This window comes from Silene latifolia, chromosome 10, assembly GCF_048544455.1.
Source record: "Silene latifolia isolate original U9 population chromosome 10, ASM4854445v1, whole genome shotgun sequence".
Taxonomy (NCBI): Eukaryota; Viridiplantae; Streptophyta; class Magnoliopsida; order Caryophyllales; family Caryophyllaceae; genus Silene; species Silene latifolia.
The window spans coordinates 48071784-48143596 of NC_133535.1; the positions used below are offsets into that span (position 1 = coordinate 48071784).

The 71813-nt window shown below is 41.5% G+C and overlaps 4 protein-coding genes and 1 long non-coding RNA gene across 10 annotated transcripts in view; 2 read left to right on the plus strand and 3 right to left on the minus strand.

Moving 5' to 3' along the window:
* The window catches only part of LOC141605600 (putative inactive receptor kinase At5g58300), a 5513-nt gene extending 5294 nt beyond the window's left edge, over positions 1-219 (minus strand). Inside the window, exon 1 of the mRNA XM_074424438.1 lies at positions 1-219. This exon is cut by the window's left edge and continues 232 nt beyond it. The gene's annotated coding sequence lies outside the window, so the exon portion shown is untranslated.
* Positions 220-1954: 1735 nt separating this feature from the next.
* On the minus strand, positions 1955-5180 carry LOC141605601 (uncharacterized). The gene is made up of 3 exons (XR_012526396.1): positions 5087-5180; positions 2727-2836; positions 1955-2153 (listed from the first exon to the last, which is right to left on the minus strand). It is a non-coding gene; the product is annotated as an uncharacterized LOC141605601 (long non-coding RNA).
* Positions 5181-17630: 12450 nt separating this feature from the next.
* Positions 17631-51560, plus strand: LOC141605602 (uncharacterized). The gene is made up of 6 exons (XM_074424442.1): positions 17631-18056; positions 18606-19092; positions 19399-19738; positions 20034-20132; positions 20244-20364; positions 51146-51560. The coding sequence occupies exons 1-6, from the start codon at positions 17873-17875 to the stop codon at positions 51349-51351; spliced, it is 1437 nt and encodes a 478-aa protein (XP_074280543.1). The 5' UTR covers positions 17631-17872; the 3' UTR covers positions 51352-51560.
* On the minus strand, positions 50936-53045 carry LOC141605603 (GCN5-related N-acetyltransferase 3, chloroplastic). 4 transcript variants are annotated; one of them, XM_074424446.1, is made up of 5 exons: positions 52480-52984; positions 52204-52262; positions 52003-52059; positions 51836-51924; positions 50936-51306 (listed from the first exon to the last, which is right to left on the minus strand). In XM_074424446.1, the coding sequence occupies exons 1-5, from the start codon at positions 52897-52899 to the stop codon at positions 51284-51286; spliced, it is 648 nt and encodes a 215-aa protein (XP_074280547.1). In that variant the 5' UTR covers positions 52900-52984; the 3' UTR covers positions 50936-51283. The 4 variants fall into 4 exon arrangements, with proteins under 4 accessions (XP_074280547.1, XP_074280545.1, XP_074280546.1 ...); XM_074424444.1 differs by having other exon boundaries at positions 51169-51306; positions 52003-52262; positions 52480-52983; XM_074424445.1 differs by lacking the exon at positions 50936-51306 and having other exon boundaries at positions 51722-51924; positions 52480-53045.
* Positions 53046-64306: 11261 nt separating this feature from the next.
* LOC141605604 (uncharacterized) overlaps positions 64307-71813 on the plus strand; it is a 9200-nt gene continuing 1693 nt past the window's right edge. For 2 of the 3 annotated variants that reach the window (XM_074424447.1, XM_074424449.1), the window contains exons 1-6: positions 64362-64917; positions 69437-69584; positions 69702-69852; positions 70367-70492; positions 70591-70671; positions 71546-71738. In XM_074424447.1, coding sequence (XP_074280548.1) covers positions 64717-64917; positions 69437-69584; positions 69702-69852; positions 70367-70492; positions 70591-70671; positions 71546-71738 — 900 coding nt within the window. In that variant the 5' untranslated portion in view covers positions 64362-64716. Of the gene's footprint in view, positions 64918-69436; positions 69585-69701; positions 69853-70366; positions 70493-70590; positions 70672-71545; positions 71739-71813 lie in introns of all 3 variants that reach the window. The other variant, XM_074424448.1, reaches the window with a different exon arrangement.

The following is a 71813-nucleotide window of genomic DNA, read 5'->3' on the forward strand; positions in this document are numbered from 1 at the left end:
ACAGTTGGCCCATTAAAATCAAAAAACAAAAGTTTGAAAAAGGACTAAAGCAGTAAAATAAGGGTAAAGTGAAAAGGGAAACAAAGTAATAGGAGTGCATTATTGGATGAATATGAGAATATGGTAAATAAAGACTGAAAAATGTCGAGTGTTTAGTGGAGTACAGTGGTACCAACTACCAAAGTGGTGTGTTTTTGGGATGAGCTACTCCGTGTTAATGGAGCAACACAAATGTGGGGATTTGTGGGCTTTTATTTTCTATGCATTAATTACTCTTTCCTTTTACCGTTTCCTCGCCCTGATTTGCATTACTATTCCAGCTTCGGCCAAACTACCAAATTGGTAAAAAAAGTGGAGGGTTGTTGCCAAATTGGTTAAAAAAGTTTTACATGTAACAAATTGGTAAAAAAAACTAATGGAATGTGACAAATTGACCAAAAAAGTTTCACTTTAACAAATACTCTATCATTGCAACTAGATTTGACAAAACTATCCTTATTGAATTAGTAAACTAAAAAAACATTATCCGAGACTCGTCATTAGCAACTATGACCCGAAACTTAAAATTAAAACACTTGACCCAAATTTGATCTAACGTTGTTAAACATGTTTTTCTCTTGAATAATTCGACCAAAAAATGATTAGATCTATAATGATTCATATCCATAAATATTTGGATAAAAATTACTCGTAAACATTAATTTTTAATATTTCACCTCAGATAGATATATAAATTAATGAAATATTAAATAAGAAAAATAATCCAATTTTCATTTTCGAGCCTAGTAGAACTTAGTTTCGAGCCACCGGTCTTCGGATTGCATGCGGATTTTCTTAGGATGATAGGACGTCCAAACCCCGAAAAAAGTCGAGTTGGTTCGGGTTTACCTTGTAAGTAAACCTTGAAAAACCGACCTGACCCGATTAACTCGACTCGAAAAGGCCGACCCGAGATCCAAAATTTACCAGAAGTCCAGAACTACAACTCCCAAATTTAACCCGAAACCCGACTGACCTGACACGCCCCGATCTTTGTTGACTAGGATCTTACCTGACACGACGCGAAATGACCAGATCCGAAATCCCGACCTGAAAATGACGCGAAAAATGTAACTCTAATTGAACAAATAAATGACTAATTTAAAAACACACTTACTATAATTTACGTTAAAATAAAGAATTAATTATCAAAATTAAACTAAAATAGGTATTAGTATTAAACGTACTTTTTTCTCTTAACCATTGACCCGAATTTGAGTCTGGCCCGAAATAACCCGACCAACATACCCAAAAATTACCCAAAACAACTCAACTCGACCCGAACTAACCAGGTAATATGACAACCCGAAATAACCCGAGCCGAATTGGCCCGACCCAAACCCGACTCAATTGACCCGTTTGTCAGGTCTAGTTGTAAACTTCATCTGGTCATCTATTCTTATTTCTTTGGTTTTCGGTTTTTATGAGTTGGGTGACTTGGGTAAAGGGTATTTTAGTCAAATTTAGTTCTAGGAATAACAAATTAAATAAAGCAATAGTTTTTTTGGCCAATTTGTCACATTCCCTTAAGTTTTTTTTACCAAATTGTCACAAGTGAAACTTTTTTTACCAATTTGGCAACCATCCTCCACTTTTTTTACCAATTTGGTTATTTGGCCTCTAGGCTTCCAGCCGACACAACTTACATTGTACTACCAGTTTATAAGGGGCCAAATAACCAAATTGTACTACCAGTTTATAAGGTGTCATGTAGTTTTGGTGAATCAAACAAGATATAGTTTACCAAGTATCTGAACATAGATTTGGAGAAATTAATGGTTGAAGTTGACATTGGTTGATTGTCAAGTCAGTGAGGACAATAAATTTGGGATGGAGGTACTATAACAAAACATTACAACTACCAGCAAAAAAGATGGAGGTGTTATAACAAAAAAAATTCAACTACCAGCAAAAAATGTAAAAAACATGCACACCTGCGGCTACACAGCAAATCCTCCAAAGAAAAACTCAACTTACCGAGTCAGAAATTTATTGAAATAGCAAAAATTACCAAGATGTTCAATTGCCAATGAAACTTCATGCTCGTTAAATCCCATATTGAGCAATTGAAGTGTCTTGTCCATGGTCCCGAATAAAGCTTCTGTACTGATATGCTGTGTTTTAGAAAGATTAAATCAATTGGCAAGACATAAGTAGTAATTAGTAAACACTAAAGATCACCATAATGATGGATGATGGAAGGGAATTAATACATAATAAGATCACTAAGAAAGGACAAGAAGATAGTTAAGTGCAAGTGTATACAGATTTTCAAAACCCACATCGCTGCCTACGAAACAAAAACATTACCCCAATGCCTTGGCTTTGATGTACACAACCTTATCCATGTACATTGTTAAGATGCTTTTCGATGACCCATAACGAATACTACGCTGAGAATTGCATCAAATGAGTGCTACATCACAACAAAAGAAGGGCGGCTGGTTTAGCAGGGTCATTTACTTAAAAAACCATCATAATCCAGAACTAAAAAATAGTTAGCATTTGCATCAATTGACCATATGCTCTCAGAAAAGATATAGTTTAACGCATATGAACTTATACTCACGGATAACTCCACTTTCAAGAACATCATTAAAATGTAACATAAACTTTTAAGCAGTTTAAATAAACCTATAATGGCAGAAGCCAAGGCGAATAACATACAGCAAACGCTACCAACAGACCTCATTCTTCCCTATATGATTGTCAATAGGCGAGTCGTCACAGTTTTCAGTTTCAGCTATCTCAGCTGCTATGATGAAGTCCACGAGTTCATCAATTGGAGCACTCGTACCTACACATTGATTATTATTTTATTTTTCAAAAAAAGAAAAAGAAAAAAAAAAGTAAATCGAAAGGGTAGAGTCTAGACTGTTGAGGTAGAAAAAGATACATTACAAACAAAATCTAAGGACCTGCACAAAGTTTAAAGATGCCTACACAAAGATTATTTTAGTTTTAGCTCCAATGGGATCATATTTATTTTAGTTTTAGCTCCAATGGGATCATATACTTGTTATTCATCTGCTTTTGGACTAGTCTTTGTCTTTGGAATATGATGCAATAAATCAAGACAGTTTCAGAGGTGTTTATAAATAAAATTCTCAGATAGGACATTTTTTTCGAATGGTATTTCAGGCCATCATGGTTCATGATCCTATAATTTCACTAACTTGCAGTTCCATCCATATCTTTATATGTTTCATAACTTTCACCAAAATAAACTAGAAAGTTAAACAAAAGAATTAGTTGAAATTTTGAGCGTAAATACCATACGTAGAATAAGTATCGACTGAAAATTTTAACGGATACGAGCAAATTGTAGGACAGCGCTTACTGAACCATACCTACCAGCATTAAAGATTCTGAAGTTTAAAAACCTGAACATTAAAATGTCACCGACTGTGTTACTTCAACTCTTTTCTTGAAGGTTTATAATTTATAGTACGTCCAACATGACACAACAAAGGTATAGGTATGGTCGTAACGAGTTCGTATTTCACTCCACTTGAAAGAAAAAAAGGCACTTAAACGGGAACAAAGTATGAAGGCTAGAAAGATATTTTAGTTGGATCTCTCACACTACTCTACACAATATTCTTCTTGCGAGTTAGCATATGGGTAATGGGACGTGTATTTGTAAAGAGTATTACACTACCACTTCATCAATAAATATTTTACTTCTAAGTCGTCTCAGTGAGAGAGTGCGGCTACTATTAGGGGTGTCCTACCTAAAAATTTATGGTGTCCCATCACTGACAACTAAAAAGTTATTGCAATTTTTCAGTAGCTTAGGACACCATATCACTATACGTGCGTCCGCCACTGACCATAATATAAATACAACATGAAATACATAATACGCACATGATACCACTTATCACGACGTGATATGATGGATTTTAACCAAATATCATTTTAGTATATTAAGTAGATGTAATTAGTTCGCGATTTGCTGGGGTTTTGAGCGAATCCAGTAAACAACCTAATAGGTCAGATTCACAACATTCAGTCTAAACCTGAAAACTTACCTCAGCCTCTTATACGTGTCTCATATCCGTGTCTAATGGAGTTAAGCATAAGACAAGGACTCCAACTTTCTATATTTTTCCAGTTAAGGACTTGTACGATTAAATTTTTCCGTTAAGGACCTATACCTTTCAGGCTTTTACGCCGTTAGTTCTCTGTTAAAAACTTTTGTTGCATGTCAAATAAAAAAGCAAAAGTTATTATTTTAGTTCAGACTGCACAATTCTCACCATATTGTTTTCTTCGTTTCTCTCTCATGATCTAGCAGTACAGTTCTACACCCTTCTTCTTCATCTAATGCGGCCTTTTTTTGTTAGCTATATATCATTGTTGGGTAACGTTCGACGTATTTTCTTTCCATTAAAAATAAACTTAAAATTAAATGATATTCTTCCCAAAAAGAGCAACCCTACAGAGAACTATCGCCAATATACCAAAAAAAAATATAAAGAAGTATCACCAACGTAGAATTCGGAATCCGTGAGTGTTAAATCTAATGAGGGAGAGTTTTACAATGCATATAATCTTAATTACCAGGCGAAACCCGAATTAAACCGGATGGTATGCACCCTAATAAAAGAGCATCGTCCACAAACTACTGGTAATACTGAATCAAACACTAACTTTGATTTATGTGGGGGAAATCGACTATGGATGTCATTTATCTTATCATGCATGCAAATAAATGGCAAGTTAACAGGATAAGAAGGGTTTTCATAAAGAGTAAACTTAGGTCGAGAATACATAATAGTTCCCCATTACGATTTAGTCTTTTTCTCTTTGCCATAGCCGTAGACATATATCTGGTGCTTAAAACTAGGACAAGGCCCCCAAGTTCAAAATTTCTAGTCAGCCGATGGATTTATGTCGAGGAAATTGACTACGGCGGTAATTTACTTTCTCATGCAAATGAATATAGGATTTTCGTAACAAAGCGAAATCAAGAAGGCATAATAGTTTCCCACTAGAAAATAAAGTTGCATTTAGTATGAAACATAAAAAACCTGAAACCTACCAAGTTTATTGATAGCAAAATCAGCTTTGGCTACCGAGAAGCTCATCATCAATAATGATGCTCTTTTGTCATCGCTAACACCTTCATCTAGATCAAGCTCCTACAAGCATGAGTACAATAAAAATCACACTTTACCTCACACACACACAGTTGACAATGCATGCGTTGAAAGATATGGTAGAACGCTGACAAATGGTTACCTCCTTTCGACAAATATCGTCCGGTATCGTAATAACATTGATATCGTCGTCATCATTAAGCAAGCTAAAGCTATCCAATGAAGAAGATGCTGGATCGCCATCGCCGTCGCCGTCAGTCGTCTCGGTTTGTTTTGTTTAGGTTAAAAATTATACGGGTCGGGTTCAATTCTCATAAATCACACACGGACCTAAATTTTTATCTAAGACCCTTTCTTTTCGACTTAATTTCAGTTTTAATAAGTTCAGTTCACTTCAGTTTAGCTCAATTAAGTTTAGTTCAGTTTAGTTCAGCTCATTCAGTTTAGTTCAGTTCAGTTCAGATCAGTTTATTTCAACATTAATATTATTATTCTTATTTTATATTCTTATTAATATCATTATTATTATATTACTTTATTTATTATTGTTTCTATTATTATTATTATTGGGTGCTGATTTTCGCAGTACACATTTTATTTTCGCAGTACACGGTGGACAATTTTACCCCTCTTATTTTTCCCTCTATTTTCCCTCTCTAATATACTCTCAAATTTCAAATCTTCATTCTCCTCTAATTTCATCATGTACTAAACACATTGAACATTGAAAAAAAAATCAAACTAATTGTAGTAGAGTTACTACGAAGAGTAGTCTGCTATAATACTACATTGAATTAAAACAAGGAAAAGAAAAGATATTTCATGTACTACATCGAATACAATACTCTTTTTTTTTTTTTTTTTTTTTGAGGAAAACACTCCGTAGGGTATTAGTTCATTAACGATAAATCGAAAGCAGCTGCAGAATCCGCAACATGAGGTAAAACATCCGACCATACAGTTTTGCCTACTACCCTAGGAAAGATATGAGCTAAAGCATGAGCTACAAAATTGTTAATACGACTCGTATGTGACCAAATTACCGAACTAAAAGAGTTACAAAGAGATAATATATCATCAATAAGAAGTAAAAACGAGCTTCGTCCATGGCGTTTTTCAACAAGCGCATCGATCACTTGAAGACAGTCGCTCTCCAACACTACCCGTTGATATCCTCTTGCCCGTACTTCTTGAAGTCCATCCAACACAGCCGCTGCCTCTGCGAACCGAGGTTCCCACGCAACCTCACGCACCACCGTTAGTCCCCCACAACACCATGCCTCGCTCATCTCGACACACTACTCCCGTGCTAACCCTTTCCTCCTCCTTAATCCCCGCATCCACGTTAATTTTTATATATCCTTCAGCGGTTGGTTTCCAACCTTCATTCTCCGTTCCACTTCTGTCCTTCGCCTTCCTCCTACCACGGTCCCTTCCATGCCCCCACATTCCCACTCTCTTCGTGTAAGATGTCCCTGACTCGTTGCACAACTCTATCCGGCTCCACCTACATTCCTTCAAAAACCACCTTATTTCTATGTTCCCAAATTGCCCAGCACCCAACCATGAAAGCCCCGTACTCACTCGCCTCAAGCTCCCCCCATCGACACTCCACCCAATCACGCATGTTATCACTCGGCCCCGTCCCCTCAACAACACCATTCCCCTCCAAACCGAGAGCATTCCACACCTGTAATACTTCGTATTTATAAGTCTTGGGGTACTCTATCGAGTAGGCCTTACTCTGTCGAGTAAGGGTAAGTTGCGAAATAAAATAGTTTCTGACCTGTTGGGCACTCGATCGAGTAGCTGGGGCACTCGATCGAGTAAGGGGTACTCGATCGAGTACCTTGGGTACTCGATCGAGTGTCCTGCTTACGGGGAGTTTTCTCGGGTTTTGTTAATTATGCGATTAAGGTATTTAAGTTTCATCGTCATTATTCTAAACCACTTTTACAAAACCTAAATTCCTGTTTAAGAGAGAAAGCAAACAAGTTCATCTTCTTAATCGCATTCTTAGCAATTCCCGGAGTTCAGACGGTCAGTTATTGTCGTTGTTCGTACCGTTGAGTTCCTTGCGTCGAGGGTAAGATCTATGTACCCTTTTTATTGTATTTCCTTCGATTTGGTTAAACCCTAATTTAGAGATTGGGGGTTTTATGTGTAGTATGTGATTTGGTAGTCTCTATGTGTTGTATGATAGGAGGAGGGTTCATAGAAGAGGCTTTATGACTCGAGAGTAGAGACCGTCGATTGTGTGCGTACTGGGTAGGATTTCTACTCGAGTATTAGTCCCATAATGGGATATTGGTTGATGTATTGTGTTTGATTGTTTGATATAATAATTGTATTGTAATTGTGGTTGTGATCGTTGTTGATGGTTCGCGAGGCGTGGCCTTGGGCCGAGTGGGGTCACTTGCGGGAGTGGCTTCACGCCCTAGTTTCGCCTTCATGGAACCCGCCACGAAGGGATGTGCACATTAATGGACAGGGTTATCGCTCACTATGTGGAGCGGGGATTTGGTGGGTACGGCTGCGGTCCCCATCGGCAGCCGGTCCAAAGGACGTCGATTGAGATGATGGGAATTGGTTGGTTGTATGTGTGTGTGATTAAGTTAAGTCATCTGTTTATCTTATCATTGTTGTTTATATTGATTGTGTGATTAGTACTGACCCCGGTGTTGTTTTGTAAACCTGCGGTGATCCATTCGGGGATGGTGAGCAGATATTGAGCAGGTATTGAGATGAGTACTGGGATAGCTGGGATGCCACGACGTGATGATAGGAGTCTTCCGCTGTAGTCTTTAGTTTATTTACATTTCAGTTAGAACAGTTAGTTTGAGAGTATGTATTGTACTTTTGGTTTGGTTTTGAGGATTGTAACTATTCGCTAAACTATTTATATTAAACGTTGTTTCTTCATTATTGTTTGATTATCATTGCCTCGGGTAACCGAGATGGTAATGTCTTCATACCTGAGTGGTCCTGGTAAGGCACTTAGAGTATGGGGGTGTTACAAATGGTATCAGGGAGTCAATTAAAATGAACCCGGGGTAAAAGTTGTAGGAGCTAGTGCAAAGGCTTGGGAGACGTCCTAAAGTCGCAGGGGTCGCCCTACAACTTTGAACCGGTCACATGGGGGAAGTGTTTGTCGAGTCGTATGTGTGTTTGGTTAACTTGTGTAAGAATGTGATGAAATGTGTTAATTGTTGGGTGTTGAAGTAGAAAGTTGAGCATGTGAAAGAAAATGGTGATATGTGGGAACTTGTTGATGAGATGATAACATGTTGGATGATTTACAATGTGGCATTTAATAACATGATGAAATGATCTCGTAGATAGTAGAAAAGATGCGTAGCATGTTTATTATGATATAATGTGATTTATGAGTTTAGCATGTTAGCATATGACGTAACATGCGGGTAGCTTTTATGTATTAGCATGACTCGATCGAGTGGGACTGACTCGATCGGGTGGGTTTTTGACGATTTTGAGTCCAGAATCGTGTTTTTAGGTACTCGATCGAGTAACTAGGGGCACTCGATCGAGTAGGGGGTCACTCGATCGAGTAGGTAAGAGATCAGAAGGTCTGTTTGGGGTCTGAAGTTTGGGTACTCGATCGAGTACGTGGGGCACTCGATCGAGTAGCCCGTTACTCGATCGAGTGTGTTTGGGAACTCGATCGAGTGGGTTCTGGGTGGCGTGTTTTCGTGTTTTGAAGTTTAGTACGTGTGTTCATATCTACCCTTTCTTATATATGTATAGTTTCAAGATGCCGCCTAAGAAGACTGCTTTGTATGCGAGAGCTGAGCTTATGACCGTGGATGACATCGTTAAGATGTTAGAGCACCAGGATGCTCTTACTGAGACCCTAAAGAAAGTGAATGAGGATAAGAATAAGGATAAGGAAAAGGGGGTTGATCATTCAAAAATCAGCCTCTACATTGCGAGGTTTAACCCAAAAGAGTACAAGGGAGTTGGGGAACCTAACCTTCTTGATAGTTGGCTGAGAGAGATGGAGAACATATTAGATTTGGTTCACTGTCCTGATGAGATGAGGGTAGAACAGTCGCGTTCTATCCGAGGGAGGCAAATGGCAAGTGGTGGGATTCAAAGAAGGTGAGTGCTAAGGAGATATATACAAACCAGGGCTTACCCGATATACCTTGGGAGGAGTTTCGTAGGGGCGAGAGGAAGGAGTTTGTACCGGAACATGTGAGGAGTAAGTTGAGAGAAGAATTTGATGGTTTTAAGATGACTCGCCGAGATGTCCGTGGGTCGAGTACTACAGTCGTTCAATGAGAAGTCTAGGTATCTTTGAGGATATGGGTTTGAGTGAGGAGAATCTGGCATTGAGGTTTGAGAGGGGGTTGACCCCTAAGATTATGGATAAGTTACCCGTGGGAATCCTTACAGATGTTAAGGAAGCTTATGAGAGAGCTGGGAGAGCTGAGAGGTTGGTGGAGATGGCTCAGGAGAGGTTAGGTGGTGAGAAGAGGAAGTCTGAGAGCGAGGGTGGTGGCCAATCGAATCACAAGAAAGGCAACCACAATCGCCTAAGGGATTTTCTTCTGGGTCCGGGTTCGTGTTGGGGCTTCCTTTGGGCGTGGCCATGGAAGTGTGAGTAATAGTTGGGGAGTGACTGCTATAGCCGTGTGGTGGTGTAGGCCACAAGAGACATGAGTGCACAAGTGCACCGGGATCTTTCCGAGACTGCGCAGCTTCGCGAGCAACAGACCGGCTGGATCATGGCCAAACCGGGAAGTCGAGTTACCAGTGGAGGCAACCGCAACGGCGGTAATTCTTATCAGAAACCACCAGCGAACAACAACAACAATCAAGGGTCGGGTGCTAAGCCGACCACCTCGGCATCTTGTCCAGGAGGTGGGCGTAAGACCGGTGGCAAGTTATTCATGATGGAGAAGAAAGCGGCTGAGGAAGATGCGCACGTTATCACCAGTACATTCCTTGTTAATGGTATTCCTACCTTTGTTTTGTTTGATTCGGGGCTTCTCAGTCGTTTGTGTCTTCGAGTCATGTTAAACAGTTGGGTTTGAGAGTATATGAGTCTGTTAATGAGCAAGTTTTCATACCTTCGGGTGAGTCTGTATCGTGTGGGAGATTGTTCCGGGATGTATCTTTGATAGTTGGGCAAGTTGATTTCCACCTTAGACTTGCTAGAGTTTCCTTTTAACGGTTTTGAGATGATAGTTGGGATGGATTGGTTAGGAAAGTATAAAGCTAAGATAGACTGTCATCAAAAGAAAGTGTCTTTAAGAGGTCCTAAGGGTGTTAGTGTGTCTTATCGTGGGTTTCTAGTCAAACCCAAAGTTAAGTTGATTGCGCTTGTCACCTTGAAGTCTTATCTGAGGAAGGGATGTCCTCTGATCTTGTGCCATGTGAGAGATGATCGGATAGAGAGTCCGACGATTTGATGAGATACCAGTGGTGGGGGAGTTTGCAGATGTTTTTCCAGAGGAGATTCTGGGGTTGCCACCGAAGAGAGAGATAGATTTCATCGTTGAGTTGAAGCCAGGGACGGGGCCAATCTCTAAGGCACCGTACCGTATGGGTCCTAAGGAGATGGAGGAGCTTAGGAAGCAGTTGGATGATCTGATAGAGAAGGGATACATTAGACCAAGTGTATCGCCGTGGGGAGCACCAATTCTTTTCGTGAAGAAGAAAGATGGGAGTTTGAGGTTATGCATAGATTACGGGAGCCGAACCGTGTGACGATAAAGAACAAGTATCCTTTGCCAAGGATAGATGACCTGTTTGATCAGTTGAGCGGTGCAACAGTCTTTTCTAAGATTGATTTGAGGTCGGGGTACCATCAGGTGAAGATTAGAGAGGTGGACATACCAAAGACAGCTTTCACGTCGAGGTATGGCCATTATGAGTATGTGGTGATGCCGTTTGGATTGTCTAATGCGCCGGCAGTGTTTATGGATTTGATGAATAGAATCTTTAGACAGTTCTTGGACCAGTTTGTAGTAGTGTTTATCGATGATATCTTAGTCTACTCTAAGACTAAGGAGGAGCATGAGGAGCATCTGAGGATCGTGTTGCAGACTTTGAGAGATCATGAGTTGTATGCTAAGTTGTCCAAGTGTGAGTTCTAGTTAGAGAAAGTTGCTTTTCTGGGGCATGTGATCTCTAAAGATGGGGTAGCTGTGGATCCGGCGAAGATTGAGGCAGTGACAAAGTGGGAAGCACCGAAGAATGTGGCTGAGGTTAGGAGTTTCTTGGGTTTAGCTGGATACTACAGACGGTTCGTGAAAGATTTCTCCAAGATAGCTAGACCGATGACAGCGTTGATGAGGAAAGAGAACAGGTTTCGTTGGGATGAGAGTTGTGAGACGGCGTTCCAAACATTAAAGGAGCGTTTGACCACGCTCTGTCTTAGCATTGCCTGAAGGGAGCGAGAACTTTGAGGTTTATACAGATGCCTCGAAGAATGGGTTGGGATGTGTGTTGATGCAGAATGGTAAAGTGATTGCCTATGCTTCTAGGCAATTGAAGCCTTATGAGGAGAACTACCCTACTCATGATCTGGAGTTGGGTGCAGTGGTGTTTGCTCTCAAGATTTGGAGACATTACCTTTATGGAGCAATCTTTAAGGTATTTTCTGATCACAAGAGTCTCAAGTACATCTTCACGCAGAAGGAGTTGAACATGAGACAGAGGAGGTGGATGGAGCTGATGGCGATTATGACATGGAGATCATCTACCATGAAGGGAAGGCCAATGTTGTTGCTGATGCTTTGAGTAGGAAGAGTGTGCATTCTCTGTGTACAGCTCTATCCTTGATGAGGCTGAGGGATGAGGTAGCGAGTTTTGGGATACATATGATGCAGAAAGGAGATGCCATGGGTGATATGACAGTACATCTTGAGTTTTATGATGATATTCGAGGTAAGCAGGCTTTGGATCCTAAGATAGTGGAGTGGAGAGCTGGAGTAGAGAAAGGGACAGTGTCCCGGTTTTCTATTCATACAGATGGTAGTTTGAGGTTTGATGGTAGGTGGTGTGTTCCTAATGACGAGGAGTTGAAAAAGACTATCATGACAGAGGCACATTGCACACCATATTCAGTTCATCCAGGTGGAGACAAGCTATACAAGGATTTGAAGAAAACGTTTTGGTGTCCTGGGATGAAGAAAGAGACAGCTGAGTTTGTGTCCCGTTGTTTGACATGCCAGAGAGTTAAAGGGGAACAACGACGACCACAAGGTAAAATTCAGTCTTTAGAGGTGCCTGAGTGGAAGTGGGAATCCATTTCCATGGATTTCATTGTGGGTTTGCCGAAGAGTCAACAAGGTAACAACATGATTTGGGTGATAGTGGATCGTCTGACCAAGTCAGCTCACTTTATTCCAATGAAAGATACATGGACTAAGGCACAATTGGCTATGGCCTATCGAAAGAACGTGCTTAAGTTACATGGAGTCCCTAAGGACATAGTGTCTGACAGAGATGCGAGGTTTATATCGAGGTTTTGGAAGGAGTTGCAGGAATCGTTGGGAACAACTTTGAAGATGAGTACAACATTTCATCCTGCGACAGACGGGCAGACTGAGAGAACAATCAAGACGCTTGAGGATATGTTGCGAGCTTGTGTGATGGATTTTGGTGGTAGTTGGGAGCAAAGGTTGGACTTGATAGAATTTTCTTACAATAACAGCTATCACACCAGTATAGGTATGGCACCGTTTGAGGCTTTGTATGGGAGGAGATGTAGGAGTCCAATCTGTTGGGACGATAGTCTTTGAGGCAAAGGTTTTAGGACCGAGAGATGGTGCATGAGATGGTGGAACAGTTAAGATGATCGGAACGGATGAGAGCAAATTCAAGATCGACAAAAGAGTTATGCGAGATCTACATCGCGGATATAGAGTTTCAAGTTGGGGACAAGGTTCTTTTGAAAGTGTCTCCTATGCGTGGGGTTATGAGATTTGGGAAGAAAGGCAAGCTAAGTCAGAAGTTTATAGGGCCTTATGAGATCTTAGAGCGAGTTGGGGAAGTTGCTTATCGTCTGGCTTTACCAGCTGCGTTAGAGAGAGTGCATAATGTGTTTCATGTATCGCAGCTGTGGAAGTATGTGAGTGACCCGTCACATGTGTTGGAGGCAGAGAGCTTAGAGCTAGATGAGTCATTATCATATCTTGAGGTGCCTAAGCAGATTCTAGACCGAAAGGTTAGAAAGACTAGGAGTGGTGAGACAGTTTTGCTTAAGATCCTGTGGTCTAACCACGAGACCGAGGAAGCTACATGGGAGCCAGAGGAAGCTATGAAAGAGCGTTACCCTTTCCTTTTTGATCAGGTATGTATGGTTACGGGACGTAACCTTGTTTCTTTTAGGGGGTAGGAGATGATCGCGAGCGCTTTTAAGAGTTTTATACCCCTTTTATATGTTGTGTCGGTATGTTGGTCGGGATGAGTTGGGTTAGTATCATGTTTTATGTTGAATTTTGTTTGACTTTTGAGTCGGGAATGTTGTGGGAGTACCTTTGTTTAGTAGTGGTTTGAACTTCGGGGACGAAGTTCCTTTTAAGGAGGGAAGACTGTAATACTCCGTATTTATAAGTCTTGGGGTACTCTATCGAGTAGGCCTTACTCGTCGAGTAAGGGTAAGTTGCGAAATAAAATAGTTTCGACTGTTGGGCACTCGATCGAGTAGTCAGGGCACTCGATCGAGTAAGGGGTACTCGATCGAGTACCTTGGGTACTCGATCGAGTGTCCGATTTACGGGGAGTTTTCTCGGGTTTTGTTAATTATGCGATTAAGGTATTTAAGTTTCATCGTCATTATTCTAAACCACTTTTACAAAACCTAAATTCCTGTTTAAGAGAGAAAGCAAACAAGTTCATCTTCTTAATCGCATTCTTAGCAATTCCCGGAGTTCAGACGGTCAGTTATTGTCGTTGTTCGTACCGTTGAGTTCCTTGCGTCGAGGGTAAGATCTATGTACCCTTTTTATTGTATTTACTTCGATTTGGTTAAACCCTAATTTAGAGATTGGGGGTTTTATGTGTAGTATGTGATTTGGTAGTCTCTATGTGTTGTATGATAGGAGGAGGGTTCATAGAAGAGGCTTTTTGACTCAAAGAAGAGAGAGACCGTCGATTGTGTGCGTACTGGTAGGATTTCCTACTCAGTATTAGTCCCATAATGGGATATTGGTTGATGTATTGTGTTTGATTGTTTGATATAATAATTGTATTGTAATTGTGGGTGTGATCGTTGTTGATGGTTCGCGAGGCGTGGCCTCGGCTGAGTGGGGTCACTTGCGGGAGTGACTTCACGCCCTAGTTTCGCCTTCTGTGGAACCCGCCACAGAAGGGATGTGCACATTAATGGACAGGGTTATCGCTCACTATGTGGAGCGGGGATTTGGTGGGTACGGTGCGGTCCCCCATCGGCGGGGGCTGGTCCAAAGGACGATCGATTGAGATGATGGGAATTGGTTGGTTGTATGTGTGTGTGATAGTTAAGTCGTCTGTTTATCTTATCATTGTTGTTTATATTGATTGTGTGATTAGTACTGACCCCTGTGTTGTTTTGTAAACCTGCGGTGATCCATTCGGGGATGGTGAGCAGATATTGAGCAGGTATTGAGATGAGTACTGGATAGCTGGGATGCCACGACGTGATGATAGGAGTCTTCCGCTGTAGTCTTTAGTTTATTTACATTTCAGTTAGAACAGTTAGTTTGAGAGTATGTATCGTACTTTTGGTTTGGTTTTGAGGATTGTAACTATTCGCTAAACTATTTATATTAAACGTTGTTTCTTCATTGTTGTTTGATTATCATTGCCTCGGGTAACCGAGATGGTAATGTCTTCATACCTGAGTGGTCCTGGTAAGGCACTTGGAGTATGGGGGTGTTACAACACCCACCTCGCCACGCTGCAATCTCGAAACAAATGTAAAGAAGACTTGGAAAACGATTGACAAAAATAACATGAAGAAGACTCACCTCTAGTTCGATTTGCAATGTTATCCAAAGTCGTCAATGCTCCACTGCACAGCTGCCAGAAGAATAGCTTAACGCGGGGCCATACTCGAACCTTCCACAGACGATTCCACAACCACTTTTCCTTCTCCCAATTTGACGGGCTCCCTGAGTTACTAGCATCCCCAACCAAGCACGCATAAGCAGTCTTCACCGAGTACTCCCCATCTTTCTCGAGGCACCAATACCACACATCTCTCGGCATGTTAGGGCTAACCCGAATGTTGAGAATGCGTTGAACTTCTAAAGGTAAAAAGAAGCGATTTAGAGCCTTCACATCTCATCCCCTGCCATTAGGTTGAAGCAGGTCAGCCACATGCGTCAACTCGTTCCCCGGCCCACACGGAGAAATAACCATCCCCCTCTGACATCCCTCAACCCACGCATGTCCCCACACTCGCGTGTCTCGACCATCGCCTATCCTCCTTCGCAATCCACGTTCCAAGATTTCTCGGGCACTTATAATGCTACGCCAGGTGTAGCTCGGCCTTTGCCCCACATCCGCGGTCATAAAATCCCTCGTGTGGTAATACCGGGCCTTCATAACCTGAGCCCAGAGACACTCCGGTTCAGTAACCAAGCGCCAAGCCTGCTTCCCTAAAAGCGCATCATTGAACAACTCAAACTCTCGAAAACCAAGGCCTCTAACACATTTAGGCCGACACAAAAGCTTCCAGGAGACCCAGAAAATTCCCCGTTTTCCCTCGCCATGCCCCCACCAAAACCGAGACACCATCGAACGGAGAACATTACAAAAAGTCGCCGGAATTTTGAAAACACTCATCACATAGGTAGGGAGTGAATTGGCAACAGCCTTTATAAGGACCTCCCTACCAGCCTTCGACAATAATTTCCCACGCCAACCTTCTAATCGTTTACTGAGCTTGTCACGGAGAATGTCAGTAAGGACTTTTTTTTATCTCCCCACCACCGTAGGCAAACCCAAGTACCGCTTCAGAGTCTCAACTTCCCGAACCCCTAGCCTGCCGAGCACTTTATCCCTCATCGCTCTTGGAACACCTCTACTAAACGACACTATGGTTTTCTCCAAGCTGACAAGTTGGCCCGAGGCAGCTTCATATCGCCTTAGAATACCGGACACCATTTCAGCCTCCTCCTCCGTTGCTTTAACAAAGAAGATACTATCGTTTGCGAAAAACAAATGAGAAATAGTAGGGGCCAAGCTCAAAATTCGCAATCCTGTCGGAGCGACTATTTTAAGGTTCACTAAATCATGTCTATGTTTCACAAAATCAGGCCCTAGATTCATATTTCACAACTAAACAAACATATACACATCATACATTCTAATAGTTAGAAAATTGTTCAGGATATCTACTTTCGTTAGTAACATCCTAACAAAATCAGTAGCAGTAGTATTATCAGCATCATCACAATATCGTCTTTAAGACTCAATCAACCAACTCTTACATTCACACAATTAGGGTACCTATTCACAAAATCGACTCAATTCATAAACTAAACCTTTCATAAATTAAATCTGAAATAGAAAGCGGTAATTTAAACATGAGATTATAAAATAATTACACAAAAAATGAAATACATGTTTGAATAGCACTATTATCATCAATCATTGTGATATCTACAATCTCCATAGCAATTAGAGCTGTAAAATCATAAAAACCGATGTATTAAGGAGTACGATATCGCGAGGTTAAGATCAAAATCGAGCCTTATATTTAGAAATTCGCTCAATTTTGATCAATCGAGCCTTATTTTATTAATTTATGAGTGAATTAACAAAATTATATGAATATGCTCAATTTTGATCAAGATTGTGAAATTACCTGGAAATTAATCGAAATATTCTTCTGAAATTGCTTGAATGACGTTGTTGTATGTTGTTTTGATAAACATATTGTCGGTTAAAGCTTAATACAACTCAAATTATTCATAAGTCTCGTGTGTAATAAAATTTAAGCATTAGGTGTAATAATACCCGAAACAACTGGGATTGAAGGAGCGAGGCAACTTCTTATAGACAAATTAAATGTTCAAAGGGAGGATATGACTTGTGTGAGTTTAATTCCAGAGGATCAACTTATTAGCAATGACCTCCGTCCATTGGTTCATCACTACAAAAATCTACTTAATGACGAGAGATAATTTATTAGGATTGAGCATGTTTAGAGAGAAGCTAATCGAGCTAGTGACTGACTTGTGAATCGAGGTGTTATTTCATCAACCACCCTCGTTATTTTGGATATTCCACCCGCTAATCTCTATGCCATCTTATGGGAAGACGTCCTCCGGATTGCTACTCCCGGTGTTATAGCTAATTTGTGTTTTATTTTTGGGTTCGGCCTCTCTATTGTACCTAAAAAAATAATAAATGACAATGTAAATTAATTAATGAATTTTATTAGGACACCATAAGGGTTGAAAATGCGAATTTGGTGGTTTAACGGAAGACACACTTGACACTCCCATAGGCCACAAATCATAGATTGTAGATTGTATATATTCTAATATTCACGGCAGCTGCTCAGTCAAACACACATTAACACATTTCACACTGGTGTTACATTTGCAGAAAAGGTGAGCAAGTAGAGAGGCCTTGCTTGTGTGCACTGTGCAAGAATCAAGTAACTGCAAACATTATTTGACAATTTTGGTTACATGTCTGGGTTCATACTATCATAATCATAATGTGAGTGAGTTGGGTAATTTTGGAAGCACATAAGTCAGAAAATGAAGGCAATAATGGTGTCAACTGAATTCCATCATTTAATTTGGAGTGCTAATTATAAATTAGCTACCCATTCTACTTTCTCTGATTTGAGTATTAGGTCGCAATTTAGGTTTGGGCATTCCTGGAATGTTGCTAACAACAATTTCAATCCTATTCTTGCTGCTGCTGCTTCTGATTATTCTGGTAATATTATTATTCTTCACTTTTTCATTGTTTTTGATAGACAGCGGGAGGGAACCAAGATTTGTAGTTAGGGGTGTACAGTACAAGTAATGAAATAAGGTAAACCCGGAAATTTTAATTAAAAGTTTTTCATTTGCCAGCGGGGCCTCTGTTAGCTCCCCTTAGTTCTACCAGTGACTAGTTAGTTAGTTACAACAACATTACATTGCATTAGCAACACAAAAGCGCTTGTTTCTGAATGACCCAAGATGAAAATTGCATCCAAGGATTGCTATTTCACGAGAACAACAAGCGTAGACGGTAGACACTATAATGACCCATTTTCATCTATTCCATCATAATCAACAACCAAAGAGTTATGGAGTCTTTCGCGCTCCATTGGAAATTATATTGTCCCCTTTTGACTTTGGTGATCAAATGATATTGACTTTGAACGATATTTTCTCACAGCATACAATACTTGGCAAAATTTTAAAAAATGATAAAAAAAACATTACATAATATCTCTTCATATATTTGAAGAAATTTAAGTCTGCACAAATTTTGCAGAGCAAGTAGTTGGTGGACAAATGAAGAAAAAACGAAGGAGCGTAGCTGGGATAGATCAGGAAGAATTACTGGACCCAAGACACTTGGCGGATACAGATAGCTGTTTCTGTGAGTTCAAAGGTGTAGATATTCATTATAAAGTATGTGAAGCCGAACAAGAGATTCCAAATGAGGTACAGGAAAATAACTCTTCTCAGCTTGCTAATGAGAGCAGAAAGATTGGTCTTCCGATGATACTGTTACATGGCTTTGGTGCCTCTACTTTTTCTTGGCATCGAGTTATGAAACCTTTCGCACAGATTACTGGTTCAAAAGTTTTGGCCTTTGATAGACCAGCATTTGGGTTGACATCACGAGTCAGTCATCCAGTACAGCCTCAGGCGACCAATGATACAATGCCTCTTAATCCTTATTCCATGGCATTTTCTGTGCTTGCAACTCTTTACTTCATTGACTTTTTTTCATCGAAGAAGGCTGTCCTTGTAGGGTGCGTCCTTGCTTCTATCTTCTTGTCATATAATGAATGAGTAGTTGACAAGTGATATTTATTCAAACCTATGCCTTTTTGTGTTTCTCAATTTAGGGAGAATTTGTGTATTCCAGAGCATTTGGAATGATAAAAAAAAACATATACCGAGTATTCTATTGTGCGAAATTTTCAATATTTTGGTCTAAAATGAAGTATCAAAGTATCGTATCGTATCCGAAAAAATACGTATTGGATACGGTATCGGAGTAACATAGCTCTTTACATTTTTCTTTATATTAACAAAGTCTATTATATTGGTGTTAGGCATTCAGCCGGGTGTCTTACCGCGGTGGAAGCTTACTTCGAAGCCCCTGACCGTGTGGCTGCTTTGATTCTAGTGGCACCAGCTATTCTGGCGCCACTTTCTGCTGAAAAGGCTAATAAAGAGAATCCACTAGAAAAGGAGAACCAAGTCCGAGAAAGCAACTCAGGTTCATATCAACGTTCAAACCCATTTCTGAAGCTTGGACTGATCTTGTCAAAAGTATTTGTCTACATTTCAACAACGATAATGCAATTGTTGAGAGGAATAGTGGATATAGCAAATTATTTGTACAAGAAAGCATTGGCTGCAATACTGCGTTCTGCCATTGCTGTGACATTGGTAATATTATTGCTATAATCCGTTATCCGCTATGCTGTGACATTGGTAATATTATTGCTATAATCCGTTATCCGCTATGCTGTGACATTCGTAATATTGTGCTTCATTATGAAGTAGGCGTCATTAGATGTAACTCTCAATGCAATACGTATTTTTTTTGCCAGCTTAAAATTAACAAGACAGGCATTGTACAAATTAGCCATTGCCAGAAATTGTCTCTCTAGGTTCATATGTTCCGGAGTTATACCGACATATATTTAACTCATTTGAGACTGTTTCTCGAAATGTCTCTCAGGTGAGGATGATCATTGATAAGTTTGGTATCTCGGCCATCAGAAATGCGTGGTATGATGCTACTCAAGTTAGCGACCATATTCTTCATGGCTACACAAAGGTAATCCTTGTTATTTTTCCTTTTTTTTTCGACCTAAATTGATAAGCTGCATATTGAAGAAGTCACTAAGGCTAAGTTAAGCATGATCAAGATACTCTTTCTGTGATGCAGCCACTACGGACTAAAAATTGGGACAGGGCTCTTGTGGAATTTACAGTAGCAATGTTGACAGATACTCAAACAAAACTGAAGCCTCCTTTGCAGAAAAGACTCCAAGAGATCAAATGTCCAGGTGATCACAGCTATTTTCATCCATATATCATCTTTAGACAAGTGAAAACTGAAAACCTCGGAAGTCTCAACAATTCCTAGGGTAACAATAGCAATGAGAAGACCCGATTTTGAAAAACTTGAACCAAATATATTACCGCTTCATTCATGCTTGACCTTATCTGATCGAAATTTTTGAACATTTCAAGTTTTGTTAGACTAGAAGTTTGATCATTGTCATATAAAAATAAATATCCATTATTTTTGGATTGAAAACGATCAATAGCTAACAGAAATAAAGAGTAAACCAACAGCAGAAATTTGAAAATCTGTTTTCTAATTTTTAGTTTTCAAATGTCAGTCCTTAAGGCATCCCTGTACTGCACATAGTTGTGTCATATATCACAAAACTTATACAAACCAGCCATATATGTGAGATCTGTTGGTGTATGGGGGAGTATAGGAAGTAAAGTGGAGATTAGTTGTTTGTTTAGTTGATTAGTTGAAGGTTGATTAGTTGAAGTTTAGTTTGAAGGAATTAGTTTGTGTATTGATTTGTTGTGAATTCAGGATACATGAAATGGGAGGGGAGGACCTCTATTTATAGTGCTCCTCCTCCTTCTCCTACATTCTTGGAATTCTCTAGAATAGAGCATTCTAGAGTGACCTAGACTTAGTACGTCTCTAGAGTTCTCAATACATACAAGACATCTCTAGAAGGTTCTAGACTTCTCTACACACATCTAGACCATTCATGATCCTTCTAGAGTATTCTAGACTATTCTAGTAACTTCGACATTATTCTAGAACATTCTAGAAGTTTCTACATTATTCTAGAATATTCCGGAACCTTCTAGAACACTCCAGAAAAGTCTCACACTTCAACACTCCTCCTTGAGACTTTTGGAGTGACGCCCAACTTTGATCTTAGAAACTCGAACCTTGCTGTCGTTAGAGCCTTGGTTAAAATGTCAGCTAGTTGGAACTCGGATGGGCAATGGATAAGTTTCACTTCCTTTTCTTGCTCGGCATCTCGAAGTGCATAGAACCTCACTTTCATGTGCTTTGTCTTGCTGAAGCACACTGGATTCTTCGCGATGGCGATTGGCGACTTGTTATCCACCATAACCTTGGTTGCTCCTTCTTGCTTGTAGCCTAAGTCCCAAGTCTCTTCCTTAGCCATATTACTTGATTGATCACAAGCAAGCCGCAACGTACTCGACCTCATTGTTGATTAAGCTACGATGTCTTGCTTCTTTGAATTCCATGAGAATACTCCCGAGCCGAAAGTAAATGCATAGCCTCAAGTACTTTTCATGTCATCTACCGATCCCGCCTACCACCTTTGTCGGAGTAGGCTATTAATCTTGGATTGTCGCAAGGCTGGTAAAATACTCCAAACTCTAGAGTACCCTTTAGATATCGAAGTATTCTCTTCGCTGTACCCATGTGAACCTCACTTGGTTTGCTCATAAATCTTGATAATAAGCTTGTGGCGAACATAAGATCAGGTCTTGTAGCTGTGAGGTAAAGTAAGCTTCCAACCAAACTTCGGTATTGCTTGAGATCAACTTCTTTTGACCCATCATTTTTGGATAGCTTCCCATTCAAGACCAAAGGAGTAGAAACCGGCTTACAGTTCTCCATCTTGAACCTTTTGAGGATTTCCCGAGCATACTTAGTTTGAGAAATGAAGATTCCATCTTCTGCTTGATGGACTTCCATGCCAAGGAAGAAATTCATTAAACCTAAATCCGTCATTTCAAACCTTTTCTTCATCTCCTCCTTAAATGTAAGGATCATTTGGGCATTGTTTCCTGTGACAAGGAGATCATCAACATAGAGAGAAACGATGAGAAGATCACCTTGTTTTTTCTTTACGTATAGTGTATGCTCATTTTTACTCCTCGTGAATCCTTGCTCAAGGAAGTAAGAATCAATCTTGTTGTACCACGCCCTTGGAGCTTGTTTGAGGCCATATAGAGCCTTTTTCAGCTTGCACACCTTTTCTTCATTTTCTTGTGTGACAAAGCCTGGAGGTTGCTCGATGTATATCTCCTCCTCGAGTTCTCCATTAAGGAAGGCAGATTTGACATCAAGTTGATAAATTTTCCATCTTTCTTGAAAGCAAATTTAGAGCAATAAGAGTCCTTACCGTATCATGACGAGCAACTGGAGCAAATGTGTCTCCGTAGTCTATTCCAGCTTGTTGTGAATACCCTTTCACGACCAATCTTGCTTTGTACTTATTGATTGAGCCATCTGGATTCAACTTTGTTTTGTAGACCCATTTCACTCCAATCACCTTTCGATCCTTGGGTTTGTCCACTAATTCCCGTGTTTATTCTTCTTTATCATGTTTATTTCTGTCTCCATTGCGTCTTGCCACTCTTTGTATTTGGAAGCCTCATCATAGTCTCTTGGCTCCTCAAAAGCGAAGTAGCATCTCTCACATTCCTCTTCATTCAGATTAATCACGGGACATTCTGCATAAATTTCGGAGAGATCTTTCTTACCTCGAGGTCCCGTAGCATTTTCCGAATTGTCGTTAGAGGGTGGAGAGTGTGCATGCATTGGAGTTGATGGAGGTGTAGGAGGATCATTATTGTTGATTGTATCATCATCACCTTCTGGATGTTGGTGATCAGGAACTAGGATCGCATTTCTTTCCACCTTCTTTTCTTCCCAATTCCATATTGCATCTTCATCAAACTCCACGTCTCGGCTTATCATAATCTTCTCCGTATTGAGATTGAAAATCCGGTAAGCCTTTGATTTTGAATCGTAGCCAAGAAATATACCTTTCTCTGCCTTATCATCAAGCTTGCTCCTTTTTGCTACTGGGATGTGAGCATAGCGATCGAGCCAAACACCTTTAAATGTTTAGTCAGAGGCTTTTACCGCTCCAAGCTTCTACGGAGTTTTTCCCTTAACGCCTTTGTTGGAAGTCCGTTGAAAGGTATACGGATGTGTAGACAAATTTCCAAAAAATTTCTTCTTGCATTTTCTTTTCAAATGCCAACATGCATCCGGCCATCTCCATCACTGTCCTATTCTTTCTTTCTCGATACTCCGTTTTGTTGTGGAGTATATCCTGCGATGAGTGATGTTCTACACCTTCATCTTCACAAAATTGGTCAAATTGTGAAGAAGTATATTCTTTCCCGCTATCGGATCTAATCATCTTCAATTTGCACCCGCTTTGATTTTCAAATGAGAGCTTTGAATTTTGAAAGACTTGGAATACTTCTGATTTTTGTTTCATAAAATATACCCAAGTCATTCGAGTAAAATCATCAATAAACAGGATAAAGTACCTGTTTCCAAGATGAGATAAGGTTCTTTGAGGACCGCATACGTCTGTGTGAACAAGCTCTAGCTTTTTACTTGCCCTCCATGCTTGGCTCTTTGGAAATGGCAAGCGGTGTTGCTTTCCAAGTTGACAAGGCTCGCATAGTTCTTTAGTTGCTTGAATCATTGGAAAATCCCGCACAACATTCTGCTTGTATAAGTCGGCTAGTGCACGTAAGTTGAAATGTCCGTACCTTCTATGCCATAGCCAGGTCTCCGCGGCGTGAGCTCGATATGATGACTCTAGGCCATACTTCCATTTCAAGGAGAAGCTTTTATTTTCCATGGCAACTTTAGCAATCTCCTTATTTCCGGGGTCATATATGGTGCAATGATTATTTGCAAAGACTAGTGAATAACCATTCTTGATCATTTGTGCCACACTTAGCAAATTTTCAAAGAAGATCCGGACAAGCAAAGACATCTTTAATGTATTTTGTACCCCGCTTAGTTGGAACAATGATCGTACCTTTGCCCTTTGATGTCGAACTTCGCCATTCCCCATTCGTGACGGAGTTTGGACATAAGTATCCAACTCGCTAAAGATGCTTGAATCATTCGTCATGTGACTTGTACAACCACTGTCAATTAGCCACCTACTTTCTTTGCTTGAAGTCTTTGCTTGGCAAGATAGAAGAGGTGCTCATTATTAACGCTACTTGAATAATGAGCTTGGTCCTTAGACTCCATTTGTTTTTGTCTACAATCTTTTTTAAAGTGCCCATACTTCTTACAATGGTGACACTGGGGCTTGCCTTTGAAAAAACAATTCTTTTCTGCATGATTATTCTTTTCACAAATGCCACAAGGAGGAAACTTTCCCTTTGATTGTGACATTTGTTTATTGCCACCATCGTCACTTTTCTTCTTCCACCCTCCGGACCGGTTTTCTTTATGTGATGACTTGAACGCATCCTCGGAAGAAGATTCTTCAGTCTTGAATTTTTGATCATAGGCGAGTAAGGATCCAAGTAGCTCGGTTACTTTGAGCTTTGAAAGATCCCTTGATTCTTCAATAACAGTGACAATCATGTCAAACTTTTTGGTTAAAGTCGCGAGAATTTTTTGCACGATTCTCGTGTCGGTAATATCTTCACCATATATTTTCATTTGGTTAACTATCTCCGTTACTCTCGAAGTATAGGTTTGTATGTCTTCATTCTCCCTCATCTTCAATGTAACACCCCCATACTCCAAGTGCCTTACCAGGACCACTCAGGTATGAAGACATTACCATCTCGGTTACTCGAGGCAATGATAATCAAATAACAATGAAGAAACAACGTTTATTATAAATAATTAGCGAATAGTTACAATCCTCAAAACCAAACCAAAAGTACGATACATGATCTCAAACCGACTTTCTAATCAAATGTAAATAACTAATAAGCTACAAATGAAGACTCCTATCATCATGTCGTGGCCATCCCGCTATCCCGATCATCTCAATACTGCTCAATATCTGCTCACCATCCCCGAATGGATCACCGCAGTTTACAAAACAACACCGGTCCGTACTAATCACACAATTCAATATATAATGACAATAAGATAAATAAGACAAATTTAATCGACACACACGCACATCCACACCAAATCCAATCATCTCAATCACCGATCGTCCACTTTGGACCCACCGCGATTGGGGACCGCAGCCTGCACCCACAAATCCCCGCTCCACATAGTGAGCGATAACCCCGTCCATTAATGTGCACATCCCTTCGTGGCGGGTTCCACGATATGAAACTAGGGCGTGAAGCCACTCCCGCAAGTGACCCCACTCGGTAGAGGCCACGCCTCGCGAACCATCAACAACGATCACAACCACAATCACAATACAATTATTATATCAAACAACCAAATACAATACATCAACCAATATCCCATTATGGGACTAATACGAGTAGAAATCTTACCCGTAAGCACACAATCGACGGTCTCTCATCAAATCAAAAAGCCTCCTCTATGAACCCTCCTCCTATCATACAACACATAAAGGCTACCAAATCACATACAACACATAAACCCCCAAATCTCTAAATTAGGGTTTAACCAATTCAAAGGAAAGACAATAAAAAGGGTACATAGATCTTACCCTCGACGCAAGGAACTCAACGGTATAATCAACGCTAAGAACCGACCTTCCAAACTCCGGGGATTGCTAATTATGCGATTAGGAAGATGAACTTGCTTGCTTTATCTCTTAAACAGTAATTTAGGTTTTGTAAAAGTGATTTAGAATAATGACGACAAAGCTTATATACCTTAATCGCATATTTAACAAAACTCGAGAAAACTCCTCGTAAAACCGGCTACTCGATCGAGTACCCAAGGTACTCGATCGAGTACCCCCTTACTCGATCGAGTGCCCCAGCTACTCGATCGAGTACCCAACAGGTCAGAAACTATTTCTAAAACGCAATTACCCTTACTCGACAGAGTAAGGCCTACTCGATAGAGTACCCCAAGACTTATAAATACGGAGTATTACAGTCTTCCCTCCTTAAAAGGAACTTCGTCCCCGAAGTTCAAACCACTACTAAACAAAGGTACTCCCACAACATTCCCGACTCAACAATCAAACAAAATTCAACATAAAACATGATACTAACCCAACTCATCCCGACAAACATACCGACACAACATATAAAAGGGGTATAAAACTCTTAAAAACTATTCGCGATTATCTCCTACCCCCCTAAAAGAAACAAGGTTACGTCCCCGTAACCATACATACCTGATCAAAAAGGAAAGGGTAACGCTCTTTCATAGCCTCCTCTGGCTCCCATGTAGCTTCCTCGGTCTCGTGGTTAGACCAAAGGATTTTAAGCAAAACTGTCTCACCACTCCTAGTCTTTCTAACCTTTCGGTCTAGAATCTGCTTAGGCACCTCAAGATATGATAAGGACTCATCTAGCTCTAAACTCTCTGCCTCTAATACATGTGACGGGTCACTCACATACTTCCGTAGTCGCGATACGTGAAACACATTATGCACTCTTTCTAACGCAGCAGGTAAAGCCGGACGATAAGCAACTTCCCCAACTCGCTCTAAGATCTCATAAGGACCGATGAACTTCTGACTCGGCTTGCCTTTCTTCCCAAATCTCATAACCCCACGCATAGGAGACACTTTCGAAGAACCTTATCCCCAACCCGAAACTCTATATCCCTAGCGATGTAGATCTCGCATAACTCTTTTGTCGATCCCGAGCCGCTCTCATCCTTTCCCCGATCATTTTAATCTGCTCCACCATCTCATGCACCATCTCTCGGTCCCAAAACCATCTGCTTCAAAGACTATCGTCCCAACAGATTGGGCTCCTACATCTTCTCCCATACAAAGCCTCAAACGGTGCCATACCAATACTCGTGTGATAGTTGTTATTGTAAGAAAATTCTATCAAGTCCAACCTCTGCTCCCGGCTACCACCAAAATCCATCACACAAGCTCGCAACATATCCTCAAGAGTCTTGATTGTTCTCTCGATCGCCTGTCTGTCGCAGGATGAAATGCTGTACTCATCTTCAAAGTTGTTCCCAACGATTCCCGCAACTCCTTCCAAAACCTCGATATAAACCTCGCATCTCGCGGACACTATGTCCTTAGGGACTCCATGTAACTTTAGCACGTTCTTTCGATAGGCCATAACCAGTTGTGCCTTAGTCCATGTATCTTTCATTGGAACAAAGTGAGCTGACTTGGTCAGTCGATCCACTATTACCCAAATCATGTTGTTACCTTGTTGACTCTTTGGCAAACCCACAATGAAATCCATGGAAATGGATTCCCACTTCCACTCGGGTACCTCTAAAGACCGAATCTTACCTTGTGGTCGTCGCTTCCCCCTTTAACTCTCTGGCATGTCAAACAACGGGACACAAACTCAGCTGTCTCTTTCTTCATCCCAGACCACCAAAACGTTTTCTTCAAATCCTTGTATAGCTTGTCTCCACCGGATGAATCAATATGGTGTGCAATGCGCCTCATCATGATAGTCTTTTTCAACTCCTCAACATTAGGAACACACCACCTACCATCGAACCGCAAACTACCATCCGAATGAATAGAAAAGCGGGACACCGTCCCTTTCTCTACCCCCAGACTCTCCACTCAACTATCTTAGGATCCAAAGCCCGCTTACCTCGAATATCATCATAAAACTCAAGTCAGATCTTTGTCATATCACCCATGGCATCTCCTTTCGCATCATATGTATCCCAAAGCTCGCTACCTCATCCTCACCTCATCAAGGATAGAGTCGTACACGAGAATGTACACTCTTCCTACTCAAAGTATCAGCAACAACATTGGCCTTCCCTTCATGGTAGATGATTTCCATGTCATAATCGCCAATCAGCTCCATCCACCTCCTCTGTCTCATGTTCAACTCCTTTTGCGTGAAGATGTACTTGAGACTCTTGTGATCAGAAAATACCTTAAAGATTGCTCCATAAAGGTAATGTCTCCAAATCTTGAGAGCAAACACCACTGCACCCAACTCCAGATCATGAGTAGGGTAGTTCTCCTCATAAGGCTTCAATTGCCTAGAAGCATAGGCAATCACTTTACCATTCTGCATCAACACACATCCCAACCCATTCTTCGAGGCATCTGTATAAACCTCAAAGTTCTCAGTGTGGGGTAATATCCGTATAATACCCTTTAATTATAGGATTATAACGCAAAATTTACATGTGATTATAGTCATAAAACGAAAAACATAATGAAACGATAAAGATATAGAAATAACCTTCGGTCCTAGTGCAAAAGGCAATGAGAGATCAAGTTAGATCTCCTCCTAATCGTTGCACCCAAGATGTCCGAGTAATGCCCTTGTGCTAGAGAGAATCCCCTAATTGCCTTGCAATATCGAGGGGATTGTTTTGTGAGTTTGTGTTGGATGAGAGATCCGGAATTCGGGAGGCACAATTCCCAAAACCCTAATAATTTTTTAGCAAAATGAATTAGGTTAGACAAGAGGAGAAGACTCCCCTTTTGTCTATGGGAGCCTCGGCCAAACCGAGTGAGAGGAGCCCAAATGGGCTTTTCATTTTCTCTTCACTTAAACTCGTGGTCCTAGTCCATGACTCGCTAAGTGTATACGACGCGGTTTCATTATAAATTGTTATCGGTTATCGGAAATTAAGGCATCAACTAATAATACGGGTTAGTTGAATTATTAATACATGTCCGACAAAACAAAGATTTGTATAATTATATTCAATATACATTTAATTAAATATAAAACGCTTATATTCAATTTTACAAATTAATTGCTTAATTCGTCTTAGCCATTTTTATTTAATCCGTATTAAATAAAATATCTCAACATCACATTTTAACTAATTATTAGTCAAATAACTCGGACTAACTAACCGGTTAGTCAAAATTGGCATCTACATGATCGTATTTTCATCTTTGTCACATCACTCAAACGTATCCTATAGGTGTGACTTTTAGGGACCAGTTGATCACCGCCATCCGTATGACAATAACGTCAAACTTATCTAGCAAGCCAACCGTTATTGATAAACGTGGATCAACAGATTATGATACAAAGTATACCCTTTGATCCTTTTAGAGATTTATAAGTCCTTGCACTAATTGTTAAGGACACCAACCCCAACAAGCTCCCACTTGTCCGTACAAGTGTATGTGCAATGACGTTATCCGCACTAACCGGAGGACACAAGCTCCAACAAACTCCCACTTGTCCGTACAAGTGTATGTGCGATAACCGATTCTCATATTCATTTAAAATTTCTCCCACTCAATGTAAAACAATTTGCGATCCGGATCCACAAAGGTCGTATTTTTACAATCGATCCGGATCTAGAGTGGTTTCCCACTGTAGAGAGTAACTTAACCGATAAAACGAATCCGTATCCGAGCATGGCCATGCATTTCGATTCTGACTCCTCGAGTGGCCCCGAGAAACATCGAGTACACGATAAAGGCCGAATATTTCCTTCAACTCGAACTCCTTCCGATCTAAGCACGAAAGCATGAAATGACCCGAAACAATCTACTTGGCCCCTTATTACGGATGACCGTGAGAAAGAAACCAAAGTCACCCAAAATCCGCCTTAGTCTCAAGAGACAGTCGATAGTCAAAAGAATCGACTCTTAGGATCACCATGGAGGTCCTATCCACGACCGGCACCGAATGTTATAAAACATTTAGGACTCCACGTCGTTGTCACAATTGTGTCCTACGAAATATCCGTATAAATCGCCTCTCGTGATTGGTCGGTCAAATCTGTTGACTTATGGCTAGTTGAACCCACCATCAACCAACGTCACAAAATAATTGCCGAGTTATCAGCTCATGTGGGCAATTAAGGACTAAAAATATAATGTTCGTTCAATTCACTTTGTGGTGTTCAAAATTTGTCGTACAAATCCACATGAAAAACAAAATATATATATAAAATATCAAAACGATGATGTCGTATAGAGTACAAAAGGGAATGAATCTAATCCATAAAAGAGTACTACAACTTAGGAACACGTTTAATTCCCATGGAATTAACATGCCCTTCATGCTTATCTTGTCGTAATGCTTTAGTGAGAGGATCTGCGATGTTATCATCAGTGGCAATCTTGTCTATCACTACTTCCTTTTGCTCCACGTAATCTCGGATTAGATGAGCTTTCCGTTGTACATGTCTAGACTTGTTGCTAGACTTTGGCTCCTTAGCTTGGAAGATGGCACCACTATTGTCGCAATAGATGGTGATCGGGTCATTCGAACTAGGCACTACGGATAGCCCATGTAAGAATTGACGCATCCATATCGCTTCCTTTGTAGCTTCGGGCGTGGCATAGTACTCGGACTCGGTCGTAGAATCTGCTTTGTAACGAGTTTGTTTCGAACTCTTCCAAATGATCGCAGCGCCATTAAGAGTAAAAACGAATCCAGACCGAGATTTCGAGTCATCACGATCCGTTTGGAAGCTAGCATCTGCAGAATCGGTTCGCGCATAGCTTTTGTTCGCCTCCATAAGTCAATGCCCAATCTTTAGTCCTCCGTAGGTACTTAAGAATGTTCTTGACGACCAACCAATGTGGTTCACCCGGATCTTTGTTGGAATCGACTTGTCATACTCAATGCATATGCCACGTCCGGACGTGTGCATATCATGGCATACATGATAGATCCTATTGCCGAGGCATAAGGTATCCGTGCCATGCGCTCTTTTGCTTCCGGTGTCTCGGTGCCCGAGACTTGCTCAAATGCACCCCCGGAGACATAGGAAGGAACCCCTTCTTGAGTTAGTCATGCTTTGAATCTCTCTAGGACTTTGTCTATGTAAGACTCTGATCGAGAGATAGCATCCGTCGTGATCTATCTCGATAGATACGGATGCCTAGAATTCTTTGTGCCTCTCCCAGATCTTTCATCCGGAAATGGTTTTTCAACCATACTTTCACCGAAGTTAAGAGAGGTATGTCATTCCCAATCGGGAGTATGTCGTCAACATACAATATTAGGAAGACAATCTTGCTCCCACTCGACTTGATATATAGACATGGTTCCTCGACCGATCGAGTAAATCCATTTTCTTTTATCACTTGGTCGAAGCGATGATTCCAACTCATTGATGCTTGCTTAAGTCCATAAATGGAACGCTTAAGCTTGCACACTTTCTTAGGATGTCTTTGGATCGATAAAACCTTCGGGTTGTACCATGTACAACTCTTCCTCCAAAAAGCCGTTTAAGAAGGCGGTTTTCACGTCCATTTGCCAAATTTCATAGTCATGAAAAGCGGCAATCGCTAAGATAATCCGAATGGAACGAAGCATGACTACGGGTGCAAAAATCTCATCGTAGTGCAAACCTGGCACTTGGGTGAAACCTTTAGCAACTAGTCGTGCTTTGTAGATATCTTGTTGACCTTCCACACAATGCTTTATCTTGTAAAGCCATTTGCATTGAAGGGGACGAACCTTAGCAGGTAAGTCAACAAGATCCCACACGTTGTTCTCATACATGGAGTCCATCTCGGATTGTATGGCCTCAAGCCACGACTTTGAGTCGAATCGGTCATGGCACCTTTATAGGTTGCGGGTTCACTACTCGTTAAGAGTAGAATGTCATCTATGTCATGTTCCTCGACCGCACCAATGTATCATGCGGAGGAATAGAGACTCTTCCCGACCTCCTAGGTTCCTCGAATATTTACCGCGGGGATTGAAGGAATTGGTTCCTCCAATGGTTGCTCGGTGTTCGATTCTGGGAATCTCCGACAGTCGAAGGTTCTATCACTCTTTGCATTCTCGAGAAATTCCTTCTCTAAGAATGTCGCACTAGCCGCAACAAAAACGCGTTGTTCGGTTGGCGAATAGAAGTAATGACCACGTGTTCCTTTAGGATAACCTATAAAGTATGTCTTGACCGATCGCGGGCCGAGCTTATCTTCGTGTCTCCACTTGACATAAGCCTCGCACCCCAAACCCGTATAAAGGACAAGTTAGGGACCGTTCCCTTCCATAGTTCATATGGAGTCTTGTCAACGACTTTAGACGGACTTGGTTAAGTATTAGAAGCAAATGACATAAGAGCATAACCCCATAACGAGTCGAGCAACACGGTGTGACTCATCATGGATCGAACCATATCAAGTAATGTTCGATTTCTCCGTTCGGACACACCATTCAAATTTGAGGTGTTCCGGTGGAGTTAACGTAGGGCGATCCCACGCCTTTAAGGTGTTGATCAAACTCGTGAGAAAGATACTCGCCACCACGATCCGAACGTAGTGTTTTTATCTTTCTACCAAGTAGGTTCCGTACCCTATTTTGGTATTCTTTGAATTTCTCAAAGGATTCACTTTTGTGCTTCATTAAGTAGACATAGCCATATCTACTTAAATCATCCGTGAAAGTGATGAAATACCTATAGCCTTCTCGTGCGGTGATTGACATAGGACCACATACATCCGTGTGTATGAGCCCTAATAGGTCGTCGGCAGCCGCGCATTCCAACACCTTTGAAGGAAATACGAGTCATCTTACCGATGAGACATGATTCACACGTGCCAAATGATTGAAAATCAAAGGCCGAGATAGCTCCATTTTTAATGAGTCATTTTTTTGCGCGTTCTCATTAATGTGTCCCATGCGGCGATGCCATAGATATGTTTGATCTTTATCACCAACCTTTAACTTTTTATTCATTACGTGTAATATTTCGGTCGTCTGATCTAAAACATAAATTCCGTTCAAGGAGACTGCCTTGCCATAAATCATATTGTGTAAAGAGAAAATGCAAGCATTATTTTCTATTACAAATGAAAAACCAAGTTTGTCAAGTGCGTAAACCGAAAATAATGTTTTTCGAAAGACTAGGAACATAATAGCAATCATATAATGATAACTCAAATCCGCTAGGAAGTTGGATCACATATGTCCCCTTTGAGATGGCAGCCACTCTTGCTCCATTCCCAACACGCAGGTCAACCTCACCCTTTACGAGAGGCTCGAGATTTCGGAGGCCCTGCACATGATTACACAGATGAGAACCACAACCAGTATCTAGTACCCAAGTTCCGTAACTTGCATGGTTAATCTCAATCATATGAAATAAAAGTAGAAGAAGAAGACATACCAACAGGTTTAACGCGACCCGCTTTTATGTCCTCATGATAGACAGACATGTCCGCCTCCAATGCCCATCTTGTGGCGGTGATGGCATTCCATGTTCTCGGTTTTGCTCTTTGTCGCGCCCCGATGAGGTGCTCGACTCACTGCACCCACTCTTACCTCGAACCCGACTTCTTAAACTTCGGTTTACCTCTCGCTAGGTTTGCCTGAGCTTTGCCCTTACCTTTCCCTTTGTTTGACACAACGAGAACATCCTGTTTCATGCTCCCACCGAGCTTCATGTCCTTCTCGGTGCATGCGAGAAGGGAGTGCAGCTCATGGGGAGTTTTCTTCAAATCATTCATATAGTAATTCGCTCTAAATTGCGAATAACCATCGTGGAGTGAATGAAGTATGCGGTCGATCACAATGTTCTCGCTGATCTTACAATCAAAGGTCTCCAGCTTCTCGACATTCTCAATCATGCTGAGAATGTGTGGGCTAACTGGTTGGCCCTTCTGGAGTCTCGCATCAAAGAAGCGAGTGGTATGCTCATAGGTCACGATTCTCGGTGCTTTCGAGAATTCCTTGGTGAGCGTGGTGAAAATCTTGTTTACACCATGGGCTATAAAGCGTTTCTGCAAATTGGATTCCATTGCAAAAATGAGTACGTTTTTAATCGCACCCGCTTCCATACGAAATCATTAAACTTGGTGATTTCAAAGAAGCTTCTAGCCGTGGGACTGGGTTTGCGGGAGGGGCTCTAATAGATATTTGAGCTTCCGTCGGCGGCGGCGATTCCGTAATGCCGCCTCCCGGTCTCCGGTTGGATCCATCATTCTTCGATCGAGTAGACCGATTCATCCGATTCATGAAGATCCGAAGCCGGGACTCACGGTCCAATGTGGCACTTGGCATTGGGTTATCGTGAGAACCGACCATTTGTTATTTGCAGTTTAAAGAACGTGATCTACACTGAAAAAGAAAGAAAAACAAAAGGAAATAAGCAACTCATCGAGGTGATTTAAGTCTATTTTAAAATTCATTTTAACGTGTAGACTCAATGCACTTGCATAATTGATCTCCCTCAAGAATGATACAAGTGATCCCAAGACTCAATTTCTGTAAATTGATAAGCCAACTGTTTAGCTAATTCTTCTGGAAGAACTCTTGGTCGATAGATTTCCGTAAATCCTATCTATAGTCCACCATAGTCACAGGATCGTACGAGTGACCATAGTGTTGAGATAAAATAGGTCAATCGGTTCCAACTTACCCGACGTAGAAGGGGTCATATTATGCCTACCGACGAAGAAGGGACTCATTGGAGTTTGACCTATAAAGACTATTCTCAATTTTTTTGTTTATACGAGGAAGATCCCATCAACTAAATTATAATTCATATTAAGTGAACGAATAACTAGCGTTTGCGTGAATGAATTAATTTGGATGATGGCTTAAAGTCGTGTGACATACGAATGTCAAAGAAAACTAACTCGTGACCTCTATATGTGTCAGTTTTCATGCAATTATTAGGTGATTTGGTTTTTAGGCGGAAAATGATGCATACTATCGTTACAATAAAATAAATAAATGAATGCAATACGTAAATAAAAAATTTCCTAGTGTGGCCTATCCTAGTAAAAAGAACAAAATACAACTTTGGAATCCACCGTTGGACCCGAAAAGCTTGTCTTGATGTTCCATCTTCATCCAAGTAGCGGGAGTGAGCATCCGGTCTCCATCTTTAGTCTTCTCAAGAATTACAATTTAAAATTTACAAATATAAACCTATTTACATTCTAAATAAAAACTGTAATTAAAAGAAATAAAATGGAGATACGAGATCTCAAAATACAACCAAGACCGTGTTCCATCATTACGGTAACACGTTCTACTAAGGCCACACTAAGTTACAACCGTTTGCAAAATAATTAAATACGTAATTAAAAGGCATTCAAAACATTCAAAATATAAACAAGAACGATAAATTAAAATGCATCAACTAAAAATTAAATTTATTCGTGACATAATTCCGTAATTATGTTAAATTTTTATCCAAACCACCAAAGATAATTAAAATTATATGACAAAACCGCTTTAGTCATGTTAATTTTAATCCGAGATAATCCGTTACAATAAATCGTTTTAAAGTAACTTTATTTTACGTGGGTGAACCGTTTCACTAACAAGCGAGAGCATAAAAACCGTTTTATGCATTAAAAGGGGCCGAAAAAAAAAACAGAAATTTTTTTTTTTTTTTCTTCTGTACTGCTGTACGTGAACAGTACCAGGGGCCAAAAAAAAATTTTTTTTTTTTTTTTAAATGCTGAAAAACGAGAGCATCAAAATCCCAAAAAAAAAATTATACGGCTCAAAAACGTGAGCAACACAAGATCAAAACAAAAACGGTTTGATAAAACACAATTGCAATTTATTCTAATCCGGATTAAAAACAAAATACAATTGTAACATCTTCAACATATTGCAATCATTATCGGTTATTGTTCCGGGTGTAATTCCAGAGCAAGTATCGTTACCACCCGTGGCTTGTAGAATGATGTCTTGAGTTGGATTCTCCTTTGGTCTTATTCGTTCCTCTCGGCCTCTCCTGCAACAATGAACGAACTGAGGGCTTGGCTCTGTGCCAAGCGTACTCACTCCGACGCCCAAGTCAGTAAACTTAAATATATATGTTGTATGCTAATTGGCTAGGAATATATTGTAGAGAGATAAGGAAGATTATACCGGTTGAATTGTGTATTTAGGTTAAGTTGTGTATTTCTGAATTGGATCCCTTCCTCAATGAAGGTTGAGGAGTATTTATAGACTTCACCTTTTGTCACGTAGTGGCCAAGTGGCCAAGTGGCTAGGTGTGAAAGATCGATCTACCCCTCGGCCGAGGGACTGTGGACAGTAGGCGGGCCTGTTGACTCACCGCCGAGGGGTCTTGGATGTGAGTACGCGGGTATGTGTCCCTACTGGAAGGTTGTCATGCCGAGACCCGGCCGACCACCGATGATTCTCATCGGCTAGGGTCTAGGTCGTTGACTTCTTTGTGGACATCTTTGACCTTGCTCAATATGTTGACTTGGTCAGCGGTGCAGAATATGCCCCATCAATTTGCCCCCAGCGTAGTCTATGTCGTGGTATGGGCTTCGATGTACGTCTGAGCGTATATTCTGCGCAAGTAGTTTGTAGAAAATTTTCCTTCATCGGCTTTTTCTGCGGCGGCCTCTTCCGCTCTGCCTAGTCTTTCTTAGGCCGTACCATATCCCCCCTCCACATGGATGTGTATTGGGCATCCGATGTGGAAAAGAAAGGGACGCTGGCCGAGACCGGGGTTGAGACTCACTAGGTTATTTTTGATTGCCCCGGCGGCGGTGTCTAGCTTGGTCGATCATGTGGCCGGCGGAGAAAAGGTGCATGGGAATTTGTTGAGGAAGGTGAATAGGCGGAGAGTTTTGAATAGGCGTGTTGAAGACGTTTGGTCACTGTTGCATTGATTGACACAACTGTTGCAACGATTGACATCCCGTGGTTGCATGTCCAACACGTGTCTGCACGCCGATTGGTTGACGCTTCATGGGTCATTTCTTTGATTGGTCCTGCTTCATGGGCTTTTCCCTATAAATAGGGCAATTGCTCCAAAAAATTGGCCACCAATTTCATTCTCCAAAATTTCCTTCTCTCTAAACTTCCAAGGGTTTCTTTTTCTAATTTCCGAGTCGTTACTCCGTGAGTGTTTTCTTCAAGGTAAACAAACAAACTTTCCAATTTTTAATTTTGTAATTTCATTGTAAACATGTCTTCTCGCCGACGCCGGCCTAGTAAGCCGGGCGTAGGTCACCTTCTCCCGAGGTCGATCCTCGAATGCGGAGGAATGGGAGGATGATTCGATGTCGATGATGACGCAGAAGATTTTGGTGACGATCTTTGAGGAGGCTCGTTCTAACAACGTGAGGAAGTACGTTATGGATCACGGCCTTGCTTGTAAAGTCCGTCTTGACTGTACTTGGACCCATAAGTTAGCCCGCTGTTCCGGTGAGATATTTTTCGAGAAACATTTCTTCTTCGGTGAGGGCTACGAAATCGTTATCCCGGAGGAGGGTCGGTCGTCTGTTGCCCTCCACCGGGCCACACCGGCGTATATATGCGACATTTGGAGTTTGGGCTCCGATTTCCGCTGAATGGGTACGTTGTGGCCATCCTTAAGGCCATGAACGTTGCCGTTGCCCAATTGCACCCGTTGGCATGAGGACCATAATCGGGTTTGTCTGGCTTTGTCTCTTCAAGGGGAGGCCCCAACGGTGAACTTATTTCGCCGACTTCACTACCTCCACCGTCGTCATTCTCTCGGCGCGCGCGGTGGTTCGGCGTGCACACGGAGAAGGGTTATATTATCGCGACAAACTTTCCTCTTGCAAGGGCCGGGCGGGGTCGGTGGGTGTACGTTAAGGTGCCGAACGACTATCCGCTTCCTCGCTCCTTTCAAAGATCAAGTTAACTTGCGGTGTGAGACTAAGGCGGAGCATGACGGATGGGTCTCCGGAAGAAACTCAAAATGGATCTTTGGGGGTTCTTCTCTCGGAGGACGAGAGGTTGGCAATGCGGCTTTTGAGGTAGACAAGGGTGGGCCGCCGAAAAGATGGATTCCTCCAACGCGAGATCATTCTTCGGGATGAGCCGCTTTGCCATGTCGGCCTCATACCGGCCCTAGCGCGGGGTGAGTGGGGTCGGTGTGAGGCCCATCACTGTTCTCGTTGTGTCTTTAAACTTTGATTTATTTCTTCTACTTAACTATTGCTTCGTTTCCTTCGCAGCCATTTTGGACCGGACTGTCGAGGATATCCTCCTGGAGAATGGGGTGAACAAAGATAAAACCGTTGCTAACTTACATCCCAAAGCTCTCCCCAATGACCGCAGAGGTCGCCGACCGATCTCATAGAGCAAAATGGCCGAAAAGCTTGAGTGCGGTGGAGACCCGGCGAAGGTTGTTAGTAACGTGTCGCGTCATCGCGCGCAAAACGAAGTCCTCGGCGGTGGTGGCGTCGACACCGCCCGCCTTCCATCCCCCCCGTTCGAGAAGGAGACGGTGGAGGTCATTTGTATCTCCAACGGGGATGACTCCGACGAGGAGGAGGGCTCGCCCCTCGTCCGTAAAAGAAAAAACAGACGGCCTATACCGCGACCGTTGATTCTGCTGGCCGACGAGGAGACGCGCGTTTCGGCCAAGAGGGCCAAGCACGGTATTGTTCTTTACGTGGCTTTAGATTTAGCTTCTGTTCCTTAGGCGCTTCGGCATGTCTGCGTATGTCGATACTTATGCTTGCTCTAAATTTTGTAGATCGGCCCCGATCGTCCGCCGCTCTGTTGGGCGGCGGTGGAGGGGAGCTCTGTGCGGGCCGGTGATCAACACGTCACCGTGAACTCTTCATCCCGAAGGTTTCCTTCCCCGACTACTGGCCGGTGATAAAAATGTCGCCACCGTCCCTTCATCCCGAAGGTTTCCTTCTCCCGCTCATAGATGAAGGCACGGAGTCGATCAAAGAGTCGGCGAGGTGGAACGGTCTTACCGGTGCTCGTATCGTAGAGCAGGAGAAGGTCGTGGCTCAATCCACCTTGGAGCTAAATGCCACTAAGAGGGTGGCCGCGAAGGCCAAGCGGATCTTCTCAATGAGCGAGAGGCTTAGGGGAGAGGCCGAGAGGGCGCTCTTGGGCGAAAGAAAACTCGGCGGGACGTTGAGAAAGAGGTCCTTCTTTGAGAGAGCCAAGGCCGAGGCTGCGGCACTGAATCTGCTAAGCTGCCGGAGAAGTGTACACTCGTTCGAGGCACGCCGACCTCTACCTCAAGCGGAGGAATGAATCCGGGGACTGTTTAAGGCCCGGGCGAGGTGGTTCGGATCAGAGATGCCGTCATTAGGCAAAAGGATAAGGACATTGAGATGCTCCAAACCGTCATGCTCCCTAACATGTGTCTTTGAATTAGGGATTTAGCCGAAGGAGCTGCTAGGGAAGTGATTGAGGAGCTCTTCCCTCTTGATGGTTCCTTTCCGTGGGACGGATATGACAAGTCGCTTGATGACAAGCTCGAAGCCAAGGAGCAAGCCGTGGCGGAGAAGGCTAAAGAGGCGGTGAGGGCGAAGGCGGAGAGAAGGAGGCGGCCGGCGAGAAGGCGACTCTAGGCCGAGAAGGCTAAAGAGGCCCAAGAGGAAGCCAAGCGGGCAAAGGCGGCCGAGGCCGCCGAGGCTAAAGCCGAGGCCGCTAAGGAGCCTTTTGGGGTACTCATCGAGGAAAGTCTGCCGCCGCCGCCGATGGCGAGCAACAACGGACATAGGGGGATAGCATTTGTAATTTTTGGTCTTTTGGCTTATCCTTATAATTTCTTGTGATTCGTTGAATATATTTAATAAGAGTTCGTTTTTACTTCACTTCTTTTCCTTGTGCGTATTCGAGCTTCGACTGTCCTTTTAGCGTCTCCGTCTTTGTCCGGGTTGTCTCTTTCCGTTATTAATTGAGTCTCTTATGTTTTCCCGCCTCGGCTTGGCGAAAGCGATCTAGAGTGCGTGTCTCGGTGTGTTAACGCTTCCAAGGCATCTTGATCGTTTCGGCGAGTATTAACCGCTACTGGTTATAACCGTCGCAGTGTCCGCTTCCTTAGGGTGCATGCGCTCTTGTCGGTACGACAGTGTGGTAATCGTCTGCCGTGGCGTCTACTACTTGGAGTATTTGCGACGGCGCTGTTTTTCTTGAAGGAGACTCCGTGGCGTCTACTACTTGGAGTGGCTGCGACGGCGTCACACCTCTTGGGGTGATCGCCGTGGCGTCTACTACTGGAGTGACTGCGACGGCGCTGTTTCTTGAAGGAGACTCCCGTGGCGTCTACTACTTGGAGTGATGCGACGGCGTCACACCTCTTGGGGTGATCTAGTGGCGTCTACTACTTGGAGTGACTGCGACGGTGGCTGTTTCTTGAAGGAGACTCCCGTGGCGTCTACTACTTGGAGTGATCTAACGACGGCGTCACACCTCTTGGGGTGACTGCTGTGGCGTCTACTACTTGGAGTGACTGCGACGGTGCCTGTTTCTTGAAGGAGATTCCCGCTCTTGTCGATATGACGGTGTGAGTCGCGTCTGCTCCTTCCTAGTGATTATGGGAAGAGCGTGCATTCTGATGGAAGACTTGGATGATTTTTCATTTAGGTAGAAACATGCGCGGGCGCCCACAAATATTTTGGACACCTCCGACGTTACATGGAGTATTCCCGAGATTTTCCTAAGTCCTAATGGCCCGTTGAAGGCGTACCTCCCGGTTAGACGCTAGTTACATCCATGAGGTCGCTCTCCTGTTGTAAGGATAGACCTTTCCCTTTCTCCGATTTCTTTGCCACCTTAAGGGATTGCATGTTGCATCCTCTCCGCGGCTATCTCGGGCGTTCACCACCTCGTCATTCTCGTCTTTGGAGACGAGCTTATGCGCTTCCCCCGGTCCGAGACGTACATCAATGTTAGGGCCCGGATGGACATCACTGCGTCAGCCTCGCTCAGAGTGACGCGGCCTATGAGAACGTTGTAGGCGGATGAGCCGTCGATGACCACGAACTCGGCTAGGACATTCTTGGCCGCATTCCTTTCGTCGAACGTTACGGAGTCGATTGATCCCGTGGTACCGGTCCCCGCCCCCCAGAGAAATCGTATAGCGGGTTGGTGCGGGGGCTTAAATCCTTGACCTTCGGCCGAGGCCGAGGAAGCACTCCCGAACATGACATTCGTGTATGCGCTGTGTCAATCGGGCACCTTTTGACCAGGTGGTTGGATATGTCCAAATTGACTACAAGTGGGTCGCTGTGAGGAGCGATGACTCCTTCGTAGTCCTTTCTTCCGATAGTTATGTCGGGGATGTTGGAAGAGGGGGTGGGTTGTGTTGGGCACAAAGTTGATGGCCTGATAGAGCTCGTTCAGGTGTCGTTTGTACCCATGAGCGGACCCTCCGTTCTCGTGGCCCCCGATGACAACGTGGATCACTCCTATCCGTTCGAAGACGGATTTCTTCTCTGAATCTACGGCGTCGGTCTTTTGGCTTTTGGCAACGTACTTTCCGAGGCTCCCCTTCCCGATCGGCTCTTCAATGGCATTCTTCGGATGCGGCGATCGTTGTTAGATGGCGGTGTGGCCGTGGTACTCACGATCTTGGCTCGTGTCACCGTCACTCTTTGGTTTTGGGGTCTCTCCCACTTCGGCCCTCGCTTTTGCTCGGGCGAAGACTTGGCGGCGATACGACGAGAGGGGTTTTATCGTTATACCGCCTCGGTGGTACGTTCCGAACTCCACCGGCGCCCGCCGAGTCCCGTTTCTGGCGATTTGTCGGCCGTGACCTATTATTGTCACGGCGTCTTTCTTCGGACCGTGACCCGTTGTTTTCACGGCGTCTTTCCTGCGGGTTGTCCTCCCGCGCTCTTCTTTTATGAGTGCTCGGCCTCGCTCGGGCCTAGCCACGTCTTGTGATAGTCTTCTACCTTGATGGCTTGGTCAGCCTTCTTCCTGGCGGCATCCAAGCCCAGGCCTCCGCACTTGATGAGCTCATTTTTCAAATCTCCCCTTGGGAGGCCTTTCATCAGCGCGAAGGCCGCCAGTTCGGGATTAATCTCCCGAATCTGTTGGACCTTTCCGTCGAACCTCTTCATGTAGCTTCGTAGAGACTCGCCCCCTTCTTGTTTGATAGTTAGGAGGTCCGATGTCTCCACGGCCCTTCTCTTGTTGCAAGAGTACTGGGCTAGAAAGGCATCCCTTAGGTCGGCGTAGTAGTACACCGAGCCGTCGGGGAGCCCCTTGTACCAACTTTGAGCCATCCCATGCAATGTCGTTGGGAAGACTCGGCACCATACTTCATCGGCCGCTCCCATACGACATGTGAGACTCGAAAGCCTCAGCGTGGTCGGCTGGATCACCCTCCCCTTTGTATGATATGGGTGGCAACTTGAGCTTGGTTGGCACCGGACTTCTAGGACGTAGGCGCCGAGGGGCGTCGATCACATGCTTGGGACGACACGTGGCGATCGGCTCCTCGCATTCCTAGCCCGACTCCTCTCCTCGTAGCGGGAGGGACTCCTTCCCGACTCGGCGAGTCGGGCTTCTTCTTCTCCGACTCGGATGGGTCGGACTTCTTTCATTCCTCCGGAGTGGGCCTCGTGGGCGCCGTGGTGACGCCCCCCCCGCGAGTGCGGTCGGGACTTATGTCCATCACCGGCATTCAGGCTCCTCCGGTGTTTCAACAGGCCAACCTCTTCCAAAGGCTCGTTCAAGTCTCTTGGAGTCACGTTAAGGCCCCCTGGTCTCTGGACGGGTCCCGCCGCTCTTGTCGGTGTGACGGTGTGAGTCGACGTCCTACCGATGAGGTCCGAGATTTGCTTTAGCAATGCCACGTCGACCACATGTCCCATGAGGGTGACTTGGTTGGCGGCGCGTCGCATCCGGTGTTATTGGCATCCCGAACTCGGTTGGATTACTCCGCCGTGAGGGGTCAGTATGACTCGAGAATTGTTGAAGGTATCATCCGGGTGGAGGGGCTCGTCGGTTACGAACACCTCTTGTTCTTTTGACATCTTCTTAGCTTTTTGGGTGGGTTTTTGTTGTTTTTTTTTTTTTGTTTTGGGAATGAATGTGACTAGCTTCTAGTGTCTTTCCCCACAGACGGCGCCAATTGTTCCGGGTGTAATTCCAGAGCAAGTATCGTTACCACCCGTGGCTTGTAGAATGATGTCTTGAGTTGGATTCTCCTTTGGTCTTATTCGTTCCTCTCGGCCTCTCCTGCAACAATGAACGAACTGAGGGCTTGGCTCTGTGCCAAGCGTACTCACTCCGACGCCCAAGTCAGTAAACTTAAATATATATGTTGTATGCTAATTGGCTAGGAATATATTGTAGAGAGATAAGGAAGATTATACCGGATGAATTGTGTATTTAGGTTAAGTTGTGTATTTCTGAATTGGATCCCTTCCTCAATGAAGGTTGAGGAGTATTTATAGACTTCACCTTTTGTCACGTAGTGGCCAAGTGGCCAAGTGGCTAGCAGGTGGAAAGACTGATCTACCCCTCGGCCGAGGGACCTGTGACAGGCCGGCGGGCCCTGTTGACTCACCGCCGAGGGGTCTTGGATGTGAGTACGCGGGTATGTGTCCCGGCTGGAAGGTTGTCATGCCGAGACCCGGCCGACCGCCGATGATTCTCATCGGCTAGGCTGTCTAGGTCGTTGACTTGCTGTGGACATCTTTGACCTTGCTCAATATGTTGACTTGGTCAGCGGTGCAGAATATGCCCCATCAGTTATAATTACAACATGTGAAGAACGAAACGAAAACAAAACAAGAGATCGTCTGATCTAGCAATGACCATGAGGCACGAAATCCAAGGCAGAAAAAAAATTGAAAACAGGACGTAAAACTTGAAAAGCCACACGGTTTTCAACAGAAAAAAAATGCCGTGACAAAAATTGGCCGAGACCAACAAACAGCCACACGGTTTCAACAATTTTAAGCAAACAATTGATAGATCTTTAGCGTATTGTAATGAATATCGATTACAAAAACAATATGCAAAGATCAAATCGAAAACTAGATTAGCAACAACTCACACCGTGTAAACTTGACACGGATCCCAAGGCACAAAACACAAAAAGAACGCAGCAAAAAAAAATAATTGCCGAGAACAAAAAAAATTTGTGCCGTGTAAAAAAAAAAATTCAGCCGAGATGATTTTTATGCAAATAATTACCGATTCAAAAATCGTTTAATGAAAATCACATAGAAAAATTTACGTGGCCTCGCTCTGATACCACTTGTGGGGTAATATCCGTATAATACCCTTTAATTATAGGATTATAACGCAAAATTTACATGTGATTATAGTCATAAAACGAAAAACATAATGAAACGATAAAGATATAGAAATAACCTTCGGTCCTAGTGCAAAAGGCAATGAGAGATCAAGTTAGATCTCCTCCTAATCGTTGCACCCAAGATGTCCGAGTAATGCCCTTGTGCTAGAGAGAATCCCCTAATTGCCTTGCAATATCGAGGGGATTGTTTTGTGAGTTTGTGTTGGATGAGAGATCCGGAATTCGGGAGGCACAATTCCCAAAACCCTAATAATTTTTTAGCAAAATGAATTAGGTTAGACAAGAGGAGAAGACTCCCCTTTTGTCTATGGGAGCCTCGGCCAAACCGAGTGAGAGGAGCCCAAATGGGCTTTTCATTTTCTCTTCACTTAAACTCGTGGTCCGGTCCATGACTCGCTAAGTGTATATGACGCGGTTTCATTATAAATCATTATCGGTTATCGGAAATTAAGGCATCAACTAATAATACGGGTTAGTTGAATTATTAATACATGTCCGACAAAACAAAAGATTTGTATAATTATATTCAATATACATTTAATTAAATATAAAACGCTTATATTCAATTTTACAAATTAATTGCTTAATTCGCCTTAGCCATTTTTATTTAATCCGTATTAAATAAAATATCTCAACATCACATTTTAACTAATTATTAGTCAAATAACTCGGACTAACCTGTTAGTCAAAATTGGCATCTACATGATCGTATTTTCATACTTTGTCACATCACTCAAACGTATCCTATAGGTGTGACTTTTAGGGACCAGTTGATCACCGCCATCTGTATGACAATAACGTCAAACTTATCTAGCAAGCCAACCGTTATTGATAAACGTGGATCAACTGATTATGATACAAAGTATACCCTTTGATCCTTTTAGAGATTTATAAGTCCTTGCACTAACTGTTAAGGACACCAACCCCAACACTCAGTCCCTTCAGGCAATGCTAAGACAGGAGCTGTGGTCAAACGCTCCTTTAGTGTTTGGAACGCCGTCTCACAACTCTCATCCCAACGAAACCTGTTCTCTTTCCTCATCAACGCGGTCATAGGTCTAGCTATCTTGGAGAAATCTTTCACGAACCGTCTGTAGTATCCACTAAACCCAAGAAACTCCTAACCTCAAAAACATTCTTCTGCTTCCCACTTTGTCATCCTCAATCTTCGCGGATCCACACTACCCCATCTTTAGAGATTACATGCCCCAGAAAAGCAACTTTCTCTAACCAGAACTCACACTTGGATAGCTTAGCATACAACTCATGATCCCTCAAAGTTTGCAACACGATCCTCAGATTCTCCTCATGCTCCTCCTTAGTCTTAGAGTAGACTAAGATATCATCGATAAATACCACTACAAACTGGTCCAAGAACTGTCTGAAGATTCTATTCATCAAATCCATAAACACTGTTGGTGCATTAGACAACCCAAACGGCATCACCACATACTCATAATGGCCATACCTCGACGTGAAAGTCAGTCTTTTGGTATGTCCACCTCTCTAATCTTCACCTGATGGTACCCCGACCTCAAATCAATCTTAGAAAAGACTGATGCACCACTCAACTGATCAAACAGGTCATCTATCCTTGGCAAAGGATACTTGTTCTTTATCGTCACTCGGTTCAGCTCCCTGTAATCTATACATAACCTTAAACTCCCATCTTTCTTCTTCACGAAAAGAACTGGTGCTCCCCACGGCGATACACTTGGTCTAATGTATCCCTTCTCTATCAAATAATCCAACTGCTTCCTAAGCTCCTCCATCTCCTTAGGACCCATGCGGTACGGTGCCTTAGAGATTGGCCCCGTCCCTGGTTTCAACTCAACGGTGAAATCTATCTCCCTCTTCGGTGGCAACCCCGGATCTCCTCTCGGAAAAACATCTACAAACTCTCCCACCACCGGTATCTCATCCACCGTTGTCGGACTCTCTACTCGGTCATCTCTCACATGGCACAGATCAAAGGGCACCCCTTCCTCGGATAAGACTTCAAGGTAACAATTTCAATCAACTTAACTTTGGGTTTGACTAGAAACCCACGGTAAGACACACTAACACCCTTTGGACCTCTTAAGGACACTTTCTTTTGATGACAGTCTATCTTAGCTTTATACTTTCCTAACCAATCCATCCCGACTATCATCTCAAAACCGTTAAAAAGGAAACTCCAAAGCAAGTCTACGGGTAGATCAACTTGCCCCACTATCAAAGATACATCTCTGAACAATCTCCAACAAGATACGGACTCACCCGAAGGTATGAAAACTTGCTCACTAACAGACTCATATACTCTCAAACCCAACCGTTTAACATGACTTGAAGACACAAACGACCGAGAAGCCCCCGAATCAAACAAAACAAAGGTAGGAACACCATTAACAAGGAATGTCTGGGGTGATAACGTGCGCATCTTCCTCACCGCTTTCTTCTCCATCATGAATAACTTGCCATCGGTCTTCCCCCACCTCCCTGGACAAGATCTTGGGCCGATGTGGTCGGCTTAGCACCCGACCCTTGATTGTTGTTGTTGTTCGTTGGTGGTTTCCGATAAGAATTACCGCCGTTGCGGTTGCCTCCACTCTGGTAACTCGACCTCCCCGGTTTGGCCATGATCCAGGTAGGTGCATTGCTCGCGAAGCTCGTGCGGGTCTCTGGAAAGATCCTGCTGCACTTGTGCACTCATGTCTCTTGTGGCCTACACCACCACAAACTATAGCAGTCACTCCCCAACTATTACTCACACTCCCACGGCCACGCCCAAAGGAAGCCCCAAAGATCGAACCCGGACCCGGAAGAAAATCCCTTAGATCGATTGTGGTTGCCTTTCTTGTGGTTAGATTGGCCACCACCCTCGCTCTCAGACTTCCTCTTCTCACCACCTAACCTCTCCCGAGCCATCTCCACCAACCTCTCGGCTCTCCCCACCCTCTCATAAGCTTCCTTAACATCGCAAGGACTCCCACGGGTAACTTATCCATAATCTTAGGGGTCAACCCCTCTCAAACCTCAACGCCGGTTCTCCTCACTCAAACCCATATCCTCGATACCTAGACTTCTCATTGAACTGTCTGTAGTACTCTCGCTACGGACATCTCGTGGCCATCTTAAAATCCGTCAAACTCTTCCCTCAACTTACTCCTCACATGTTTCGGTACAAACTCCTTCCTCACAGCCCTACGAAACTCCTCCCAAGGTATAGCAGGTAACCCTTGGTTTGTATATATTTCCTTAGCACTCACCTTCGATGAATCCCACCACTTGCCACCGCCTCCCTCGGATAGAACGCGGCTGTTCCACTCTCATCTCATCCGGACAAAGAACCAAATCTAATATGTTCTCCATCTCTCTCGACCAACTATCAAGAAGGTTAGGCTCCCCAACTCCCTTGTACTCTTTCGGGTTAAACCTCGCAATATAGAGGCTGATTTTAGAATGATCAACCTCCTTCTCCTTATCTTTATTCTTATCCTCATTCACTTTCTTTAGGGTCTCAGTAAGAGCATCCTGGTGTTCTAACATCTTAACGATGTCATCCATGGTCATAAGCTCAGCTCTCGCATACAAAGCAGTCTTCTTGGGCGGCATCTTGAAACTATATATATAAGAAAGGGTAGATATGAACACACGTACTAAACTTCAAAACACGAAAACACGCTACCCAGAACCTACTCGATCGAGTTCCCAAACACACTCGATCGAGTAACGGGCTACTCGATCGAGTGCCCCACATACTCGATCGAGTACCCAAACTTCAGACCCCAAACAGACCTTCTGATCTCTTACATACTCGACCGAGTAGCTAGATCGAGTGACCCCCTACTCGATCGAGTACCCCTAGTTACTCAATCAAGTGCCCCAAAACTCGATTCTGGACTCAAAATCGTCAAAAACCCACCCGATCGAGTCAGTCCCACTCGATCGAGTCATGCCAATTCAGAAACGCTACCCGCATGCTATATCATATGCTAACATGCTAAACTTTATAAACCACATTATATCATAATAAACATGCTACGCATCTTTTCTACTATCTACAAGATCACTTCATCATGTTATTAAATGCCACGTTGTAAAACATTCAACATGCTATCATTCCATCAACAGTTTCCACATATTTCATTAACCTTTCTTTAACATTCTCAACCTTCAACTTCGAACATCCAACAACTAACACATTTCATCACACTCTTACACAAGTTAACCAAACACACATACGACTCGGCAAACACTCCCCCCATGTGACCGGTTCAAAGTTGTAGGGCGACCCCGCGACTTTAGGACGTCTCCCAAGCCTTTGCATTAGCTCCTACAACTTTTACCCCGGGTTCATTTTAATTGACTCCCTATGTTCATTAGGTTCATTGGTTACAGGTTTCAGGATAGTTGCTCTGATACCATTTGTAACACCCCCATACTCCAAGTGCCTTACCAGGACCACTCAGGTATGAAGACATTACCATCTCGGTTACCCGAGGCAATGATAATCAAATAACAATGAAGAAACAACGTTTATTATAAATAATTAGCGAATAGTTACAATCCTCAAAACCAAACCAAAAGTACGATACATGATCTCAAACCGATCGTTCTAATCGAAATGTAAATAACTAATAAGCTACAAATGGAAGACTCCTATCATCATGTCGTGGCCATCCCAAATATCCCGAGTCATCTCAATACCTGCTCAATATCTGCTCACCATCCCCGAATGGATCACCGCAGGTTTACAAAACAACACCGGGGTCAGTACTAATCACACAATTCAATATATAATGACAATAAGATAAATAAGACAGCTTAACTGACACACACGCACATCCACGCCAAATCCAATCATCTCAATCACGATCGTCCACCGGACCACCGCCCGATGGGGGACCGCACCGTACCCACCAAATCCCCGCTCCACATAGTGAGCGATAACCCTGTCCATTAATGTGCACATCCCTTCTGTGGCGGGTTCCACAGAAGGCGAAACTAGGGCGTGAAGCCACTCCCGCAAGTGACCCAACTCAGCCGAGTAGGAAATCCTACCTGGTAAGCACACAATCAGACGATCTCTACTGCTGAATCAAAAAGCCTCCTCTATGAACCCTCCTCCTATCATACAACACATAAAGGCTACCAAATCACATACAACACATAAACCCCCAAATCTCTAAATTAGGGTTTAACCAATTCAAAGGAAAGATAATAAAAAGGGTACATAGATCTTACCCTCGACGCAAGGAACTCAACGGTATAATCAACGCTAAGAACTGACCTTCCAAACTCCGGGGATTGCTAATTATGCGATTAGGAAGATGAACTTGCTTGCTTTCTCTCTTAAACAGTAATTTAGGTTTTGTAAAAGTGATTTAGAATAATGACGACAAAGCTTATATACCTTAATCGCATATTTAACAAAACCCGAGAAAACTCCCCGTAAAACCGGCTACTCGATCGAGTACCCAAGGTACTCGATCGAGTACCCCCTTACTCGATCGAGTGCCCCAGCTACTCGATCGAGTACCCAACAGGTCAGAAACTATTTCTAAAACGCAATTACCCTTACTCGACAGAGTAAGGCCTACTCGATAGAGTACCCCAAGACTTATAAATACGGAGTATTACATTCAAATTTTCGAAATCTTTTCTTAGGGTATTGAGACGTATTGTTCTTATCCTTTCATCACCATGGAATTCTTTTTGGAGTGAATCCCATGCTTCTTTTGCGGTAGAAGCCCGCATTATTTTTGGAAAGATGGTCTCCGAAACAGCATTAAAGATAAAAGACAAGGCTTTGGCGTTCTTTATCTCATCCTCATTTATTTTCTTTAAGGATGCTTCAGTGGGTTGAACACCTTCTTGTTGCTTTTCGGGACCATTTTCCACAATCTCCCATAGTGCATTTGATTTTAAGAGAGCCTTCATTTTAATGCACCAATAGTCGTAATTTTCTCCTCCAAAAATTGGAAGAGTAGACGATAGAGTGTTTGATGCGGAAGCCATAGTTTTATTTTGTTGACCTAAGATCTTTAGAGCTCTGATACCACTTGTTGGTGTATGGGGGAGTATAGGAAGTAAAGTGGAGATTAGTTGTTTGTTTAGTTGATTAGTTGAAGGTTGATTAGTTGGAGTTTAGTTTGAAGGAATTAGTTTGTGTATTGATTTGTTGTGAATTCAGGATACATGAAATGGAAGGGGAGGACCTCTATTTATAGTGTTCCTCCTCCTTCTCCTACATTCTTGGAATTCTCTAGAATAGAGCATTCTAGAGTGACCTAGACTTAGTACGTCTCTAGAGTTCTCAATACATACAAGACATCTCTAGAAGGTTCTAGACTTCTCTACACACATCTAGACCATTCATGATCCTTCTAGAGTATTCTAGACTATTCTAGTAACTTCGACATTATTCTAGAACATTCTAGAAGTTTCTACATTATTCTAGAATATTCCGGAACCTTCTAGAACACTCCAGAAAAGTCTCACACTTCAACAATCAACCCATTAACCGTAATTAAATGCAGAATATATGACAATGGGTTGGTCTCATACAAAATTCGGTATTCATTATATAAAATCATTTTAACGGCGTCAACACTAATCATATTTAAAACAAAGTTATTGTCAAATTATTTGAAGATTGGCCCTGTTCTTTTGGACTCAGGCTTTCTGACCTGAAATGAACTGAATTTATATGATCTGACCTGACCTGAACATATAAGACTTGACTTGACCAGACTTGATCTGAAGTCTAGTGAAGTGAGGAACACAAATGAACTAAGAGGACTCGAACTAAACGGAACCATAGTGAAGTGAATTGAAATTAAGTCCAGAAGAACAGGGCCTAAATTCTTATGTGATGGTTACAAAACCAATTCCCTGTCAATATTGCCATTTACTACAGCAATTTTTGCTCATGGATAAAAGAGGATGATGATAACCAATATTTCTGGTTTCTAATCTGTTTCCAGTGCTGCTAATTACGGGTGACAGTGACCGCCTTGTGCCTGCATGGAATTCTGTTAGGCTCTCCCGAGCAATATCCGGATCCGAGCTCGAGATTATTAAGAATTGTGGCCACTTGGCTCAGGAAGAAAAACCAGATGAGCTCATATCCATTGTTGCAAAATTCCTGCAAAGAATTTTTTCAGGAGAGGAATTATGGTTGCAAACTTGAAAAATATTCAGTGTATCAGTATGTTGTACATAGCTGAAAAGTGAGTAAAGCTGTATATTTGAGACATTATTCTTGACTTTATATTGATGCCGTACTGTTCCCAGCAGCAAGTAATAAACTCAAGATATCGTTGTTCTAGTTTTCGATTCGTATTTGTAACATAGATGTGATTCTTAACTCAATTTTCATTATTTATTATCTTGAAATAATTCGTCTGATGCGCTTGAGGATGTCAAGGACGTCAGACTTGGTCAACTGATCAGTGTCTATGGTTTTAAACAGTGGTAAAGGCGTAAAGCCACGAACATCCTACCAACTTGAGCTGGTGTCTGCGTTGGTTGAATTTTGAGGCACTGTTAATGCGTCATTGTTTATGTAGACAATATTCCTGATTCACAAACTTTTATGATGCTATTCGCATTACACTTGCATATACACAAAACAAATTGGTGTAGTCATCTGTTTCTAATTATCTGATCCTTACTGCTGCAATTACTGGAGGCAGTTTCTGTGTATGTCATGGTTGTCGATCCTAAGAGATCATCTCCGAAACCACATGCTTCAAAGAACAGCCTGAGATATACAAAAGTTACCTCAGGAGATTTTTTTTGATTCTCATCTTATATAGGATGGGATAGTTTAGAAGGGTACCGTTGGTCATCGGAGCAAAGAGCTGATATGTCGTAAACGCCCCTGTTAGTAAGCATTCTGAAAAAAATTGGCAGTAATATTTCAGCGAAAGTTATTAGGAATCTAGGATGATTACATTTAATTGACAGTAATTTGTCAGTCAAAATAGCGGGTTTTGCATGATTACATTTAATTTTCCAAGTTATTAGGAATCTAGGATACCTTATAATTCGATGAACAATCATCCTACCAATACCAAGTCGCCGTAAAGTAGGAATGACCTGAAATTCACTGAAAACAATGCCCTCATTACATACTTAAATAAGTGTACTCTGAATATGCCCTTGTAAAGCGTTGGAACTGTAATTACAATACAGGATACTATATTTCTAATCAGTCAAATTTGGAACATGCTAGTTTATGTTATTTTTGTTATGATGGTTGTCGATAAAGAATACTCGTGATGAAGACGAAACAAGGAAAATGAGGGAAACTGACCATGACATCAAAGATAGAAGCAGTCAAGCCAAGATCCGAAACAGCCCTGCCAAACCCAATCAACTCCCCATTTTTAGGCGAGGGCGGCGCCATCCTTACCCCCCACAACCCATCTCCACTCTCCTCATCGTCGTTGCCTACCTTGGCAAACACTGACACCACGACAGCGCTGTGGTTAACAGCTACTTCCAGCTTACCCGCATCAACATCGGCCGCCGCAGCTAAGCGATGTGGAGAGTGGTTGCAAGAGAGGTAGAGGTGGGAGAGTGAGCTTATGTTTATGTTTGATGGGTTTGTTGATATCAATATAGCTGGTTTCTTTGATTTTCTTGCTTCTCCTCCATTGTAGATGAGCTCGTTGTTGATTGGTTGGTGGAGGATGCTTTTATTGGATGATCTTATTGTAATCGCCATCTTCATTTTTTAACAATCTTTTTTATTCCTTGTTTGTTTCTTTGTTAGTTACTCGATTGTAAAGTTGTGCTCTTCTTCTTCTTATACATTATCCTCTTTATTAAATTAAATCGGTTGTCTTTTTAACATGAGTTTCCAATAATTTCTCCCTTTGGTAGGCCAATTGAATCCATATCTTCAACTAGTGAAGAAAGTGTCTAGAAATCCTCTAATAAAAAATTTAAGCTAATTGTTGGAGTCTTATGATCGATTTTATATTCTAACACGTCCTCTCACACGGATGCACATTGGTCTTCAAGTGTGGATGCAACGCAGGCAGGCCTCCCCATACCTGGTGCTAAATATTTCACTTTAGAAAGGAGGGGTGATGAGATTTGAACCTCGTGACCTATTGGTCACACTGCCTCTCATACCATGTCAGTTAATCATCTCAACCAAAAAGTTTAAGCCGATGGTTGAAACCCTAGATCAGTTTTATACTCGAACAAAAAGAAATGTCACCTAACTCAGTCGGTAAAGTCAAAGGAGTTGTTACTCATAATTTGGTTTCAAACTCCGTCAGTATCAAATATGCCCTTGTGACTTCCTTTACACAGAAAAAAGTATTGCTTTTGGCGATTTGTGCCCTTCGAAACTTGTGTTGTCTATTTGAAGAGTCAAGCACGGGAGCACCTAAGAGAGGGAGAAAATGAATTAGATGTCTATTTAAAATTTTAAGCTTAATGAAAGCTTCTTTAAGAACTCTTTAAACACTTGCACACTACTTAGATGAAAGGAGAAGTTGATACTTAGAATTATAGAGTTAGAAATAATCAACAACGATTCAGAAAGCAGAAGTCACTTTGTACTCGACTGTTGTTTATGAAAGTAAAACGAGAGTTTAGAGTGGCAGCAGAATTAAAATGAAATAGACACGACAAACGATGTTTTTAAAACGATGTCTTAGAAAAAAATCCTACAAACTAAGACCACCCCAAATAATAAAATAACTCCCCAACCTACTCCGGTTGCTATTGCTTAAAAACTACTACGCTTCCAAGACTTTTGCTTAAAGCTACTCCGCAACAAGAATTTTGCTTTAGGCTACTCCGCAACAAGAATTTTGCTTTAGGCTACTCCGCCAAAAGACTCCATGCTCAAAAGCTACTCCGCTTCGAAGACTTCGTGCTTAAGATAACTATATCCTAAGACCTGGTTTGGTTCTACTTATTTGTTTCAAGACTCCACTTATCTCAATGTTGTTCACGAGATCCTTGAACTCGATTGAACGACTAAGTGCATGCAACACAACGTACTCGTTAAAAGACTCAAAACAGACTTGCAAAATGTGACTCAATAATTATTAAATGATAAATGATTTTGCAAAGTTAATTTACTCGATAAAGCTTAAGTCTTTTTTTCGGTTTTAAAAACTCGTTGTTGCACACTTGTAAAAATGAATTAAGCAAGGTATTTATAATATCCAAGAAGTGCATACTTCACACATTAAAACATCTCACACACCATTAGTTCAAGTGATAAAAATATTGTAAATAGTTTGCTTGGGCAACATGCACAAGTCACCGAAATTCTTCATCAAGCAACCAATATTCTTCCTCAAGAAATCGATGCACACTAATGCAAGAATTCGGTTTTGTACACACACAAATATGGGTTAAGTTTTGCATCAAAAAATGAGCATAAATGGTTTTATTTATGGGAAGCATAAACATTTCCATAAATGTAAAAGTAAACAACCCATTTTTTGTAAGTGTTTATTTTCCAAGCAACCTCTTTAGCAAGACATTTCAAAGATTTATTTTCTTGAAAGACATCAAAACATTTCCAGAAAAATATTTGTGAACAATGAAAGCATTTTAACAGTAGTTAAAGTATTTTCGAAATGTTCCTTTGAGGGACGAGTCAAAAGTAATAGTTGACTGCGCTGTTGTTTTAGTACTTAGGCATAAAATCGAGTTAATGATCTCTTACAACACATGACTCTTACACTATTGACAACCTTCATGTTTGATCTTCTCGATAACCTTGAATTGACGATTGGAGCTTCATGTTATATGATTAAAACTTAAGAGGCACACGATTAAATAAACAATAAGATTAATTTGTCTTAAGGCATCATCAACACTAGCTTAATCAAATTGGGTCTCAACAATATTTGTAGAGGGGAAGTCACAACGTGGAATAGCGAGTTTACTTTTTGTCAAACTTTATGATACAAATCTATATGATGTAGAATTCGTAAGTTTTGAACGAACGAATTAGGGTTTGTAAAATTGGCAGCGGAATTAAATTAAACACGGATTGAATATATTGAAAACTAACAAATGACAAGTTGTTTGTGTGTCGATTTTTGTGTAAATGATTAGAAACAAAGAATTAGATTGAATGATATGCGTGAATTGGAACAAGGTAACCGGATAGGATAGTAGATCTCGTTCTAACCTCGCAATAGCTCAACCTACTATAACTTCAACCTCTTAAGGAAGAAACAAAAACTAACCTCGCAAGATTAATTTGATAACTCACAATATGTAAACTTTTTATTAATTCTCCATAATCTGAACAATAGGGTTACAAGAGGCCCTATTTATACTAATCCCATCTCCAAGCTATCTTGGAAAATAAGAAACTAATAAAATAAAAACTGAATAACATAAAATCCAAATAAAATAAGATCTAATCCTATCTCTAGCTTATATTAGATAATAAGCTAAGAATATATTTATTATGGGAAGATAAATAACAAATAATAAAAACTAATATCAGCTAAACACTAGCCGAACACTAGCCAAATACTCGGTTTTAGACACCGTTTTCTCTACACGATTGAAACAGCCGTGTTTCCAGCTCCACTCATTTTGTTCCATGATGCTCCCGCATCACTATATATGTATTTTTATAGACAGAGCATGCAGGAGTTCACCGCTCCGGAACTGGACCCGACCGATGGAACTCGGGGATTGGATAACCTTCTACCTTAAGGTTTGGTCTTTTCCGGGTTCAGACCGGACTTTTTCTGGCTAAGAAAATATGAAGAATCTTTCTGAGGTTACGGACCGGAGACTGCGATACATATTTGTAGACCTCGAGCCTATGTGGGACATCAACTTTACTCAAATATGCTACGTGTACTCATTCTCTACTAATAGTTTACCCTCAAGTCTATCTGCAAATTTTTTTAGACAAAGATTTTTCCCTTGTTACCCAAATGACTCATATCAAAATAGAAGAGCAAAATTGTATCCAAACCAAAAGAAAACAAACCGAACACTCTTTGATTTAAGTAGCTAATCTAGTCAAGACTTAAAACTATTTTTTTTCCTGAAATAACCTCATAAAGGGTTTTAATCCATTACTTCCAAAATTCGAATCAGCAAAAGCACAATTTTCTTTAGGCCGCCTAGATGTTTGCAACCTCAGCCTGACTGTCTGGCCGTTGCTTTGTGGGTGTCATACCGCTGAGTAGGCGTAATTGATCCTTAACCTTTATAGCCATTTTTTTTATTGGGTCATTCCAGAATTGTCTTATCTGGTCGAACACCATGACCATAGGGACTCCAAACCTAGTGATCACGTTTTGTCACATCACTTTTCCCATGGCTTGCTCTGTGATCTTGATTATATATGGCTTCCGCCTCGACCCATTTGAAGAAGTAGTCGACGCCGACTATGAGGAACTTCCTGCCCCCAAACCCCATTGTGAATGGTCCTAGGATGTCCATGCCTTACTGGAAAAACACGACTGGGCTAAGCACCGGCTGGAGGTTCTTTGCTGGGGCGTGGATTAATGATGCGTGCAGCTTGCAGTTGCGGCAATGCTGACTGTATTCTTTATTGTATGCCCTCATAGTTTGTCAATAGTACACGGCTAGAAATATTTTATGTGACAAGGTATGCCCCCAATGTGGTGTCAATAGATCCCCTTGTGCACGTCCTTCATTATCTCTTCGGCCTTTGACTTTGTAACGCATCACAGAAGTGGTTAGCTCACCGACCTTTTGTACAACCTGTCTTCAATTATGATGAATCGGCTGGCTATTCACCTTAGCTTTTTTTCCTCATTATTGTCTGGTGGGGCTACAACATCCCTTTTGTAGTGGATAATGGGATCCATCCATGATTCCTTAGCCATCGACCCTTCTTTGATTGCAAGTACTACTTCCCTCTTCCTGGGATATGTTTTTGCTCTTCCTGACTTAAATGATAATCGTCCTTTCGATGTTCTGCAGGCTTGATCTTGCTAGCTTTGATAGGGTATCAACCTTATTGTTCACCGACCGTGGTACCAACCTGATTTTGAACGACTTTAGCTGAGAAGCCTCCCTATTTGTTGTTATAAGGTACTTTACCATCGACTCATGTCTCGTCCCATACTCTCCTCGTATTTGGTAGTAGACGATCTACGCTGTCATCAGGATTACCCCTCTACCCCTAATGTTTTCACTAGCTCTAGGCCTGCTATGACTGACTCGTACTTGGCCTCGTTATTCGTGGTCGGAAAGCTAAACAGTATGGTGTACTCGCGTTCGTGGCCGGAAAGCTAAACTGTAAGGCGTACCGTAAGCTGAACCTCAATCCGTTCATTGTTGTCGATCGTCAGCATTGACCTACCACTCTCCAGGCCTTTTCCCTCGGCCTCCATTTAGGAACATTCGGCTACGAAATCTGCTAGGCCTTGTACTTTGATTTTCGTCCTTGGCTTTACCTTATCTCGTATCATAACAATTCCACATCCCACTTCAGCATCCTTCCGGAATTCTCAAGCATGTCGAGGGTTTTCTCTAGGGGATGATTCGTGAGGACTTTTTGGGTGCGCATTGAAGTATGACTTTAGTTTCCTTGCTGTTTTGACTAGGAGTATGTGGCTTTAGTTCATCTCGGCCGCCCTAAGGCGTGGCTAATGAAGTATATCGACTGTTGCTTCCCGTTTTCTCTGAGTATGACGACGCTAATAGTCACGACATTTATTGCAATGTATAAGTATAGTGTCCCATCGGTTCTCAGACTGGCTAGAGTAGGTAGCATTGTGAAATGCTCCTTGAAACCTTTAAAAGAATCCCTTTATTTCTGCTCCCACACGAATTTCTTGTTTCCATTGAGGACTTTAAAAAATGTCGTCGACTTATCGCCTGACCTTGCTATGAATTTTGACAGCGCTGCCATCATTCATGTCAGCTTCTGAATATCTTTTATTGACCTACGCTCTGGTAAGTTAATAATGGCCTGAACCTTTTTTGGGTTAGCATCGATCCCTCGGGTCGAGGAGCCTATGAATTTTCCCGACTTTACTCCAAACATGCACTTCTTTGGGTTTAACCATTCTGAGCTTTCTAAGTGATTCGAAGGTCTCTCTCAGATCCTCGAGGTGGTCATCATCGCGTTCGATTTTTATGATTGCGTCGTCGACGTAAATCTCCATATTCCGCCCCTTTTGACTTTCGAACACTCGGCCTACCAATCTTTGGAATGTGGCTCCGATGTTCTTTAGTATGAAGGGCAATTGGCATGGTCTTCTTTCGTGATAAATACTTGGTGGTATCCCGGAAATGCATTGAGAAAACTGAGCATGGAGTGGCCTGCGGTTGAGTCTACTAGTTGGTCTATTCTCGGCAGTGAGTATCAATCTTTTAGGGAGGCTTTGTCGAGGTTTTTGAAATCAACACACATTCGCCATGCCCTAGATGCTTTCTTTAACATGATTACGTTCGCGAGCCATTCTGGGTACTTGCATTCTTCAAGCAACTTCTTGACCTCCTTTTTTTATGGCGGTCTCCTTGTCGGCAAACATGCATGTTTTCTTTTTATGTACAAGTTTGAACTCGGATGATACATTCAACCTATGCTCGATGATGGTTGGGTCTACTCCTGACATTTCGACGGCTGAATATGCAAATACATTCTTGTACTCTGAGAGTAAACCGACAAACTGCTCCTCGTATGCTGGTTCCAAAACTTTTCTGATAATCTTGGAGGCTAGGAGCTATTTCGACCTCCATGGTCTCCTTTGCTGCTCCAATATTGGCCTCTCCGTGATGTCGTCGATCTGGATGATGCCATCCGCTTGGTCTTCGGTGCTCATGCTCGACGACCTTGTCGTGTTAACTATCTCGCTGACGCCATTTTTTGATTTTTTGAGTGATTTCCCATTACATGCATGACTTTCCTCTTGATCGCCATACAACTTTTCAGCCATGCCGATTTCTTATATGTACATCAACATGATGAAAGATCATAGATCCATATTAGACTCTCTAATAAAAATTAAATTATCTCATAATTTATTATTTATGTGATATATGTAACATGCATGCAATATAAAAGCATATTAATATAAAAGAAGAGGAAAATAATTTTCCTTACATTGAGAAATAGTAGTATTTGGGCACAACCAAGATCACCCATCTTGGTTGTTCTTGAGCTTAAAATAAATGGCAAGATCCTCCATCTTCAAGTGTCCAAAATAGAACACCTCCTTTCTTAAGCACCCAAGAACTTACCCAACAACCTTACTAATATTAACTAGATATTAATAAGATTACCCTTAAAAACCCTAGCCTTCATCAATCAAATCTGGGGCTTCCATCGACTATTGATCGATGGTAAGCTCCTCAAAAAGCTTTATTTATCAATTTTTAGTATGAAACTTTATGAATTAATCAATAAAAGTCTCCCTTTTGGTGAGATCCGTTTGTCTGTCTCTATTTTCGGTGTTTTTTCAGTCCTTGTTTTTCTAGGTTTTAGTTCTATTGGAAATATAGATAAGAGCGCCTTGGTTGTTCCTCATATGGTGAAGATGCGGAAGATCAGTTTCGTAATAGATCGTTATATGGTATTACATATGTTGTCGATTTGTTGGTTGCACTCAATTTGGTCAGATGAAATCGTCTCTCGTCAAGGCTCAAGATCCTATGATCCTCTTGTGAAAAGCGGTTTGCGGCGGTATGATAGAGGACGTGCTTTGGAGCAATTCAAGTTTACAGATCTTTCTTTGAACAAGATTTTATTTTATTTGATTTTAATCGAGTTGTATCCGTTCAAATTTGACACATGTTGTAGATGTCGTATGACTATTTATTAATGAATTGATCCTTTCTTTCAAAAATAAAATAAAAAGTTTGATCGAGGATTGGAGTTACAAGGTGGAAGAAAAGGCTCGGGGGCCTATGCCTCTTTCCCGCTCCGGAGCATCCAGAAAGCCCGCGTAAGAGCTCTTCAAACCTTGTCCTATCGAAGCTGCGCTGATACTCCCTCTAGTGTAAATTGTAAATGGTTTTTAAAGAAGAATCGCGGGTCTTAGAAAAAGGAGTTCACGTTCGCGCTCATTTCCAAGGTTTAGAGGGGAAGGTTTGGCTGGCTCGCCCGCGCGACTTCGCTAACTTGCTCGCCCTATATATTATAAGGATCCTCCTCTCGCTCCTCTCTTTAGAAGACGGCTGCGGGACTCTCGCGGGTCGGAAGGCGGCGGGGGAAGGAGGGGGACACTGGGCGAGATCAAATAAGATTACCCTTGATAATATGTAAATATTACTAACAATCTTAGTAATAATTTTGTTTACTAACATCTTCGTAAATTATGGTTTTAGAGAGAAAGACCAACAAACTTTTCACATGCAAATCCACAAAAATGAAGTAGTGTATAAAAATAAACAACACAAAAGTGTTGTAGGAAGTGGGAGCACGGTTGGAAGGAGTAGGTGGAGTAAGGGAGTGATTTTCTTATTTTTGTCCAATCCATTATGACATGCATAATGATCATATGACAACTTATGGAAGAAAAATAAGCAAAGTGAAACAATTATGATCATCCACTACACTCCATTTACACGGTCCAATGTCCCATTTACGGGTCCATTTCGGTTCTTATATTTGTCGCACAAATACGTGTAAATTTTATTTAAACATCGTTTTATGTTTAAATGCTACTCGATTAATTTCGTCCAAAACACTCCGTAACTATACGTGTACCGCTACACATATATATTAAGTACTAATACTAATCACATTAGTCAATTAGTACTAATTTAATAATTAACTGCTTAATCATTAATTCTCGTCTCAAATAATTTATTATTCAATTATCGCATAATTAAATAATAATTTCCGCACCTCGAGTTCACAACTCGATATCTCTCTAAATCAATTTAATCGACTAACTCTTATTCAATTTAATCAAGGGACTAATTTAAACTGTATCTCATACAATTAATTAACTTTCGTGTTGGGGCTCGTTCCTTTAGGTGTGACCGAAAGGGATCAGCTGAACACCGCCGTCTCACGACAGTAACGTCAAACCCTAGTTGGCCAACCGTTACTGATATACGTTGATCAGCTGACTAGTATTGCCAATGAATATCCCATGCATATTCCTTAATGAGATTTAATAATATTATTTCGCACTATTGTAGAGGACAAATACTCCAACACATGAGTGCTTTGATGGACACCACCGACATTGTCTCATCGAGGGTCGCCCTTCCGATCAAGGCGTTGTAGGTCGATGGGCGATGAACAACAATGAACTCGGCGTAGACGTGCTTTGTCGTGATGCCTTCTCGGAGAATTACTGGTAGGTTAATTGTTCCCGTGGGGTAGGTTCCTTCTTCTGCGAAACTGTATATGGGGGGTTTTTGACCAACGTTAGGTGCTCTTTCTTAAGTCCCATATTGTCGAAAGATTCCTTGTACATGAGTTTGGTGCATTCCCCTGTGTCGATCATGCATCAAAAAAACCTTTTTTTGCCCCATGTGGAGGGCGAGTACCAGGGGGTTGCTGTGAAGATTAACGATCCTCCCGGCCATAGTCTTCAATCGTCAACACTAGGTCTGGTATATTTGGTGTCGCCTTCATCAAGTTGCCATTAGCAAAGTTAATCGCTACTTTCAGATCTCGGAGGTGATCTCTATGCCCCCGATCGAGCCTCCATTTTCGTCCCCTTCATGGATCACCCTGTTTTCTGGGAGTTCTGGCCCGCTCAGTCTATCTTTGATATTCTTCGGCTTGTTAGCGTCGGTGCTTTTAGCTAACATCAGCTTCTTGAACTTTTTGAAGTGCCCCTGTTTGATAAGGTCTTCAACATCATCCTTACGTCGTCAGCAGTCCTCGGTGATATGCCCGTTCTGCTCGTGATATTTGCACCACTTGGACTTGTCCATCACGTGATTCATCTTTTGGGTCCTTTTCTAGGGGTACTTGTCCTTAGTCATCGCATATATCTCGGCTCTTCCAATGGTGAGCATCATGTATGACTCATGTTATGACACATACAATGTCTTTACTATAGGGGCCCGAGTTGGTCAGGTATGTTCGACTTCCCTTTCTTGTTCCCGTCCTTTCTCCCTCGGGGCTCATCTTCGTCATCGACGCGACTCTTCTTGAAGGATGATTCCCCATAGGTTTTTGCATAATCCTCCTCCCGGATATAGCCGTCGACGATGGCTCAGGACTCTTCCATCGTCTTACGCCTTGTCTGCACCATCTCACTTTTCATCGGCTATGTGCATAGGCCGTGTGAGAGTGCGAATATATCCATGGCCTTGTCGAGATACTTGATTTGCTGGGTCTCGAGGTTGAATCGCCTGATGTACTCTCGGATAGAATCTTCTTCGCCTTGCTGAACTTGGAGAAACTCTATTGTTTCCTTCCATTTTCGCGTATTGTCAGCATATAGTGGGGAAAGAAATGTTCTTGCAAGGTGTGGTAGTAGTCCACCGACCCTCGAGGAAGGTTCCTGAACCATTGTTGGGCCACCTCAGTTATTAGCGTGGTTGGAGACACTCGACACCATACATCGGATACCTGGTGACTGCTCTTGTGGCATTCCAATTAGGCGAGATGGTCGTCTGGGTCGGATGACCGTTGAATGTGATGCCCAAATTTTTGAATTTGTCCATGTCATGGTCCATAATCTCGCGCGTGAACGGGGACATAGTCGGTATGTGGACATTTTTGGTCAAATCCGTAGCCGGCTTGGTGCTCTTTCCTCTAGTGTTCTTGATCTCGACTCCCTTCAAGGAGTTCTCACCCAGGGTGTCGACCGTGCTATTGTTAGTGGGCTTGCTGTTATGGCGAGGAGTGTTGAAGAGGCCTCTTTTCACAATGCTCCTCTTCTGCTTTGCCTTAGCTTCGGCTAACATTCTTTTTGAAATAAGCGACCAATGCCTGAGCTTCTTTATGTGAGTTAGCTCTGGCTCTTGTTCTCCCCCCTTGTCGTCTTCGGTGACGACTGTCACCAGCTCATCTTCTGGCCCTTTTCCCTGATGCCTGGCAACCTCGGTCATGCTACTACCGCCTATGACTGTCTCCTCGTCAGTCCCAGGCATGGTCGACATTCCTTACTTCAGGTTTGCGATTGGAGTGGTTGTATTGCTACTAGGATAGGACATCTTAGCCCTTCAAGGTAAAATGTTTTTGAGGATTTTTGTGTTAAGTTCTCCATAGGCAGCGCCAATTGTTTCAGGTAAAAATGTACTAAATGCTTAATACAAATTATACGAGACTAATAAATGTTTACTTATTGGCTAAGGTTGATCCGATGCTGTTGCTCCTTGGGCCCTTGGACTTGAGGTCCTTGGACATGTTTTATTCCTCTCGACTGAGTTCCCGATACAGGGAACAAACCTAGCCTTGGGGGTTCCGAGGAAAGCCCCGCTGATGCCTAAGTTAGTGTTTGTTCTCACTTTGCGGGTCGACCAAGGCTCTCGTGAGGAGGTCCCCTTAGTCAACTAATTGTAGTGAGAAAAAGTGTTTAGAGAGTTAAGAGATTGGATACCTTTGGAGGTGAACCGTGTTTCTATTTATAGGGGACAATTTCCTACGACCAAAAGGGTCTCACGTGGGGATTCCACATGGCTCTGACCGTACTGCTGACTTGGCATTGACCGACAATCCCGGGTATGAGTCGTGGATGAAGTTCATTCTTGACTTTGAATAGACTTTAGCCCGACCTCTCTCGCGGCCGGGCCTCCCTTAGCAGCATGGGAGTCTTGCTTTGAACCGCTTGGGCCTTTGAGGAGGTCCAATGGGTCTCGAGACTGGCTTTGGGCTTAATGACTTAGGCCTAATAATCGTGCCTCAACACTATGATAATCGCGTTATTGATATACACCGGAATAATAGTCATAATCAAAATGTTAACAATCAAGTTGAAATTATCATCAATATACAATTCGATAGATTGAAATTATGAATTCCTAAATATCGTATGTTATCAACATTCTCTTTTTTTTTTATCTTTTTTTATTAATGCTACCAACATTTTCCAACACATTCTATCTCCTATCATAATAAACACATAAAGGTAAAATAAATTCCAAAATTTAAAATTATGATCAAAATTTAAATTAGCTCAACCTAAAAAACAAAAGTTGAAAATGATTTAAGGTTTTCAAAGTGGTCATGTCAAAATTTGAAATCCACATTCTCTTAGGTTGGTAATTAAAAAACACTCCCCTCCCCCCTCCAATTTTACAGTCTTTCTCTCATAGACACATTCCTCTCTTTGTTCATCACATTTCAAGAGAGAGACCCAAAAACTCTTCCTTGCATTGCACTTGAGCTCCTTCACTTCTTCTCTCCCAAATCAGAGAGAAGAAGTACACCAATCTAATCAATATCAAATACCCAAATAACCCTAGATCTTGATTTCCAATACCCCATGTTTTCCCTCTCTATTTTCCACTAAAACCCATGATTTCAGTTTCAGGAAAACCCTAATTCTGGTGGGTTGATTACTTAATTCCAGCTTTTGCTGCACAAGTTGAAAACTTTTTTTTGGGAGGATTCTTCAATTGGGTTTTTGGTGGTGATTTCAAATTTGTCGAAATAATGGATGGTAGGAGGATTTCCGCTAGCCCTAGACCTTGTACAGTGCGACGGGTTGTTGCGAAAAAGCGACCTCGAGGCGGTGGCGTAGATGGGTTTGTAAATAGCGTCAGGAAGTTGCAAAGGAGAGAGATTTGCTCCAAACGGTATCGTGCATTTAGCATGAGTGATGCCCAGGAGCGATTTCGCAACATTCTTTTGCAGGTAATGCTTTTCTGCTGTTTTAAGTAACTAATAAAATGTTTCTATTGCTGTGAATCTTGGATTATCAAATGTATAATCTTTGTTCGCTGTTTTGTTTGATTTTGGTGATGCTAATTTTTTTTGCAGCTTATCTGAGTGTGTGCTCTTATTAAAGTTTTTGGTGTTAGGTTTTATAATCTAGCTTAGGTTTGGATGTGAATCCCGTCTCGTCGTAGTATTGACTTTGAGATGGTTAATTATGGTGTTTTACAAAGAAGACTGGTTTAGCTTTAGTTTGGAAGTAAGGGCTCGAAGTTATAATGCTCATATAAGAGCGGTGTAAGGACAAAAGACGAAGATTAAGGCGCTATACCCCAAAGTCTATTAGGAGCTGATTAGATAGTAAATTTGGTAAAGGGCGAAGCTTTTTTTAATTGTTTTTAATTCAGGTGGAAATCTTATGGTGAATTTTGATTTTTGATTATTGGATTGTTTGTTTACGGGTTTGTTCTCTTTCTTTATCCAGGTGTAACTATTAGAACTGTGTGACGTTTTCTAAGTTAGTCGAATAAGATGAAATCTGATGGATACCTATGAAATACTATTTACAGATTGTGTTCCTCACTTCCTCTATACTCTGTTTGATGTCACTTGGAGCTGAAACCGAGGAAGAAGGGTGTTATTAATATGAGTATTCAACTAAAATCATGTCTTTGTAGATTTGTATGGTAATGGCGTGCGAAAAAAAGTTTATCAAAGGTTTGATCTTTATTTGTTGTGTTATACAGGGAAACTTTCAAAACTATGAAGTTTGGCCTTTTTTTTGTCTTAGGGTTTGTTATCAAGTGGAATTTTGGTGTGCTACTGTTGTACTCGCTTTTGTGGTTTTTTTCAGGTGTATAGCTGCTTTGAGTTAGTGCTTGTAAGTTGTGATCCTCTATTATTAATGATTGAGCTATAGCAGAGGAAAAGAGGTGCTAAACGTAATTGCCAGATATATGATGACCATTTATTCCCGTGGGTGTCGATGTAATATATCAATAGGCTGAAATTTGTATAGATGGGAGTTACAGCTATGAAATATGTGTTTTTGTAGGTTGATAGTCTTAGTAATTGTTGAACGTAGATCTATTATCATTTTATAATTTATACAGGGTTTTGAGACGAGATTCATGAGAGAACTTTTGCCATGTGCAATTGATTGCTTTGAAATCGAAGTTCTAATCTAACTGTATTGGACATGGGTACTTTTTAAACTGCTACCTGAGATATGAAACATCTAACGACTATTCATAACAACCAAAGAGAGTGGCAAAGTAGGTCAATTGTATTTGTTTTGTGTTAGTTGATGGCATAGTGATACCTATATAAAAGAAGTAGAAGTTACCAAGAAATCAAGAATAATGACAACTATGTATCGACCATCATCTCTGGAAAGGTATTCTTTTAATGGGAACGATATTTTCAAGGTCAATCACTTTGTGATGTAGTTTTCGTTTGAGGATTCACGTTCTTGACATTCAATTTGATTTAATGGGGTGGGAATAACAACAGAGTGCCTGGATATCTTTATCTGCACTGTCTAATGGAGGATGTGTTGCTTTCTAAGATTTGTTGTATTATTTGATACGTTTAGCACTGCTAATCTAATCAATTTAATTTGGAAAGTGTAAGTTTCATTATTATGGTCGGTGCCAGGGAGAGCACTGTCCAAACATATGAAACAGCCGAGTCTTAATAGTGCAACTTTGTGACTTGTTGTAGATTAGTAAAGAAACTTTTTTTTTTTTTTTTTGGTGGAATGTTAAAACTTATATTAATGAATCAATGAAGTACCATACCATACAACCACTAATAGCCATAAGGCCACAACATTATCATCAGCCTACCATTACAAACATCTGTGCCTAGCAATTATATCAAATCTAATGCTCTCAGCCAATCTATTGGAACTCTATGCTGCACCAACGATGTTCTAGCCTGGACTCTTGTTGCAATATCCCCTTGAATTGTCTTCAAAATTACTGAAGGATGGGGAATATAAGCATCGTCCCTGCAAACATTACAAGCAAGCCATATTCTATAGATCAGATCACACAATACACTCCAGACAATCTGCTTTTTCATAAGGGACCTGCTGCTCAGCTGTAAACACCATTGAATAGGATGAACCTCAGGAATTTGAATACCCAACCAATCATTAACACACTGTAAACAAGTTTCACTAAACTGGCATTGGAAAAAGAGGTGATTATGGTCTTCAAGCTGATCCAGACATAAATCACAAAGGGGATTGGTAAAGAAACTTTGTTTGTAGCACACCTTGCCTTGTTTTGAGGTTGTCTAAACATGAAATTTGCGCCTTTATATTAGATTGTAACGGTACCAGATTGTGACTGCTTATGTAAATGATTCAAAGATGATGTGACAGCATATTCAGACGGTATTGGTTGCATATTTTAGCCTAATGGCCAATACCAGGCTGTTACCGATTTTGGGATCAAGATTGTAACTGGTATTTAAGATTTTTGTTAGAGCTTCTTCATCGGTAGTAAGCTGTAGGCACCAACATCACCATGCCCTTGCATCACTTACCGGATCACTTCCATGAATACAATCAACCTTCATGTAAAAACCATCCAAAAAGCTAATTCTAAAGCAAGTTTGTGCTGTTATGGCCTTAAGAGTTGGCAGGCCATATGGGTTGGTCATTCGTATGTTTCCGTTGTTGCGATGAGACCTGGGCGACTTGTAATAACTTTGTACTCCCTCCGTACCACACCAAAGGTAACGTAGGGAAAAATGGAGTATTTAAGAAAAGGTGGAAAAAGTAAGGGTAAAAAGGGAAAAAATAGGTGGGGTATGTAATTGTGGGTTTAATTGTGGGTTGATAGGTGGGGTATGTAATGACATTTTATGTAAATATCAAATGGGTATAAGGATAACTTGGTAATGTTGTGGGCCAAATAAGGAATGTTACCTTTGGTGTGGTACGTCCGTTTATAGTAAGTGTTACCTTTGGTCTGGTACGGAGGGAGTAGTTCTTAATACTCTTTAAGATTTAATAAGATTTATCTTTTCAAAATTTTATTTATGGAAATCCTTGGTTTGTGCGACTTCTTGCTTCACAGTTGCTATTTAGAGGCCCTGTCAGCTAGGGGTGAGCAAAACCGGATATCCAATACGGTTTTGGAAACCGTATCGGATATCCGATTTTTTAAATCTCTCTTTTTTTAGTATCCTTATCCGATACGGTTTTTCCGTATATACGGAAACCGTATATCCGGTATCCGATTTTCAGCCTCATTTTTATAATTTGATATATTTTTTTTCTTTTCTATTTGTGATTGTTGGTTTTTTAGTAACTTAAAAGTGTTTCAAAAAGTTATAAGAGTAAATAACTTCTAAAGTTTAATACTAATAAGGTTTAATCACCAACATATTGGTTATTTTGTGATTTATGTATATATTTTAATATTTTATTCTAGAAAAAAGGCAACCGTATCGGATACCGTATATCCGGTTTCATATTTTGCTGATCCTTATCAGATACGGTTTTTAAAGAACCGTATCGGATATCCGGAAATCCGTATCGGATATCCGTATAATTGAATTCGTATAGCGTATCGGATACGTATAATAAAGCCGTATCGTATAATTTTGCTCAGCCCTACCTGTCGCGGGACTAGAATCCTCTTTTGGTGAATGAGGAACAAGTTATCCAGTTTGTCGTTTGTCCTTGTTCTGTTTGTATTTGATTTCTAAGGAAATACTTAACATTGAGAATATGCTAATGGATTGAAGAACAAAGGTGAAAAAGGAAAAAAAAAAGGAACGCTAATGTAGATTTCTTGTTTTGTGGAATATATAGAAGAAAAAGAACCTGTCGATCTCTTTTTTGGTGGTTAGGAGGATTGGAACTAAGTGTTTCATCTTGAATTAAAGCTGTCTGTTCTTTATTGTGCCCGTAAATGCTCACTCTGACGTGTCCGCGAGAAAATATATGAACATCAAAGAAATTAGTGTGAAATGTTCCTTTTCGCTGGAAGATTTGAATGTTTACTGATGTGTGAAGTCTTTTTGCAAGAGTGGACTGTTGTTTAATAGTGACTTTGCGCACTTTTCTTGCCTGTGCGCTTTGTATGTAAACTGATGTGCGAAATCTTTTTGTAAGTGTCTTAGAATCAAAAAATTGTGATTGCCTAAATTTATGGCATGACTCCCCTGTCCGTTCCATTTATATTACTCTGTCCATCCCCACTTACAGTGCCCCCATTTGACTTTGGTGGTCAATTGATGTTCGCTATGACTTTTTTTTCACCACATACAAGAAGTACAACTTCTTAAAGTGACAACATGGAAATAGTCGTTTTGGTAAATTAAACATGATAACTTCATTGTATTTCTGCATATTTCTAGAGGAAGTAACGGTCAAAGTTAACGTTGACTGCCACTTCTTTTTGGTTGTTGGGAGTATTTTTATTTTTTATTATTTTATTTTTATACCTATGTTCCAACATTCTTCTTTGGTTTGCTTCAGGAAGAGTATGACACACATGATCCCAAAGGCCAATGTCCAACAGTATTACCTTTCTTGCGGAAGAGATCAAAAATCATTGAAATTGTAGCTGCACATAATATTGTATTTGCTCTTGCACAGTCTGGTATCTGTGCAGCATTCAGTCGAGGTTAGTGGCTGGCCTGAGTTGCATTGTTGAGTGTTGACAGCCTTTGGTTGACTTGATCTCGTCATTAATGGATGTTTATAATTATATGAACTGAGCTATATTACATTTTGATTTCAGAAACAAACCAGCGGATATGCTTTTTGAATGTCAGTTCGGATGAAGTTATAAGAAGTTTGTTCTACAACAAAAATAATGATTCCCTAATCACCGTTTCGGTTTATGCTTCTGACAATTTCAGCTCTTTGAAGTGCAGAACGACAAGGATTGAGTGCGTAACTTTTTTACCTTTGAAGCCTCCCCTCCCCTCCCTCCCTCCCTCCCTCCCTCCCTCCCTCTGACTATGCTATTTGGCCTTTTAAGCAATTTATAAAAAATGGTATACAAAAAATTGGCATCTACTATGTGATTCAATATGAGAAAACTTAAAATAAAAGTACTTGGTGCACAGTGCATTTCATATTCTCCTTTATATTGTCTGCATTCGACGGTGGCAGTCAAGCAAGTTGAATTTCTATCGTCACTTTTTCACAATATACGAGATATCATTTTTAGAAATGATGATATGAAAATATCTGTTTTGATATTTCAAATACAACAAAGTCTACATTATATTACCACTAATATTTTGGGAAATTAGTGGTTAAAGTTGATATCGGTTAACTATTTAATTTCAAATGGGAACAAATGGTCAATATAAATGGATGGAGGATTGGAGCCTTGGAGGTAGTATATCAGTTTTCTATAGCTATGTTTTATTTATGCGGTTTCTTGAAATTTTTCAGGTACATAAAGAGAGGAAAGCCTGATGCTGGTTTTGCTCTGTTTGAGTCGGAGTCATTGAAATGGCCTGGTTTTGTTGAGTTTGATGATGTAAATGGGAAGGTGCTCACTTATTCTGCTCAGGACAGGTAATGAATAGGCAGTCAGGGTTCATTGTCGCATCTATAATCTTCCGTTAATGACGAGTATAATTGTAATTGGTTGTTTGATGTTTAAACCATGTCAGTGTCTACAAGGTCTTTGACTTGAAGAACTATACAATGCTCTATTCCATTTCCGACAAAAATGTTCAGGAGATTAAGATCAGGTATCCTGTCTTAATCCATCTTAATAAAAAATTCCCATTCTTACTAATCTATATTGTCTTTAAGCCTCTCTTGTAGTACGCGAATGACTCATCAACATTTGATTGCAATTGTTCTCACAGTTCATCTCAACCTATTTTTTGGATTGGTCGTAGTCTCGTAGAACCCATATTGATGTAGTCACTTTTATATTGGCAACCATGTATATGTAGAAAATATGAGCGTCGGAAGCTAAAAAAAATCCTTTACGTGACTACTTCGCTTTCTTTCAAATCGTAAGTTTTCGAGTTCTTGCGAGTGAAATTGAACCTGAACTAAATTGATTAAGGTAAATAACCCAAAAGAACATACTGGATCGCATTAAGCTCGAAACTAAGGCTCCTCATTTTGACTTAACTTGATTGAAACCCAAGCAAAATGACCGATGTATCCGTTCTACTTCCAGTTAGTTGTTTCATGTCATTTTGGGTCGTTCTAGTCATTTTCGAGTCGGGTGGGTTCAGGTCGGGTCATTTGGACGGCTCAGTCTATCAAAGTTTGGATGGAGTTTAGTCTGAGTCAGGTTAATTTAGTTCTTTAGTGTCCAATATGGGTCATTTCCGGGTCTTGGTCTTGGTAAATTTTGCGAGGTCTAATTAGCCCTAGCTTTTACTTCTTTTGTACCTGGTATCCTCTTTAAACTGTATAGCTATTGTTGACTATAATTTTATTTTGAATATAAAAATTCTTTTGCAAAAACAGCGCGCCTTGAATTATTGAGGTGTGCGTCTTGTAACTGTCCCCTTGACGCCTCTGAGTGCCTTTTGTTGTTGACACTTGCTACTGCCTACTATTCTTTGCTGTGACTGTTCTGATTTTCTCTTTTCTATACAACAGCCCAGGAATCATGCTGTTGATATTCAACAAAGAAGCTAGCCATGTTCCTCTAAAAATCCTGTCCATCGAGGATGGTACTGTTCTCAAATCATTCACTCATCTCATCCGTCGAAATAAGAAGGTTGACTTCATTGAGCAGTTCAATGAAAAACTTTTAGTGAAGCAAGAAAACGAGAATCTTCAAATTCTTGATGTAAGAGTGTAATTCCTTTCTTCACAATTCTGGAGTAGCTTTATGCATGTTTCTTTGAAGTCTAATCTTACTTCT

What these genes read in the sequence shown, in the direction of transcription:
- LOC141605602 (XM_074424442.1), top strand. Translation starts at nt 17,873, where the DNA reads ATGAAGGCAATAATGGTGTCAACTGAATTCCATCATTTAATTTGGAGT. An exon ending in TTCTTCATGGCTACACAAAG is followed by an intron (nt 20,133 to 20,243) that starts GTAATCCTTGTT and finishes TCTGTGATGCAG; the next exon opens with CCACTACGGACTAAAAATTG. An exon ending in CCAAGAGATCAAATGTCCAG is followed by an intron (nt 20,365 to 51,145) that starts GTGATCACAGCT and finishes ATCTGTTTCCAG; the next exon opens with TGCTGCTAATTACGGGTGAC.
- LOC141605603 (XM_074424443.1), bottom strand. Translation starts at nt 52,899, where the DNA reads ATGAAGATGGCGATTACAATAAGATCATCCAATAAAAGCATCCTCCAC. An exon ending in CTTCTATCTTTGATGTCATG is followed by an intron (nt 52,263 to 52,479) that starts GTCAGTTTCCCT and finishes AGTGAATTTCAG; the next exon opens with GTCATTCCTACTTTACGGCG. An exon ending in CTTTGCTCCGATGACCAACG is followed by an intron (nt 51,925 to 52,002) that starts GTACCCTTCTAA and finishes TGTATATCTCAG; the next exon opens with GCTGTTCTTTGAAGCATGTG.